The following is a 72,089-nucleotide window of genomic DNA, read 5'->3' on the forward strand; positions in this document are numbered from 1 at the left end:
GATGTGGAAGAGGCCAGTGCTTATGCAGTAACCATGGTAACACGTGCAACAGGGGATTGCAATGTGTAACATGGACATGCACAGATTTTGTTGACATGGTTCAACAAATGCATGTGTGAGTGTGCATAAATGAATTATGCAAAGGCGTGTGAAGGAGGTAGTTCTGAGTGAGTTTATACTTTTTTATGCATTACTTTGAAGTTGCTTCTTGAGGCTGTGGTACCCCGGTGGTCAGTGCCTCAGTCTCGTAATCCTGATGCTGCAGGTTCGAGCCCAGGTTGTGTCAGGACAGGCATCCGGTGTAAAAAAAACTATTGCCAAATTTTTTGTGCGAGTTTGCTTGCTATGGTGACCCCTACATAGTGGAGGAGCTGAGAGAAAAAAAAACAACTTTGAGGTTGCTTCTTGTTTGCACAGGCAGTACTTATTATTTCCCCCGCACGCAGACACCGATAAATTTGTCACCCTTCCTCAAAAAATAAAAAAACTGACGTGACTTGCCAAAAAGCTCTAGTTTTGTCTCGTCAGTCCCAGAAACTTTAGGCCTTGTCAACATGCATTTTGGCAAATTTCTGTCTGGCTTGTTTGTGTTTTTTTTTTCCAGTATTGGACCCCTCCTGTGTCTTCTTCCATTAAGATTCAAACGGCGACAGATGGTGCAATCAGAAAGTGACGTACCTTGATCTTGAAGTTCAGCTTGAATGCTTTTGGATGTTGTCCTTGGCTGTTTTTCTATCATCCCCACTATCCGGCTGATCAACTTGGGTTGCATTTCCTTTTGGCTAGAGTCCCATGCACCTTATAACTTTTAATACTATTGACAACTGTGGTCTGAGGAACATGAATCTGCTTGGAGGTGGTTTTATAGGCTTTACCTTTAACATAGATGTCTATTTTTTTTTTCTGGGCTCCTCAGACAGCTCTCACTATGATTTCGCTTGCAAACAAGGATACCAAACTGCCCAGTGGCCTGTTTGATCCCTTTAAATAAGCTGAATGACTGATGAAAAGCTTGAAGGCACCTACGATATGAATAAAGTGCAAAGATAAATAGTCTCTTCAAGGGTACCAACAAAGCTGTCCATACTATTTTAGCATTTCTTTGTAAATAAACAACAAATCATTTTATTTGATTTTGTTTACTCAATAAAGGCATGAAGATTTACTTTTTTAAAAAACTACTTTTAACTAAATAATTTTTCACAAAAGATGAAGCATTGTTTAAAAGAGCTGTAAAGGTACCAACAAATTTAGCTTTAGCTAATGTGCCAACATATTACTCTGGCACATGTGATCTGTGTACTAACAAACACATTGCTGTTAAAGCAGAATCAAAAAGTACACAGCTTATGAGTAATTTTTATAGTTTAATTAGAGATAAAAATACCAATGTCAAAACGCATCAAGAGATTTCCAGCTTCCCTTTAATATTTCAACTCATTGTACTTAACTATTGTCTTGACATTCATTGAGATAGATGACCCAGATAGATGAACGGCCCAGTTTTCATTATGGTCATGCATTCTGTTTGCTGATTGGCTGAGGGCTGTCTCAGGTGTGTCTAGGTCACAGTGGTTTAGTGAGGGACTGGTTCTATTTGTAGCCCCCATTTAGACCTGAGGGGAAAGGAATGCTGATTTATTTTAATGTGGTTTTCATTCTTTGCCATTATAGAACAGCTTTTGGAAAATCTTGCATTGCTCCACTTACTGGAAGGTACAGAGTTCTCAAATTACATTGCTAAACTATTTAAACCTTCAGACCTGAGCGTGCAATGAGACAGAGACCGGAGCCTTCATTCAAGGTCATGAGGGATATTGGAGGATGGCAAGGAACGATCTGCTCTAAATTAGTCTGTGCTAATCTGTAGTCTGTATTCAAGACCATAGCAGGGTTTCACCAATCTCATCAGAGATCAGTTTCAATATCCTATTGATGGCAAATACCTTAACACACCATGCACACCTAGTTTTCCTAGGAACCGTCTTCATGCACAGAAATATTTCCTTTCCTTACAGCATATCCCCCTCGTCTGCTCTGATCTGAGCATGGAGTGCATCCTAATCCCCTTATCCTACAGCAAATATACTTTATCACATGGCATGTTATCAATTACAGCAGGCTGTGGCAAACTTTGCCGATAGGAGCATTAGGGATTTGTACGGGTCTAATTAAGAGAGCAGATTAAACCACCCCTGGTCCAGCAAGTGAACGAGCTCAACTCTCCTGCTCTCATACGGCCTCTTTTCATTATCTCCATCAGAGCACTTTATAAACAGAATACAAAGGCTCCTGGTATGGGTGACTGCCAATCAAAGGATGGATAGAGTTGTGAACATGTCTAGTTCTGCCCCAGGTGTGAAGAAAATAAACAAAGAAATGAGGTTTGATTATTCAAACTGGAAATGAGACACTTGTGTTGATAATCAAGTTTTCTAAAAGATAAGATAGTTGATAATGCATAATGAAGAAATTCTTGAATTTTTTCAAATATTGTGTTTATATTTTGATTGTAAGCCCATTTACAAGTAATCACCTGAACAATGACATAATTATTATCACCTGCTGCCAAAAGCGAAAGGTTGTTTTTGCCCATGTCTAAGTGAAAGTGTATGGTTGTAGCGCTAGCAAAATATCTCATAACCCACTGGAAGGGCATAAATGGAATGCTTAGAAAGTAATCACTGACTATACATTTACAACTGATTAATTTTTGGAGTCAACCCAATTGGAGTGGAGTCAACCCCATCACTTTATATAATAAACGTTAGGTTACCATTGTACATATCTGTCCATAAATTAATAGTGTACAGACTGTTACATAGCTCTATTGTACAGTTTGCACAGATTTTTAATACTCACTGTTCATATTGTACAGAATTTTACATCTTCATTCTGCATTTTATCTATTCATTTTTATTTTTGTTTTTATTTTTATTTTTATTTTTATTTATTTTTTCTTTTCTTTTTGTTTTTTGATCTGTGTGTATATGTATGCTGCAACTGCACAGTAATTTCCTGTTGGGATAAATAAAGTACTTCTATTCTATTCTTTTCTATTTAAAATGGTTGTCATGGCTAACTGACCCTAGAAAATACAAAATAGCTATAACTCAGCCAATTTTATCGATATTGAGCTGAAGTTTGTTGTGGTAGTAGCCAAGAGTCATCCTCAACACACAGTACAACCTATTTTGTGAGATATTGAATGAGACTGCACATAGTGTCATTTACAAGATTATGACTCCATCCTTTCAGTATAGTTTTCTGTACAGATTTTAGTTTAAGACTGGCATGAAAGGAAGTGGGCCATAGGCATTCCCTCAAGGAATGCTAGGCTTTTAATATTTTTGTTGTGTTACTGATTCATATTGTTTTATATAAAACTGACTTCCCAAATATTTTTCAGTATGATGGAGGGTGAAATCTAAAGAGCTTACTCCAAATCAAAACATCCAACAGAAACAAATGTAAGGCTTCATCAAGAGCAGCAAGTAAACACTTTGCTCTGAGGCAAAAAGAGAAGGTTTTCACTCATTATTTGTCACATTTTCAATATTTCATGTTAGGTTTTAACCGTGCAAAGAGCTCTGCGGAATTGCAACATATATTTTGAATCATGTTAGAAAGGAGACGAGTTAACCGCACTCTCTAAGGATTCCACTGTAAATCACCATGAAGGTTGTACATTAGGCTGGACTTGGAAAAAGGAAGCTGTCCTTTTTATCCATCTTCTTTCTTCTTCTCAAAGTGCCCTATTTTCTCTTATCTGTTTGATGTGTCAAGCCTCCTTCAATTTAGGCGGCAATTTTATCTCCTCATCTTTGTTTTCTTTGTCCGGCTTCTTCCCAGCTGCTCCAATAACTAAGCCTTCTTCATGGAAAAACTTCATTGAAAGATTGAGTTGAACTAAGGGGATGCCAGAAAACCAAAATTTTTTAAAAGCCTAGGCAGAAAGCACAGAGGATTTTTACCTTGATCAATCTTCTAATATGTACACAGTAATTTAAATAAATATAAAGATTTATAACAATATTAGGACTTCTGTTACTTTATCCATCTAAAATTGTCTTATTTATAATGTAGCATCTTGTGACCAATCAGCTGTAACTTTAATGGAGTTTTAGTTTTTTTCTAAAGCAGCCCAATCTAACATCTGTTCTATAATTGATGAGCTCATTTCCTTTTTCATCATTTTATATAAATGTATTTATATTGTAACTGAACAATGAATTGCGTAGTACAGCTTTTGTATAAAAAAGAAACAATGACAGCAGCCTTTGGTTTAAAGACATGCAGTTTAAAAAGAAAGCAGACTTTTTCATTAAATTTGATCCTACATTCATTAAAAAGTGATCATGTAGAAAATGGAAAAAACCCAAAATCAACATGTAAATCAGAGTTTTCAAAAACCCCCACGTTTGGTGGTTCTGCCTTCGCTGTAATTTGGTAATTGAAAGTCTCTGGGCAGGGAACACTGGACTGTATTCAAAGCAGATGAATCCATTTATAATGAGATGTAATCTCATTTACTGTGTGGCATATGGTTTGGTTTGCCGAGCTGTCATTGTTTTCTCGCTGAAAATGCACTTTGAGTCCAAAACCTGAAACGAGAGATGAGAGTTGTGCGCTGAAGAGGCTCTTCTGAAACCTCATTACCATAAATCAGACAGACATCAAAAAAGATTCAACATTGGGACCAAACATCCTTGAGTTTATGCTGTTTGCTGATTCAGTGATTCAGCGCATCAGTTGTGCAAGTGCAGGACACAAGAAGTACGGCTTTGAACAACAAGTCCACTACGAGAAGTAACTTTTTTATAGCAAAATATAGCTACATTGCAAATATGCTGCATTATAAATATAGGAAGTCACCTGCTATTAAAATCTGATGTCATAACTTAACCAAAAACCCCATCCGCTGCACCACCATTTGCACCCAAATTTCTAGGATTGATTTAGACAATTTATCTCCAGGATCAAGCAACATATTAATCATAGTGTTATTTTCTTTTCTTTATTTTTTTGTTTTATTTTTCTGAAGACAAATAAGAACATTCTTTGCAATAAAAAAACGTCAGTGGGAAGAAAATATGAACTCTGATCAGTTCAGTAAACACTTCCTGCATCAGACACTACAAAGGCTTCTTCTCTTCAGCCGGACAGGCCGAGCCTAACGAGAATGTGCAATACAATGTTATTGATCACCGCTGTCAGACCAAAGCTGGAATCTACAAAAGCTTATCTTCCTTCCCTCATGCCAATGATTAAGTCGTGGCGGACAGCTTTAGTTACTTGTTTCTTAGATGGAAACTGACGATAGCGATGACAGGTGCTCTGAGAAGAGATGTGCCTCTGTCTCCTTCATGGAAAATTAAGACATTTTTACACAGAAATGCTCCAAATCACTGACACAAAAACTGATCTATTTGCAGTATATGTATTTTGAGATTTGAAATGGGCTACAGACCATGAAACAGCTGAGTCTTGACCTGCTCAAAGCATTTGTGTGTGAGCGCTCGCATGTGCATGCACACGTGTGAGCTTTAAGAGGGTTTGTGTGTCTGTTTGAGAGAATGCGTCATTGTTTACATGTGTTTGTTCATGTATTATCACCCTGTCACAACGAAATTATAAAACACACCTGATCCTCTTTTCTGTGTGAAAAAAAGAGCAAAATTAAAGGCCTAGCATTCCTTGAAGGAAGACATAATAATTATCGCCTGCTGCATTTCATGCCATTGCTTTTGGCTATGATAATCTTTTAACGAGAAGGATCAGAGTTTTAGACATTTTGGTCAAACAAACAACATTATGCGCAGTATTGCAATATCTTACGAGACCTTTCATGATCTGTTAGTGCTCAGAGAATAACTGTCAGCTAGTACTACACCAGGCTTTAGCTTAAAATCTGTCAAAGTCCCTGATTTTTAGCCATATTTGTGTTGGTTGAGGTCTATTAGCTGTGGTAACTTCTTGAATTGAGGTAACTCCAAATGTTAATCAGTTGTAGTCGTTCAGTTAATAATTATTTTCTGGAGGTTTCATTGAATAGTGGTTGAGTGGTTCATAAGATATTTTGCTAACAGACCAACAGTGTTGACTTCAACAGTCAGTGACAACCTTTTAGGTATAAAATGTTGCACAATAAAAGTGCTCAAAGTACATGTTGGGGACGATGTTCAGCTATTACCACACCAGTTTGTAGCTCAATATCTGTTCATTTCTTTGAGTTAAAGCCATTTTTGTGTTTGCAAAGTTTACTTTGCTGTGGTAGCCATCTTAAATTGGGTTGACTTCAAAAGTTAATCAGTTGTAGATGTCAACCTAGTTATTACTTTCTTAAAGTTTTATTAAAATCAGTTCTGTGATTATTATTGAAATATTTTGCTAATACATGAACATCCCCCCGCCCCCACCCACCCACACACACACATGCACACACACACAGGTAAAAACATTATCACTACACCTTCATCTTTAGCGGAGGGCAGTGGAAACCTCTAGTGTAATTTAGCTTGTAAAAAGGCAGAAATATATATGGTTTGGCTTAATCTGTTCTTCTCAAACCTGCTCGACTGACTTTTCAAGGTGCTCTCACTGGAGTAAAATCATTAGCAAAGCCAGTGAGGAGATAGTGATTACCATCTCAGTCAAAGCCTTTAGAGCATTTCACGTTGATTAATAATCAGCTGATTTGCCTTCAGCCACAGAGCGGGCAGACTTCTCCGCTACATCAGAGGTAAGGCATTTTCGAACAATGCGTCAGTGTTCTTGTGCTGAGAAACATAAAAAGAGTGGCAGTTCCTTTTGAAGCATAAGGGCAACACTCAAAAAGAAATTTTTTTTTTTTCCTTGCAATTTGAACACCTGCACAAACAAGTCTCATATTGTACAATATGACCACCTTCAGCAAGTGATCATGACTGTTTTTTTTACCATTTTTTTCTGCATCTTTGCCACTGGCGCCGGTACTGACATTTCCCCTATACATAGAAGCCTACAGAGACACAGTCATAATGTGAGAAGCAATCTGCCAAAACAGCCTTGCATTCTGAGACACTCATCAAATGGCACTGGGGAAAATAGGGAATTAATTAGGCCCTCAGAAAGCTCACAGCTCCTACTGTATATGCTTTGAATTCCCATTTCAGCGAAAATCAATAACAGGCAGCCCATCTAAGCAGAATCCACCATTTATTTTGAGGCTGGTTTCACTGCAACTGTCAGAGTTTGTCGATTTTTGTCAAGTCACGTATCCAAAGCAGAAAGAAAGTGAAGGACAGAGAAAGAGGAGGAGGAAATCTTCAGTCAATAAAAGCTGAACTCTGGCTGATAAAGCATGTTGGTCCATGGTTGGTGGGTTGAGAGCACTAATAATGGTGTTAACCACTTTTAGTTTTTGGGTGATCCACAGTTTTTAATCGTCTGCCTCCAAAAGCCAATGCATGTGTTTGTCTGTCTGTTAGCAAAATATGACTGAACCACGGCATGGATTTTAATGAAACCTTCAGAAGGTAATCATTGGATGTACATCTAGAACTGATTAACCTATAGAGTCAACCTGATTCAAGATGGCCACCACAGCTAATCAACCATAGTAAAAGAAAAAGTGACTAACTCTGTCAGTGTTACAGATATTGATCTAAGATGTGGTCTGGTAGTAATTTAACTTGGCAGTTTTGAAAGAAACTTTCATTTGAAACTGCCAAATCAAAAATCAGATTTAAGATTTTTGCTTTAGGCATGTCAAAAATGCCAGAAACTGGTTTCCTTGGTCAGCTGCTTTGTGGTGTCTGATGCAAAAGACAAGAAATGTTTTTGTGTTTGTCAGTGTTACATTCGTAATGTAACCTCATTAAATTTTTATTTTCAGATCTTGGCTTTCTCGTTGAATAAAATATATTTACTGTAGTGGAAAAGTGCTCACTTTAACACTTTCAGGCACATTAACATTAATGCAGCGTCTTCCTGCAGCCCTTCTCAACCCTGCTTGGTGTCCAGCTCCGAATCTTTACCTTTACTATATGTAACTTAAAAGGATGATCTAATAAACTGAAAATGGACTCATACTGTTTTTTTCTTCTTTATTTTACCTCCCCACAAGTCTAATCCGGTAATAACTTGGATTTTCCAGCTGCTTCTGCCAATATAGCATTACTATTACCGCTATTACCATTGACCTATTGGTGAAGTGGTTTAATTTTCTAATCACACAGATCTTGCAATCAGTGTAATGATAAGAGCAAAACATGTCATCATCAAGTGTAGAAGAGTATTTCATGTTACATGTAATTATGTTCATTAAAATCTTTGCTATTCATTCATTCACCCATTAGGTTTTTCCTTTTCTTTCCCTGCTTGTTTAATTCAGGATTTTCTCCTAATACAGCTTCCTGATTTTTTTTATCCTCCAGATCGTGTTCTTTTAGGTTGCTTTTGTTTCAGAATCCCGCCGTAATCTTCCTCGGTTTCTTCTTTCATCTGTCACCTTTTCTCTCCCACATCGTCTCCTGCCTCTCTTTATATCTGGTGTGTGCGCCTCCATTCACGTTAAGCTGCAGTTAATGATGAATGAAACATCACTTCCTTAAGCTCAGACCTGGGTAGCTCTGCGGGGTAGTGCTCAGCTACCCGCTGCATGTTCTGACCTAATTCCTTATTCATGGGCTGCATCAACACCAGTCTTACCTGTCCCTGTACGCCTGAAGAGCCATTATCCTAATGGCTCTGTTTTCAAAGTTAAAACTTTAAAGGTTTTTTTTTTCCTGGCAGCTTTTTTTTTGTCAAAATCTATTTTTTTCTCACAAGCAAATTGAAACATTTTGCATTCTTTCACCACATGATCACATTCCATCAGTGAGATGTTTTCACCAAGTTTGTTCCCACATATTTATTTGCACAAAATGTCTGTTTCAAAACAGTGATAAATTACATCCAAACATCCCAATGGACTCCAGAGTTAAAAACAATTTTCTAACAAAAATCACATTTGTGGTTCGAAACTCTACTGCCAAGATGCAAACACAAAAAAAAAACATTTAATGACTTTATACAATGGCTGCAGAAGTACGGTATGATTCTTGCACTTTCAAAGATGGTTTGAGATTTTAGAAATAACCCATGCAGTGTTTAATTGCGTCTGCAAAACGGCACAGGGTTAAGATCATTTTCCAACTGAGGAATCATTTGGTGTTTTCAACCTTTTGTCACATTTTTAAAAATTCATTTACTTTTTTTTCTATCTGAAAGAGCTTATCATTATTCTTACTGCTCTCGTAGCAAATATAGTTCTCCTTTCTCATAGTAATCTCAGAAAAAAATACTCAATGATTGTTGCAGTCACACCAAGCAGCACTTTCAGAGTATGTGCAAGGGGTAATGCCTTTCAGAAAAGGTGTCTGTCAGTAGTTTGCCTAAAATATTTGACTGTATATGAAATATATATGGAGAAACTAAGTTCATTAGTCGTTTGACAGCATATTGAAGCTTCATTAGGACTAACAGACAGTTTGAAAAGCTCATAAAGTAGCTATCTATCATTCACAAGACTGTTTTATGCCATAACAAACTTGATTATCTAAATTTTTTCTATAAAGAACACATGATATATAGGGTAAGTATTGTTAAATAATGAACCAGATCCTTTTTGCAAAGAAAGGAAATGTTTTCAGCTGCTTATTAAAATGCAACTTCAAACAGACATTTCTTATGAGAGTTCAAATGAAGAGTTATGAAATTTTGTATCTTGCATGCTGTCGATAGCTGTTCAAATAACATGAGTTTAGAGAAATTGTTTTTATGGACAAGCCAACAGCTAGTCTAAAACAAATTGTTCCCAAGCTTTACAAAAGAAAAACAAAACTTTTATGTTATTTTTATATAGCTTAAATTTGTTCTCTCATGGAAAAACAGCCTCTTCAATTTATGTCCAAAATATGAGGGTTGGTAGGAGGACTGATAAGAAATGCAAGAATTTTCTAGTGTCCAACTTTGCACACAACCTGACTCATCAAGAATGCACATTTTTCTACTTTTAGTGTACATAATTAAATGTAGGTCAGCTCCAAAGCGTCACAACTCCGCAGCAAGATCCAACTAAACACACAGTTACACACACATACACCGAATATACAGACACTACTGAAACACTCTGCACTACGCTGCTGTGCTGGTGTGTGAAAATCATCATATTCATGCACTTATTTGACTTATAAAAAGGGATTAAATGGAGGAGGAGTGAAAGATGGAATAAAGAAAGTGAGGAAAACGGGAAGTTGCCTCAGCTTTGTGCCTTGAGCCATATTGATCATTCTGTTTTCCTTCTCACATGAACACTGAGCATTAGTCACAGCTCATGAACAAAGAGGCCAAAAGCTTTGGAATGATGCCATGAGAAACTTGTGGATACCGTCAGAGGATTAGTGTACACCAGGGCCTCATGCTGGTGGTTTTATCCACAGTTATTTAACAAGATTACAATGATAGACATTCAAGTGTTCACTGATCATCACACTACTTGGTATAGATGAAAATGTCTTACTTTTAATTTAACAAATTAATGATACTTTTGGTAACTATAATTCTGTTAATATTAGTACAGAGCGTCTCTTTATTCCAGATAGTCACCATTTTGCTCATTCCTGCAGTTTCTAAGTCTTTTAAGATCAACAAGAGAGTGATGAAATATATACCTGCCACAGCATATTCACAACTTGCCTTAATCTTGTTTAACTTGTGCCAGCATGTTCTTTCATACATGGTGTGCCACCAGCATGATTGGGAGAGGGATTCAGGGGGTTTGCATGTTGTCATTTTGCCCTTGTCTTTTTGTCAGTGAATTTTTGAAGCAGACAAGCTGCAAACTTCTTTAACTGAGAACAGAATGTCAGAGATGTCAAAGTAGGTTTCTACTAAATTACATTTACACCAAAAATGTAATATTATACATCAGAAAATCAAACAGCATAAATGAGTCACTGGTGTGTTCTCTGTAGTTGTTGAGCTTTTGTGCGTCATAACCTTTATGGACAACATCATGTTAAGGGCTTCTACACAGAGCAATAAAAATGTTTCTTAAGTCAGTTGTTAAAAGGTGCAGTCAAATATTCATTGGGTTATAAAAGTCAAAACCAGAAGTAGCACTGAGTGAGGAACCATTTAGGAGCTGAAAGACAGCTTTTTGGGGGGAACTGAACCCAGTGATCCAGATCCCAGAAAAAAAAAAAAAGAATCCTCATTACTACAATGGTTTGAGTTTATCATCAGGGGGAGTGCAGACCCTAAACAGGTCTGTAGACCATCACAGAGACGGAACAGAGACTTGTGCTAACTAACACTCAGTTCTTCATAATCACCAGATACGTTGGACGGGACTGACAAAGTATGCAGCGTCAACCCACATAAACTCAGAAAGATCATGCAAGCAGCACCACTAACATTTGACTTCAAATCTAAGTGATGTGATCTGAATGTGACCAGTCTACATCTGCAGGTATACAGTCATTATGAAACCCGGTTCACTGGGTTTCTGTCAGTATTTTACGCATCTTGTTTTCACTGAAATGCACATGCAGTATCACCATCATTAATATTATATCATACATCGTGTGCGTGTACACACACAAGACTTTTTAGCTGACCATCTGAAGCTTGGGAAATGTTCCTTCACCCAGTGTTCGAGTGAACTTTTGGAATCTAAAAGACTGATGAAATTTTTCATCCGAACTCTAGCTGCTGAATTCCTACTGGAGTAATGGTTTGTTTTTCATGTTTATAACTCACATAAACTTTCAAAATAGATAAAAGTAAAGTTTTTTTATGAAAACACTGACTCTTATTTCCTTCAAGGGATCACATAACTGATCTAATGGAAGTCAGCCGTGTCTATTTAAGAAGTTTTTACAAAGTTAAAATACATTTAGGAAGGGGCTTGTAAACTTTGCATTTTAATACAATTTTAATGCTGCCATCATCTTCTGCTTGTCTGTCTGCTCAGTCCTTTAGGGCTCCATCTGTTTGACAGTGACAGGTAAGTATGACAGGTAATGACCTTACCATTCGAAGCCTGTCATTTACTCAAAGATGAAGTTTCATAAAGTGTGTAGATTATTTCTCTCTGAAAAACGCTGTACCTCCAAGGAGCTCAGGCATCTCTGTTACGCGGAAAATCTCAGGCTTAACGATATATACATCTCATGACACACAGCTACGCCCACATTTACAGGTGGCTTGACCCATGGATCATTCCTGTATGTTTTATTCATGCTGTCACATGAATGTTTTATCAGTGCATCTGCAGTGGCTCTACCTTTCTCTTTTAAGCATGTATTTTTTACTAGACTGCCATAGTAAATACACAAGAATAAATGTTGATCACAAGCTGTTGCTGTGGGTGTGTTCCCAGGTTATCAGCTCATTGCCTTTAAGTATCAAATTAATTGCAAAATCATTGTGTATTTTTCCACAGGGATAGAAAGATTTAATTAGATATTCAATCTAAATGGCTTACCAAAATGAAATATTCATGACCGAACACAGAAATTCCTTTGATATCCTTTGGCAATGCTTGGTTTCATATCAAGTGAACACTCATTGATAGAGGAAATATCAAATATTTACATTCGTCTGTACTGCCAGGGATTATCTGGACATTTGGGTAAAGCAGCACTTTAAGTAAGATCCACTAAATAATATATTTGACAGACTTTCTCCAGTGTAAGAAAACTACCATCCATGTCAAGCATTTTGTTTGGATCAATCTTGTAACATTGAGCCAAATAAAAGTTCATAACAGATTATTTTCTGTTCATGAAAGTAACTTTGTTGTGTTTTTAGCAGTTTAAAATGAAAACCTTGCAACACAAAACTACAGCCGGTAGCTAGATTTTGTGCATATCTATCTTTAGACCTGTTCTTACCAACAAATTACTGTCCAGCTTAAAATAAAAAAAGACTAAATAAATAAAAAAGAATTCCAAATTGTAATAATCAAAAGTACTTTAGTGTCATGTATGAATTGGATTGTTGCACTGAATTTCTATTTGTCTTTTGAATGTGTGAAGGCAATATATTGTAAAGAGTTACTGAAATGCTGAATCTTCACTGTCTATTTACAGGTAAAAAGAAAATCCCAACAAAAGTTTATAAAAGTTTATAAAAATGCTTGCAGTTATTACTCACAGAAGGCAATACACCGAGCCTACAAATTTAATCACAGTGCACGTAAAAAGGAGTGGTTTCAGGAATCTTTGGAGTTTAAAGTTTTGTAAACAAACTAACGAAATCTTTTTGGTACTCTAAAAAAAAGCAAGATAAAATTAAATGCAGGTGTTCGGGCTGCACAACAATTTTGTGGTTAGCAATAATTCTACACAGAAAAAAATGTCTCCTGTTTTTGTGTAGAGTTTTCATGTTCTGCTCTTGCACCTGTGGGTTCTCTCTGAGTTTCTTTCTCCTGCAGTCCAAGAACATGCATGTTAAGTAAACTGCCCAATCTAAATTCTCATAAATGGTGAGTTTGTGTGGTTGTCTGTCTTGTGTGGCCCTGTGATGGACTGGTGACCTGTCCTGGGTGTACTCTGTCTTTTGCTCATTGATTGTTACAATAGGCTCCAGCCCCCACCACTGATCCTAAAAAGGACAGCGCAGGTTTCCTTTTCAGTAATAGGAAACATCTTGTCTCTCCTGAGCAGGGAGCCAATGTTCTGCAGTGGAGGTTCAGTACAATATAGGTAATGTACGGAACATTCTAGTCCGTTGTATTTTGTCGACTCTAAAGTTTCATGACATGTTTTCCATCTTACTGGACCTCGTGCACAGGTGTCAGTTTCAGTTTCAGCCTCATGGACTGAAGTGGCTGATCAGGTAGAAACCACATAGCTCCCTGGAGATTTCACCATTATCATTGTAACCCCCCACCCACAGGTTTTGACCCAGATGTTGTTCACTGTGTGGAGACTTCATACCCTCACAGTCCCCCTGAGACGGCAGTAGCATCCTTGGCTGGTCACAAGCACCACCTCAAAAATGAGGTCACAAATTAAACTCTAATAAAAAGGTATGTTTCAAGGTCTAAAGGAGAAAAAAAAAGCAATCGCAGCTCAGCAAAAGGACACAAAGGTGTTTTGGGTGAAAGATGGCATAACACTGTGATTTATTGTAACAGATAAAGCAATGCAATCTGTATATGAATACACTATTGTACTGGAGCGGATTTAGAAAAGATTAAGAGCTTAAAAGTTTCACGTTTCCCATAAGTGTGTCCATTTAAATGAGCTCAATTTTATTTTAAGGATTATACTAAGATGACACTTGGTTTAGACTTGAGAATATAATATGAGTTAATTCCCTCCCAGGGTTTCAGTAGCTCAGTCAGTGCTGTTCTCACCCAAATTCCTAGGCAAATATTATCCATTGTCATTTATTTATTACTCTTTCTGTGTTTACTTTCGTTTTTCTGCACTGCTTGGGCTGCAAACCAAGTTGCAGACGAGTCATATGAGGACATTACAAAATAAGAAGCTGTCACAACCTCCTGGTCTAGTGGTAATAACGTTAAAACATGGTACAACAATGCTGGAAATGATCCAACAACAAACTTTTTATCATTATACTTGAATAAACACACACACACACACACACGAGGTTTCAGAAATTTAACATACAAATTTAACATACAAATATACAAATACAAACAGTAACTGAACTTTAATTAGAATGAAGGAATTTAAAGCAAACATAACCCCCATAAATACACAGCTTGCTGAAAAGCCTCGCAGAACTGGAGATTAGATTGTTGACTTTCAGTAGGATCAGAAGACTAAACAATTTCACAGTTGTGCTTCTAAATACAGTAAAGCCCTTTTCAGATGAATGATGCGCAAAAGGAATGACTTCATTGATGTGTTAAAGTGACATCGTTCCGACACTGCTTGAGTTTTACTTTAAAGTTCTATGAGACGTCATTCAGACATAAAAATGACAGAAACATGCAACATTTAGCTTTCCTATTAAACTTGCAGAGTTTGAAAATGTTGGTGTGGAAAGATGCAGTGGCCAGTTTTGTTCTGAAGAAAAGAACATGCCTTTGCTACATAAGCTCAGATATGACCAAGGCTTCTTGGGTGGAATCAAGAGCAACCTTGAGCAGTCTGTGGAGGATTACTGACTTCCACTTATGGAAGAGGAACTATACAGTTGGTAAAGGAGTAGGACTGGGAAAGGATGCATACAATGTGGTGTGTTGGGAAATGGAAATGAAGAATAGTCATTGGAAAGATTTTGTAACAGAGCCTTCAGTTCTTACAATAAATTGCATTTAAGGCTCTTTGATGTGGATCATTGTAAGGAAACTGATGAACTCATTTTCTAAAGTGTGTGAATTCAATCTAATATTATTTTAAATAAGTTTGCAGAAAAGCAGTGTTGCTCACTTAGACAAAATGCTGACATGATCAGTTGTTGCCAAATCAATTGAAAGATGTGCATGAATGGAAATATATTTACTATATCTAAACTGCATTTTACAAAAACAACTAAAACATTTGTTTTCATCTTAGAAACCCATTTTTGACTGAGCTCCCCTAAAACAGATTTCTAATGCATGGTGCATTATGGAATTATGTACAGACAATGGTTTTGTTTTTCTTTTACTTTCATAGTTGAAAATGTTTTGTATGATGTTAAATCTATTGTTGTTTTAAAAGTATGTGGTGTTCTTGTCATAGTTTATTGGTTATGTCCTTGAATTTGTCTTTTTTGGCTGATGTGGAGTTTTTCTGGGTTGTATTTGTGTTGATTCTGTTCTGTATATTCACTCTTCTTCCTGTGTTATAGTAGGTTTAGGTTCTTCCTTCTGATTTCCCATTTACTAATCAGCACCTACACTTCTGTTAGATATTCCATCCATCAGTGTTTACATTTCTTGTTTTCCTTTGTTCAGTGCCAGGTTTGTCTGTTTATTTGTATGCTCATGTCAAGTTTTTGTTTGCTTACTTTTCCTTCCTACTGTAGCAGCAACATTGATTTTAAACCTAACTAGTGTCCTCGTCATCTGCGATTTTACACACAGATCTTCTTCCCATCACCTCTGACAGTTTTGCCTTACCCTAATTAATATGGAACAGTACATAACTTTTACTGTACGCTTTATTGTATGAATAATGCAAAGAATGAATATTTATTTTTTGCCAAAATGTAGGAAGACCTTTGAAGATGTGCACAGACACTCGTAACCTTTCAGAATACAGTAGATTGCTTCAGGTCCTGGATGGGACTGTATTTTTTGTGTCACACTACTTTGTCTTGTAAGTGTCCTTGCTTTGATAGTCTGACAGAAAAACACCTGAAGCAAACTGATCAGAGCAATATTATCACAGATTGAACACCTATCGGACCTTTTCTCATGTGCATTCATATCGACATGTACAACCAACAAAAAACAAAGCAACAACCAAGTTTTAAAACTTTATTTAGGTTGTTGAAGAGGCCAAAACAACTCTTACGATGGCGCTCACAAGGTGACGTCATCCTGAAGTTATTAGCAAGATGTTTCATGGTGCTGATGAGCTGTAAAGACAAGACACCAATCATTTTTAATTTATTTTAAAGCACCACTCAACACGGTATTAGATATTAGATATTCAGAAAGCTCCGTAGCTTTAACTGGATTAAGGCCAGTCACTTATCTGCTTTACTGAAGGATTCCATAAATAAGCAGAAGATTACAATTACATTCTGTAATTATACATTAGGGGTGTTGTGCTTGGTCTTTGCTCATAATCATTTGATAATCCATAGGAATTTACAGCACAGTGTCCAAATGTCAACTTCAATCAGCGTCATACCAACGACAACAAACACATTTCATAACTAGCTGATACATACAGTAAACAACACTACAGCAACTAAAGAACGTAACTGTGCAAACAACAAATTAACTTTAGTCATTTGAATAATTTGTCTGAGCTAATTTAATCTATTTTTCTTAGTATTCTTGTTTAGATTAATTAAATGTGGGGGTAACTGACATTTTCTAAGTCTGTCAAGAGATCAATTTAGATAAAACAGTAATTAAAGTGACAAGGGGAAGCCAAACAGCTTTGAAGTTCAGCTTAGTTTTAACATGAATGGAAGCTTTAGTCATACCAGTGTTTTTACTTGCCAGGTTTTTTTGTCTAGTGTATAAAGTTTCTAGCTCTGATTTTTAAAGTTTTAAAGTTAAATGGATTCTCTTTGTACATGTGAGCTGGCTTTAGCATCAGATTCAAAATGTTTTGAATATTCGTATGAAACAGTTATAACTCCCACCCCACATAAATCTCACTGAGCTGCAACAGTTGGAGACTAGTTGGTGAAAGCATTTTCAAGGCAGTTTCCAAAATGTCTCAAACCATCAGCAGAAGGTTTCAGTTTTCTTGTGTGAGTTGCAGAAGCTAAAGATGCATGAATCAAAGGTGGGAGTGGCTGCCAAGGTGGGTACTATGTAGGTGGAAATAAGCAATGGAATAATGTGCACGGCCTAGAAAGCTTTTGCAAACAAAAATAGGCTGTGACTTTTAAAATTGGTGGCTCAAAATGTGTCAGGAAGGCTCACTGGTCTCTAAGTTGTAAATATTCAAAATTCAATGAGACTGTTCAATGAGGTCTCAGCCTAGTTAGATACTGACTGAAGCAGTTTACAAAAACGGTAAGTTTTGCTTTAAAAAGGTTGCGGTCCTCTTATCTGATAAAGCACTATGCATTTACCATTTATAAATACTCTTGTATGTTAAACCTTTTATCAATTTGATAGGTTTTTGACATACTTTTCTTTCTTCCTTTACATCATCTTTGTTGTTTAGGTTTTAAAAAATGGTTTTGTCTTGTGGTTTTAGAAGTATCTGATTGCCATGTGGAGAAACATTAAGCATTTTCTTTTGTCTTCCCATTGTAAAGATATTTTCTAAAGTTCAGTCTTTGTACAAGTCCTGTTCAGAATAAAACATTACCTTTACATTGTACAAACATACAGTAATCGTCCTGCATATGCAGATGATGTGGTTCTGTATTTTAAAAGTTTATAGTCATCCTGCTGCATGTTCATCTACAGGTGTATTTTAATGTGTTTTAAAACAAATTTTAATTAGTTTCAAACTGTGTTAGTTTTGAATTTATAGACTTTTTGGTTACTGCTTGGCATGAAAGCTAAGATTTTTTTGTTCCTTTCTTTTTGGAAATAAACTGTCTAACATTACTGACTGGAAGAAGAATTTTTAAATCATATTTATTTCCTGAAAGGGACCACTAGGATTTATTCATGGGCATGAGGCCAGGTCTTTTTTCAAACCGTTAAGTGCAGCTGATCTCTCCAACTTAAGAAGCATCATGCTGAGCTATCTTACCTGCTGAGTCATGACTCACTCTGTAGCTGCTAAAAATCTGTGCTCAACATACTTGGTACAGCTCCAGTCAAGTAAATGCCAGATTATATAATATATCTATGGTTGTTGTCATGTTTCCAAAAGCATGAAAAAGAAAAACATCACCTAAACATAAAGGTCTATAGTACTTTGATATGACTTTATTGTAGTCCATGAAGGGAAATGCTGAAAAAAGCCCAAAGTTTTTCGATTGTCAGCAGAAGCCTGCTCCAAGTCAGAAAGTCCAGTTTAAAGCAGTGCTGATGGTCCTCCAAATCAGGAGAGACAGAAATATTTATGCTGCTGCCTTCAGCTGGAAAACACAGACCACTGTTCTGCCTCATATATATTATGTTAGTTTATCTTTGTAAGCAAACACACCATTCATACTGAAGGTTTAAAGAAAGCCATCTACATTTGGTACTCTGTTCTATTTGATGCCCGTTTAGTCCATGTTGTTGCAGCCAGTCCTAACAGAGTGTTTCACTCTAATGATCCACTGTAAAGGCTGGGAGTCACAAAAACAAATCCAGACACATGGATCAGCTGCTCAGCTCAGTGAAAACTCACAATACCTAATCGACTTTGATGAGTAGATATTTTGTGCCTTTAATCAGCCTCCAAATAAGGCTTTAAATTTTGTTTGTTTTATATGACTATAAAGTTCAGAAAAAAGGGAAAAATTGTGTCAAAAATCCAAATTACTCTATGAGAACTCTTTTATGTCATGCATTTGGGAATGCCCCTCACCAAAATCTTATTTAAGAGCAAGGATTTAATTTGAACCCTACTGAGACAAAGTTACGATTATTTAAAGTATCTAGTTGTGATTGAAAAAGATTTTAAAAATGACCATAGACAATCAAGCAAATGATGAATTGTTTCTTCAAAATAATTTAATCAAATCTTCCTGTGGTAAAGCAATCTTTTGTAACATTTGAAGTAGGGTTGTGGGGAAAGCTTGTAAAAAACATTTTACTTGTCAAATAGCTCTTTGAATGAACTCAGTTTGCAGAGGTTTGAAGAATTTAGATTTCTGACAGGATCAACTTGTCTGAGCGGGGTCAAGACCAAGTGAATAACTTCAATCTCAAAACTCAAACTTTCAGCAAAATACCATTTTATACACGTTTACATCACCATCAGCTTTCCATTACATGGGTGATTACATATAACTTTGTGCAGCTGCAGCAGCTTGCTTGAGGTACAGCCTAGGTAACTTCCTGCAGAAATATTATGATATTTCTGCAGAATAACTGTGTAATGCAAGATTGACAGCAGTGTAAAAGTTTATAAAAATAGTGTTCGCATAAGCTGTGATGCAATTTTTGAGACTGGAGTCATTTTAATATGACAGCAATCCACTTTGGTCTTGGCCGTTCTCAGACTAGCAGTTAGCTTGTCAGTGCAGTCAGAATTCGACTTTACCTCTCCAAGCTGATGTTCGTTAAAGAGCTGTATGCAACAGGTAATATACTAATTGTTCATAATCTTACCTCAGAACCCCACTTTAAAAGATTTGAACTATCTCTTTAAGCCAATAAAGGCCTTTATGCTTTCTGAACTCCAATAATTCTCAGTCAGATATGATAGAAAGCCATACAATAATATAGTGTATATGTGTGTGAGCTTCATCTTTTACTGTGGGCGGGCACTGAGTGATGAGTTTGTAGTTTTTACATGTTTTTCCTTAATGGAAACAATGTGAATGAGCCAGACAGTAGTTATAGTGACCACTGCCCAAAGGCAACCTGCATCCAAACCATGTCATCTGGGTGTGATTGCAAAGCGTAGTGAAGAGCATTCATTCTCTTTCAGCAGCCTGAGGGTCAGTTTGCCGACAAAACACAGGTTTTCCATTAAGCACAGGCGGAACTGGTGTCGCCTAAGGTTGGAAATTAGGAAAGTGGGAGTCCTGTCTGTCACAATGTGGCCTGTCCCAGAACTCACAACACTCGGTTGGCCAAGTACTGTCATCCATGTAAAAGGAATTGACCCATAAATAACGACTGGAGGGGACTGAGGCTGGGAATATGGCATGGAGAAAATGGTCTATGATTTTTTTTTTTTTTTTAAGAAGGAGACTTGCAATGAAAAGTACAGAGAGCAAATAAAACTCTTACTGCAATGAATCTGCGTTTGGCCTAGAGGCCTGGGTTTTTCAGTAAGGAAGTAATTCATACAACATGTTGTCTAACCTCAGCAGGGGGTAAAAGCAGTTGTCTAGAATGAAAAGCTTGAATTACAATGAAGGACTACAATTTGAAAGCAGGGGATCAGATGTCAATCAATAATGCAGTGTTTTGTTCCCAGAAAAAGAGGACAATTTGTGTGGACAAAAATAAGTGTTTTTGAGTGAAAACTCCTAACACTTACTGGTTTGAAACAATATATATTAAAATGATGATGTGCCATGGCTCATCCCCAGCTCTGCTTTCTGCTCAATTGTCCTCATGCAAAATTTAAACTTCGTAATTGCTTTCGACATGATTATCAGTTGTGCGAGAACTACAATTTTCTTATGGTGAGAAGAGACAAATGATGTTATGAGTAATCTTGTGATACTACAGGATGTCACAAAATGTGTTAACACTCAAGATTTGTGTACTGGATGATGCTCAGCTATTACCACACCAAACATTAGCTCAATATTTGCAAATTTCAAATTTGACTAAGTTATAGCCATCTATGTGTTGGCTGAATTCATTGATCTGTGGCAGTCATCTTGGATTGGGTTGACTCCAAAAGTTAATGAGTGGTAGATGTACATCCAATAATGATATTCTGAAAGTTTCATCAAAATCTGTCCAGTGGTTCATAAGATCTTTTGCTAATGGACAGACAAATAAATCCCCAGACCCGGGTAAAAACAATGTGGCCCTCTTACCTTCGGCAGTGAGCGATAAGTATCAGTCATTGCATCCATGGTTGATTGAAGCAAGATTCACGCTGTTAGATTTTAAAATGTGGAAAATCAGCTGGGTTAATAAATAAAGTTTTGGTACAAACAATTAAAAAATGATAATTTGTTCAAAGATATGAACCTTCTGTTTAGTTCCCAACATTCTCACTGCAGTCAGTCGTCTTGCCCATGTTACTCCCATTGGCCTCACTGCTCTGAGCTGCGTGTGTTTGGGAGGCTCTGGGGCCTAATTAATCTTATTAACGACACCTGTAAATGTGTGGATAAAAGACCTGTCTGGAGAGACTTGTAGGAGTTCTGCTGCTCATACGGCTGCATTTTGCTTGCTTTTGGATTCTATTTCATGGGTATTGTTTAAAACCTATTTTATTATGAAGTCTATAAATTTTCACCTCTTCACCCTTTTGTCTGGTCTCTCCTCCCTTCTGCCCCTGATCCCTAACAAGCCTTCCCTATTCACCGCAGTTCTAGTTCTCATCAGCCTGACACATTTCACACGGTTGCACACATCTTGATGGTTTAGTCCTCTATTGTGAAAGGGTGGCAGTCGAAACAAAATTAAAAAAAAAAAAAACCCTAGCTTTTTCACATTATCCCACTCATTACTGCAGTCAAGGACGGATTAAATGAGTGAACAGTTGAAGCAAACCACTGAGCCCGAGAGGTGCAAAACAAAGGAGGTGCTGGACTGCATCTTAGTGGGAGCTTACAAAGGTTTGTCTACACCTGCCTGGACCTCTGGAATTCCCCAGGCTTTTAGAGAATAAGTTTCCAATCCAGCAAATTGATAATCCATCATTGCTGGATTTCCATGTGGACTGTTAGGAAGCTAGAGCTCGTTACAAAATCACATTGCTTGCACTATTGTAATATACTGTAAAAGGTTTTTCAGGGGATTTTCTTGAATCTCTGTAAGTGTTGTGCATCATTAGCATTAAGGAGAGTAGCTACGTTTATGGGAAATATGCCAGGTTACAATGAACAGGAATAATTTTGTTGGATTTTTTTTTATTAGGTATATTTTTTATTCATGAGTTTAGAATGCAATGCATGAATCTCAAACCTTGTTTACTCTTCTCATAACACTGTATATGCAACAACAAATATATACGCTCAGTGTTTATATAATCACAGCTGCCTACACATGTCCTCCAACTCCCAACTTTAGTGTGTACAATAACAGCAAAGCAATCAAAACATAGCGTACTTTATTGTCAGGTATCTGAAGATACAAAGAACGTGGTTATTCATTCAAACCCTGATGTCACAAAAAGTCAAGAATAATTTAGAGAAACACTAATAAATACAGAAAACTGGCTGAATGGCCTGTGCTGTGTGAATGTGGGCTGTCAGCTTCTGTCCCCATCGTAGGAGGCACTTTACCTCAGTGTTAGGCAACAGTAAATTGAGTCATTTTATCAGTGTAAAAGTGTTTATACACACAGAGCTAATTATTTGAAATGGTTTACTACGCTGTCAGATATTTAGTTTGAAAGCTCAGGTGTTTAATTGCAATGGGATTTGCTGTCTTTGATTGTGAGTTTGTAAATTACTTTGACATCCTAGATATTTTACAATTTATTATTATGGATTTAATATATTATGTGAAATAATTTACAGATATGTTTTTTGTTAAAACCTGGGTACAAATATAAGTTTATTGTATTTGAGTTTTAGTTTGTGGCAAGGGCAACCATTAAGGCACATTTAAATGAGGGTCTCGAGTTTGCATTCCTAATGCAAACCCCATCTGAAAACTAAAAACTGAATTTTCATGTTTAGTGTCTGTATCTTACAATGCCTCCTCACCTTTACAGAACTTCTCATCCTTGCACTTCAGCAGGATCATTCAGAATGCAAAGGAAGGTGTTCACCTCAGAGATAAAATGGCTTGTGATATTTTTGGACTGCACTTTATTTATTTATTTTTTGCTTGTTTACTTAATGGCCAATGGAATAAACTGAAAATAATTAAAATCCTTTTTGGGATTTATTTTAGTTAAAAAGTGTGACATGATGAATCTGACATGAGCTCATTTTAAAAACCCAAAAAAGGTTAGACAGGGAAGGTTTACCACTGAGTTGCATACTTTTTTCCTTTAAAAGACACTGAACACTAAACATTTTGAAATGACAAAGCTTTCCATCCATTTGAAAAGACTTCTAGAGTCATCTTGGAACAGCATTTGAGAGAGATGTGACATCATGTAAACACAAGTTATTTACCTACTCAGATTAATTAAGTTTAATTAAATGCATGATGATTCAGACTCATAATGAGAATGTGGCACGTCATGACTGTATGGGAGTCAGACTTGATTTATTTCCAGACTTTGGCAGTTCACACAGTTGGTGTGTCAGTTAATAAAACTGGTGGAGATGTAACTTTTTACTGACGATTACAGGATCCATGTTCTGAGAGCAAACAGACAAACAAACTCTGCTTATCTATTCATTTTAGTATTTTTTTATATTTAGAAAACATATTAAAAGTACACTGACACTTTGTAACCTATGCAGAGCATTTAAACATAGTATTAAAAACTGTCTACTTTGTGCTTGATAGTTAGTTAATGCTATTTGTCCTATTTATTTTTAACTTCAGAAAAATTCTACAAATTAGGATTCACACATGATATCGGGAGGAAAATAGATCTTCCTCATGTATCATTCTGCATTTCATCATTTAATGCGTTTCACATTTGAGCCCTCTATCAAGTTAGATTTTCTGCTCTCAGGGGCCGGGAAGCTTAATAATGAGACGCCACAGTTTAAATACTAAGTGGAATGTGTCATGTTCTGCATCCCAACTTTCTTTTGAAGATTAGCACCATTGCTTAAACTTCTATGTTTTCAGGTTGTTTTTTTTTTGTGTGGTTCTGATTTGATTTCATACCTGCACTTGTTGTCCCAACAGTCCCCATAAATAAAGTCTGGTTAAGCCTGAAGACAAACTGAATTCGATGTGGAAATGTCAAAATATGCATAACAGCCTTTCCTACAACATCCAAGGTGATAGGTTAGACAGATGAAGGCTGCACAGATGGCAAACTTTACAGAGAGAGAGCCGAGGACTGACCTGAACTTTGAGTGAACTGTGCTCAGAACTAAAACTAATTAAAATATGTTTTAGAATTAAAAGTATCATGTCTTCCAAGCTATACAACCTGAAAGGTTGTGTGTTTTTGCACTTGATGTGACCCATATTGGGATGTTCTGTAGAGTACTGCCCCCACAGTCAACACAAGGTATCGCATATAAATGCAAGACATTTTATAGTTATTTTTTCAATATAATAATAACTATAGTGATATATATTCCTAGGATTACAAGAAGAACTGTATTAGTTTGTGTGTGTGTGTTTATCTAGTCTTGGTGCTTCCTTGTGGAAGCAGGAGATACAGAACAAATAAAGATGACTAACAAGAACATGTATGTGAAGTGGTTAGGAGAAATCAATGGGTTCCTGTTTTTCAGTCCTTCCCCAATCCATCTCTGATCCAGAGCCACCCCATTATCTTCTTAAAGAGCACTTGTGACTCAGATAATCTCCCTCTATATGCTGCTTTTGATTACATTAAACAAAACACAAATAACAACACACCAAGGGGTTACACTCACAGTTTTTGGATGAAGATGAAAACAAAGGTTAGGTCATCGACTGCCGTGAGAAGAATGAGTCAAATTAAAAAGGTTTATGGGTGTTTGCTGACAGGTTCCAATTTTAAAACTTATTTCAATTGAATGAGATGAAAATACTGCAAGTTTGTGTGAAGTTATCTCTGTCAGAAATCTTCTCTTGTGTAATTCAAATGTTAAACATGACCTATTCTCATCATCATTAATGATGCTTCAGTGCCTTATCACTGAAGCACCCTTATTACCATCCTTCTGGTGGCAGTATATCACACAACGTAGACAAAAGTTGCAAAAAAACTGAAAGAAAAAGGTGAATGCAGATCTATGAGCTTTTGGAGAAATACATGAGAACAGCAATCCCTCCTAGGATTTGTATAACTCAGACATACTTCACAGAAGAAACCTCATTCAAATTTTTAACGAGTAAGAAACTTGGACTTTAAATGTCTGTACTGGCATTTAAATATGAATCTTATGGTTTTTACTCATTGGCAATTACGGTTTTATGATTTTTACAGATTGTACCACAAAAGGATTAACTGACGGTTGATAACACACACACTAACTTTTAAAATATTTAAATTTTCAAATATTTTTAAGCAAACTCTTCTTACACCCACAACTGTTTTTTGTACGTATATAAATTATAAATCAAAACATAGGATTTTTTTTTTTGTCTTCTTTCACCCAGTGTGTCTCTCACTGCTGTAAGACTGATGTTTTATCTTAAATCCCTTCAGAATGCAGAGCGCACACCCAGCTCAAAAACATTTCTTCAAGACTGGAAGTCTCTTCACCCTCATTTAACTTATTATATGTACATATATAAAAACAAAAATTCACATGTATGACTATCAGAATCACGTGACAGTCACCGTTCAAGAATCTTTAAAATCTGACTTATAGTTTTTGCACAACGACTGTTTGTTTAAAGCTTACTTTTAGGTCTGCATTTTTGTTTGCCTCTCATTAAGTTGACTGTCAGGGAGTGACAGACAGATGTGTGGTTACTATAGTGACCATATGACCTTGGTTCTTTTTACACTTCTTCTACATTAAACTGTAAACATTTTTTCTTGGCTTAGATTATTACAAAACTGATGGAACTTTAGACAGTCGCTGCATTGGAACCATTCAAAATTTTTTTCTATTTCTCTTCATCCTCAAGTCATCACCATAACCACCTCGTTATGATTCATAATGTCATGCACCTTTATGCATGCTGTGCCAGTTAGAGTGAGCAATATCATCCAAATCCCTGATTTGAGATTTATTGTAGCGATGATTATGACTTCATTACACAAAGATCGACTGTAGGTTAATGTTACACTGACTTTCCATATGTTCACTGTATGAGTCGACGTTAACAAATGGGCCTACTGCACCAACTGTTCATAAAGCACCATTTAGCAACAGCATAACAGATGGTTGGTGTTTTTTGCTGTGGCACAGTGTTGTTGTATATATAGATAAGCAGACATGCATTCAGGAGATGATCATAAATCAGCAATCATTTTCAAACAAGACTGTAAACAAATGCATGTAAGTAAGAAAGTCTGGTGATACCCTACTACTACTGCTACCTCTGCAGCCAAAGCAGCAACACTGTTGCTTAAGTACAAGAAAAGAGTTAATGCAGGAGGTAAACACTGCGTCCTTATGAGTTCAGCACAAGAGATTAAGGCATAGCAGTTTGGAGCTGCGAGTGCTGTAATGTGATAACAAGGGGGAAGAATATTGTTTTGGTTGTTGCGGAACTGGCTTCATCAACATGATACAATAAGCCAGTGGGGAAAATGCTATATCGTCAACAGGGCCAATCAATGACAGTAAAATACGTTACATGTAAATAAATCAATTATTTCCCATTTTCCCCACAACAAAGTGTGCAGCAGTAAATATCCTTAATGCATTGTCATTTAACACAAATACATTTATAACTCTGATTACAGAACAAATGTCATGCCATGAGTATCTGCATTGCATATAGATATCTGAACACTCCCTGAATGCGTTTAAGTACAGTATGTCACCATGTAGCTATGTTAATTACACTTTTGTGCCGTTGTGATCAGGAGCAGAGGCATGTTGGTGTAGGTAGCGCTCACTTCTGTTTCAGCAAACTTTGCTGTATGCGATATATATTCAGAGGTGTTTGTTTGAATCTGACACCTCCTGATCACTGTTGCCAATTACAAGTAGGGATGCTTTGAGCACTGCAGTGTTGATGGGCTGGGACTGCATCCCCAACTCCATTAAAAACATTCTGTCTCCTTTCCAAAGCTGTGACTCCGTTTCACTGCAGATAATAAACTGCCCAAAGTGCAGCTTGCTCCATTTTCTCGCCAGTTTCAACATCTTCAGTCAAACATTCAAATATCGATCTGATTGGAATTGCTTGTATCATGGGCTCTTGTAATATACAGCAATGCAACAATGATAGAAACATTATTTGATGATTTCCTTTCCTTTGCAGCTAGCTGATCTTATTTCCCTGGCTCGGATCATTGGTCTGGGAGCAGGAGGCCCAAACCACCTGCCAGCGCTGACAACAAAGGCGCCTAACAACCCCCAGAGTGTTTGGTGTGTTCTTGTCCTGGCTTGTAGGCAAAACCTTTGACAACCCTGACTTTGCATCTAACACATAAATTCATCACAATGTCTGAACCAGTTCAGTCTGTGCCCACGTTTCAAATATGGCATAAACTGAAAGTATATACTGAAAAGTCAACACTAAAGTGCATATATTTTATTTCGTTTCTACTACAGATTTACAGTCAAGAGGGATTCAGCAACCATGAGACAGATGGTTAGCACTTGGGTTGTCATCGTATATTTTTGTACTGGACAATGTGTGGCTGAGAATGCTCGCATTAGTCATGTCTGCAATTCTCAGAGCCAACTACTAACATACATAACACAAAGTGTGGCTCTCTTACTGCTATTTCTGGATGTAGAAGGCACAGATGTTTTGTATGCACAGTGGTTGGTTATTATCAGGTCTGTTGTTTGCATCATCTTACTAAGCTCCAGTTGCAAAAAGAATAGAATCCTATTACTGTTACAAACAACTATGAGTAACAAACCACCTGATAAACTGATTCAAAACTAATACAAAGCTTGCTGTTCTCAAATATCTTGAACTTGCATGCACCATGTACTGCTCTTCACTGTATTTCACTCTGAATGACACTGCTAATGTTTCTGCCGGTGAGTTCAGGAAGATAAACACCTTCTGAGTTGAAGAGTGCACATATCTTAGTTTAGAATAGGTTTTATTTGTTCCTCCAGATTTACAGTCTCTAGCTGCTAATTTGAAATAAATAGGGAACAATGGGCATGGTGATTTAAGTTGACAGCAGGGAGACCTGCAAAACATGATCAGGTCACTTCCAGTCACATTTTGAATATAGTTTATCATTCACAAACTCAAGTATCTTAAGTGGGGAAACAAACAAATGTAGGTATGTCTCACCTGCTTGTTCACTTGAACTCTCTTAATGACAGAAGTGGCCTCTATGAAGTCATTCACAATGAGCCACTAAACAGAACCAATAAAAAAGTTGACAAAAGATACTCAAAAAAATGTGAAACAAACTTACCTGTTCATGCACATAATATATTGCGAAATCCATAAGGATGAATGTAATCAATGATTCAATTCAAAACACAGTCACCTTCATGATAACGCAAGAGTATTCAAATCTTTAACACACAATTAGAAAGACGGCCATCATGAACAACAATGCAACTGCAGCCTGACTTTCAGCACTAAATCTTGCCTTTCAACATGAATTTATGTTTTAGCGAGCCAGTTGGGTCATTAATGGCTCAAACATAATGGCGCTAAAAGAATCATAAATAATTTTAGAAAAACTCATTTGAATCCCATTGTTTCTGCAGAGTTTCAATCGGGCAGTTTGCAAACCAACACTGACTGTGCAGGGTTGGTGTCAGTGCTGGTTACAGCGGGTTACCTTTGTGTAGACTGAATAGAACATCTGTGATCTAATAATATCCCCTTTATCATGCATATTTCATGTGTTTTTACAGCCATTTATCAAACCCGCTTTGGTGAGTCATTTAGTCCTACATTTGGATGTCACTACACACCTTGGCAAATCAGGCTCCATTTCCTGCTCAAATTACAGCTTATGTATAATTCACGAGCAATACATACGTTCTAATTTGACCATACTAAAATATTAAACAAAAAGATGATAAATGACGAGGGAAGCATTAGTTCTGTGATTTAATCATATCAAAGAATTGAAAATGGAATGTAAACCGAACATTTCACCACAATAATAAATGTGACACAGTGTTTATACTCCACTATATTTGAGAGGACAGTGATATATGGAGGGTTATCAATTACACTGTTTGGCAAACTTGAGCAACAAGTGAATCTGACATCCCTTTTATGATAACAGATAAAGAAACACAATGTTACTGTTCATCATGTTTGTTCGGGGTGGGCCGCACGGCGGAGCAGTGGTTTGAGCTGTCTTCTCAGAACAAGGTCTCAGGATCGCCTCCCGGCCTTTACGTGTGGAGTTTCTGTGTATATTTAAATCACAATTGTCAAACTGTAAATCATTCACTCAAAAGACATTTTTAATTGAACAGATACAAGATGTAAAATTATGGTACATTCTTGTCTAAAAATGATTCCATTGTGTGAGTTACAGGGCCTCATATTCATAAATCAGGCCCCATCATATGCAAGGAAAGTCTTTAGGTCTTAGAGCATGCAGAAATGTTAGGATGGTAACACCTCAGTCACCACAGCATCACAAGGCCATGGGATTAAATGGAAAACATGTCCGTGAGACAGATCCTCTGATCCCACTGAATTTTAAACCATTAAACCCTTGTAACTTTCTGTGAGCTCAAAAATTTTGAATCTGAATAATAAAATATGCCAAGCTGATGGGTGCCTACAGTTGGTCACCGTGATGTGAGCACGCAGATAAGCTAAATTTTAATGCACTAACATTAGAGCAGACCAATAAGCAGAGCTCTGTGAGGTTAAAAGGATTATCTAAGGGCTAAGAGTTAGAGTTAGGTTCATAATGTTAAGTTTAGTCAGTTAACTCATATCAAATGTGTGTTTTATGAGATACACCTGGAAAGGAAACACCAGTTGTCGTTGACCGGATAGTTTTAGAAACTTTCCTGCATCAACTTTGAGCTTGAAAATGGATGCTGGAGGGGTGGAAGTTTTAAAATGCAATATAACAGCATGAGAAAATGACAGTAGTATAAGTAGTGTGGCAGCAGGCCTATTGCAAAAGGAGGCTGTCATCCCAAGAAAAACAGCACTGTCCATCTTTTTTAGCAAACTCCCCCAAACAACACATGCATAATTTCCAGTGACAGATCCTTCCAGAGGCTGCAGGACTTATGATACTTCTCCAATATGGGCAAGGAGAATGTGCGACGTTGATATAGAGTTATACTGTTAATGAAGGGCAGAGGGCAGGAAAACAAAGTGTTGAAAAACTGATTTACATTACCTTTTCCTTTTCACTGATTAAGAAAAAATACTACATAAATATAAATGATTGACTAAAAGCTTAGCAAATTATTAACTACAGTAGGGCATATTTAACATTTGTTTTGTGTTTTTTTTTTAACTATAATATTATGCAGTTTGTGCTTTTAGAATAAAGGAGCAAAATATTGATCACTGTGAAGAATGGACAAAATGCATTGAATGTATCTGCCACTATTTGCCAGTACAAATGTGTCACAAATGTGTCACCAAATCACAAATTCCTGTCAAGATTCTTGGGAACATAGAGTCCTTCAAGGCACTAGAAACATTCCTCAGAGGTTTTGCTTCATGTTTACATCATACCACGATGACGTTGCCACAGATTTGTGGGCAGTGGATTTAAAATGCAACTCTCTCGTAGCACTATAATTTATCTGGTGCTGCTGGGGCTTCTGGGAACTCTGGAGTTTGTGTGATAATCACTGTCATGTTCAAGCTGGAGATACAAGCCATGTGCAATTATGGAATTATCGCTGGTCTCTGAAAGTAAAATGGAAATAATGTTTTTGCCTGTGTCTCTGTAGATGTATGTGTGTTCATTTGACTGTTGTATTGGCAAAATGCCTCAGGAACTACTGGATGGATTTTAATGAAACCCTCAGAAAGTGATTATTGGTTGTACATCTGTAACTGATTAACTTTTGGAGTAAATCCAATTCAAAATGGCTCCTTCAGCTAACTGACTTTTGGCAAGACAAAGATTTTTATAACTGTGTGTTCTACAGATATTGGGCAAACTTTTGGCGTGGTCGTTGCTGAGAGTAATTTACATCAACCTTATCCAGCACAAAAATGGCTTTACTTTAGTCAAATATACCAATATTGAGCTAAAGTTTGATGTGGTAGTAGCTGAGAGTAATCCTCAACACATACTTAACCAACAGATCCTGTGAAATCTTACAATATCACGAGAGTGTGCACAATGTCATTTACAAGGTTTGACCAAAACAGCTACAAGTCTGTCCCATGTCATCATAAGATGATCTTAGTATAAAATTCTTGCATTAAATACGGTGGGCATTATGTATTCCTTCAAGAAATGCTTGGTCTTTAATTACAAACCTGATTCGTAATGATAGTCAGATAGGTTTGACATTTAAATGGTACTTCATTAAAGAAGCTCAAAGAGTGCCATATAAGTATCTCTCACAGCTTTACAAAATCAGCAGTCTGCATGGCAGACTGACGGTAGGAGAAATCACTGCATTCATGCTGTGTTAACACAACAGGGATGAATTACCTGAGTTTGACTGTTATGTGAACCTGAATCCATTCTAGCCTCATTTTGTAGTTCAAAGTAGTTTTTATCTGTTTAAAAAAAGTCAAGTCATTATTTTCTGAACACTGCCATCAACGGGACATTTTGGCCCCCGAAACTCTCACTCCCTGGATATTTGTTTCTCCGTAGACCCTAGAAATGGTTGTACGCCAATGCCGCAGATCATCAGCAGTTTCAGTGGTGCCAGACTGCAATGAAACAAGCTTTTTCTCCACATTCAAATTTCAACATTTCCTCTTGACCTGGCCTGCTTGACTGAATGCATAAATTATTTGACACATAATTAGGTGACAAAGTATTTGCATAAATGAGAGTTGTTCTTAATCAAGCAGTTGAACTCAGGTTGACTGTTTAAACAGGACTCGGGTCGAGTGTTTAAACTAGGTCACGGTCTTCACTTCTTTTGTTGCATTATCTGCCTGAGCTTGCTTGCGTATATCCCATCCACGTATTGCCCGTAATTTCATCAAACTTCATTGTGTGTAATTGAATATATTTTCCAGAGAGTGCAGTGGTTCTCTGTGGGATTGCAGCAATAATTGTACAAATGGCCTCATTTGGGCAAACTACTATGGCTTCATTAAACGCATTAAAGGCAAAATAGCATGTAAAGCTTGTACAATGACCAAGCACATTTACATATGTCAGCCTTTCGTGACTTACCACGCCATGAGTGAGAATGCTGTAGAAGGGATCCGACGCCAGTGCAGTTTGGATGAAATATCTGTAGCTTAAAGCCTTATGTCTCCAGCAGCCATGACAAATGATTAACTCTAATCATATGTCTCCCAACTCAGAGACTCATGAATCATTCCGCATGAACAGATTAATAGCTCATAAATCTTGCGAGGTACATTATATCTCTGCAATTAGAGCAGTCGAGCTGCAGCACAAGTCTCATGGTATATTCAAAATGTTTGGTGAATATTAGAGTGAAAAGACCAGTTAGGAGTGCAGAGAGGAACTGCCTCTCCCTGCAGAAATACATCACAGCAGTCGAGTGGGGCTCCGGTAATGACAGAGAGAATACCAGGGAGGGAAATTACAGCACTTGATGTGAATGATGCGCTGGTTCTGCCACAGTTATCAAAATACCGAGAATCTCCATTAGACCATTTATAGATGAATGTAGCTGTTTGAGGATGTTATCATTATGAGCCATTCGTTCTGCAGAATACGGCCTCATAGCGGCTCAGTGTAACAGTGGATGAATGACAGAGATGCTGTGTGAGGCGGAGGATCAAAGACTGCTTTAAATATTAAAAAGCATATTAAACAAACAGAGCATTAGAAAGAGAGGGAATTTTCCATTCTTTAGTAATGTTACTAATGTTTCAGTAACTATTTCTGATCATAGTGGAGTTTGTTCCCGCTGATAAAGCAGCAAATATTCTTTTAATGCGTTAAAAAGAAATGCTGTATTCAGAATCAGATCATTATACTTTTTCTTACGCACCATGAATGGCTGTGTCCACATCATAAACTACTTGATGAGCAAAACCAAACTACATAATTTCAAGTACAAAAATGATAATATACTTTTTAATTCCTTAGGATCTAAACTTTACAAAATGTTTCCTAATTTTCCTAATATTTTCTCTTCATTCATTTTCAGTTTTTCAAAAATGGGCTTATTATATATAATTATAATTATAATTAAACATAATATTATAATCAATAATATAATAAATATTGAATGAATTTAATTGGGGGATTTCAGTTTTTAAATATACAGTGAACAATGCTTTTCCTTTTTTTAATCATTTAAATAAGTCAAGCAAATGTCTAATTTCCTCTTTTTCAGACTGAAAACACAGATAGAAAGATTATCTAAACTGCGTTCTTGCAGATAAGAAGACAGTAGGGAATGTTTATCTAAATAGTCCCCAAATGTTCTGCTTGGGAAATGAAAATAATTTTCTGCCGTTAGTGTGACATTCCCCAAAATAATCAAAGGTTGAAACACAAAAACAAGTGTAATAAATTTGCATGGCTTGTTTTAGAAAAAAAAAACACTTTCTTTTCCTCAGATTGAATCATTGATTGAAAAACTCCTGGTCATTAAAAGTGCATATTTTAGTTATTATCAAAATGTTTTTTCTTTACCTCCTAAAAATGTTCACTTTGCCTATTAGACCCACAGACTTAACAAAGACTGACAGATAATGACAAAATCCATATTAATAATAACCAAAAGAACTTTTATAACAAAGAAGAACATTAATAATTAAAAAAACCAGCTAATAAAAAATGAATTAAAAAAACTGAGGTGAGATCCAGACAGGCAAACTTCTTTCACCAACCCTGAGCAGACAAGTGAAGCCATGAGCAAAACCAGAAGCACAAGCTGAAAGGTGAGACTTTTTCAGGTTTGGCAAAGATGAAAACAGGTCAGATAAAGCAGAGACCAGAAGGGGGTTGTGTCAGAATAATCAGGACACATGGTCCTGAGCGTTAGCAAGGCAACAGGTGTATCAGGTGAAGGAGAGACTCCTCAGAGGGTTGCTCAGGAAGCATGTGAAGCGGGTACAGCAGAAACTTCTCCAGGGATTCTGGAAAAATTAGAATATTTGCATGCTCTGGAACAAGGCACAACACCTCAAAACTTTGGATCTTAAAAACTATTAAGATAACGCCAAACCTCTCGAGTATCAGGTATCACCAAACAAGGTGAAATGTCTACAGACTCCCAGGATTTGGATTCAGTGGCACATCTACAGAGCTGTAGACTTAAACAGGAAAACTTCTGTAATTCTTGGGCCATCAGGTTGGCAGCATGTGTGTGACGCTCTCTGTGACGTGAGTTCTGTAGCAGGTCTGCAGAAATATTTAGGCAAGTGTCAAAGTAGCATCCATGTGAAGGTCAGGGTGCAGGTTTATGAAGCAAAACATTTCCATGCTCCTTGTTGACAGCCAGGTTTGTCTTCACTCTTTTCTCCTCTTCCTTCTTCTTCTTTTGTATCTGTGTGTGTTTTTGCAGGTGTGGTGTCCTGACACCTTTGGTCATCTCCTAAATACCGTACAGTACACCTGTGCTAGGTTTCTCCTCATTCATAGCCACATCATTGAAATTTAAAATGTTCCATGGACATAAACCTTTTGTAGATGTGTCCTTTTCTTAGTGCTTCTTCTGTTGACTCACAGATTAACTGTTACTCGCCTGTCCGTCCAACTTGTTTCACTTATCTGGTAGCAAGCAGGATCAGTCACCTGACTCTGGTCTCCAGAAAAGACTTCATTTACTCATGTTCAACTGTATCTGCTGAGGTTGTTCAGACAGCCTCCACTACAAAAGAGACTCTAAAAAAGGCTGAATATGCTACAGCTATACAAGGCTAAGTAAGAAACTGGGGTCCTGACCAATAAAGCATCATGTGATTTGGTTATCTTTCCGAAAACCCAGTCAAATACATCCTTTAGCAGTGGGTCATCTGCATTTTTGCCCCTCTTCTGTTTGTAAACAGTCGTGCCTCCACATGGGTAATAGCTGACATGCCATTCCAGATGGAAATCTAATAGCATAAGGGGACTTCTCTTTTGTATCAGTTCATTTTTCTTATGCTTTCCCTCATTCCTCTGGTGTGTCGCTACAGACAGGTGAAATTGAATTTTCCTCCTTCTCTTTCCTGTTTATTGTGTTAGGCCAAAGCCTGCACACACCCACACCATATGATAAATAAATGAAAAGCATTTCATATGTGTGTTTGCAAAACAGAGTAAATTAAAGCTTTTTTCCTCCCCTCCTTCTCTTGTGTGTGTGTGAGTCTGCAGCAGTGCATACTGTTGGATAAGGAAGTCGCTTTGATTTTTTGCAGCACAGTGGTAACTGTGCAGCGTTATGCCCCTGTCTTTGTGTGAAAACTGAATGTACTATCTTTGATCTCTACGCTCACGCACAACCAACAAACTATTATTCCTAGCCTCATTCTCAGAAATCTGCATAGGTCCAACAAGCCACAGTCGATAGTAGTGCTGAACTATATGAAGCAACAAGTTTAATAAAGAACGTGAATTACTCTCTTTTTTCTGTAGTGATTCAAAGCATTTGGAGATAAGTAAAAGCATTCATTTTGTGTCAGCGGCTGCAATGTTACAATTTGCTTTTATTCTCCACTATTCCATCAACACAATTTTGCCTCATAATAAGCTAGATCTGTGGGAGTAGAGTGAGCTAGGCACTGTCATTCATTGCCAAGAGCACAGGCTGCGAAACAGAGCGCTGACCCGTCTTTAAGGTCCATAACATGGCTGTGAATATTCATTGAGTTGTGGAATTCATATCTGTACTCAGAGGTAAACAGAAAGGAGCTCAATTACAGATATCAGCTGTTTGTTGTGATGCTGCCACAGGAACAAAAAGTAGATTTTATAAGCCCGTAAAAGTCTGTTTATGACAGCTGATTTATTCAAGTATAAACAACTGGGTGGTTGTTAATCAACATAGTCCCCAAGGACTCTGATTTAGACCATAGGGAAATTAAATCATAACCCTCACTGGATCAATTGCACACATCTCCTCTGAATATGTTGTTATTTAATTTTACACTCTCGAGTACACACTTACATAATACTTAGTACATATAATACGTTTTAAATTGAGTGCAGATGCACTCGCAGAGGATGCGTCCAATAAGATGCGTAAAATAAAAACATCACACGCTTCAATCTGAAGTCCCTTAAGCAGTAATCAGAGAGAATACGCTGCCAAATGCTCCTAAACATCTATCAGATAATTGCTGAGTGTTTTTATCTGCTGTTAGCTGAGGAACAGGTAACTCATAGCAGATTTCTTTGTGGGTTTTTAATTTTTTAAACATGTAACAACTTTGTGAAAAGACCGACAAAAATATTAGGACCACAAAGGGCAAAGTACTTAAACTTCCAGGCACTTTAGATTTGCTTAGCCTATCCATAAAAAATATTTGTGAAGTTTTTACACGTTTACTTGTTAAAATAAAATTATTAATTCATGGTCTTAATAAGCTGATGTGAAATTAGTATTTCTGTAAAAAAAACATATATACATTATAAATGGGTTATTCATGAGTTTGTAAACTTTTAATAAACACTTATATTACAGTTATAAAACAATGTTCAAACACTTAACCAGCAAGCTCAAATACTGTACTTTTATTTGTTGAAGTAAAGATAATTTATTGCTAGTTTCCCACCTTGTTTTTTTTACTAAATAACTTTATTTGCCATACCATACTTTGTATCCACAAATGCTCAAAGTGTTTACATGCAGGCAATGTATTGACAAATAGTTGATACTTAAAATCTTAATTATGAAGAAATTAATAAAAGTACAGTCCTTTATTTTGCCAAATAGTGACCCTGCTTCAGTGTATGAACTGTGTTTTATACCTGTTTTCTGAATGATTGATAATGCTTTCTAAAGTGTTAAGTGATTTCTTATCAGTTAATTAACTTTTAATTAACTTTTGGAGCCAACCCAATTCCAAATGACTGCCACAACCAACTGATCTTAGAAGATTTAGAAACATCTGTATTTCAGTCAGTTTTCCAGATATCGTGCTAAAATGTGGTGTGGTAATAAAACAGTATGGCTGTGCATCATCAAGTAATTTTAGGCCTTTAATTTCTATGTACAATTACATCATTGGATGTTTAAATGCTCTCTTGTTACCACAGACTCTGCTACTACGTCTTCTTTGAGTCAGGACAGTGCTTAAAATGCGCCAGGGAGCTATCACTTCAGTTGGGGGTGGAGGGGGGGAGATAGTCAAAGTAAAGCACAGTCTGGCGAGTAATGAGGGAGCCATTGAGTTGGCATGTGTTGTGTGATCGGTTTTGAAAATGAACCCGCAGCAGAAAGCTGCAGGGCAGGTACTGCTGGATGAGGGTGATTCACATTATATCCAACGACTGTAAAGCTCAGCCCGTTTCTCCACTGATCTGCACACTATTGGAACGACACACATTTGCCATAAACCATCAGACGCAAGCACAGCGTGCCTGATGTATAACTAGTTCTACAAGTAGTTTGGGAAATCTAGTGCAGCATGTGTCTCTGGCTGACTTTAAAAATGACTGATGTGTACTGAAACCCACGTGTCGAAATATGAAAACGTTGGAAACAATATAATACATGGCTCCCAAAGCATACTCTAAAGCGAATAAAGCCTCATTGAAAATTGATGAAACAAAGGAGAAATGGTCAATAAAAGCAAAAGACGTCCTCTAGTTGAGTTACGGCTTGACTGGTGGTGTAGAACAAAAAGTGCAGTTTTCATTGAGCGACCAGCTCTATTAGTTCACAAGGCAACAAACCAAGAAGTAAACAAGCTTTATCAAATATTAAAATGTGCCAAATTTGATTTTACATTTTCAGTGCAGCAGATATGAAGCCTTGACGATGCAAACTAAAGTAATAAAACTGCTGCAGGCCGCTGGGTTAAATGACTTATTGGTGTAGTTATTTTTTGGACAAAGAAGTTGATGTGTCTGCTCAAATGAACGCACACACACATTTGTGCGCACAGTTTAAAATGCATATGAATGAGAATAATAGATGTGGGCAGATGGAGCACAAAGCTGACAGTTTTCATTAACCTGCAGACTTCGTGAGAATAGATGTACCGAGACATTTTATGCACTGAAATGACAAGCATCTTCCTAGGTCTGAGCAGCTGCTCCAACAGAGAAATGAGGTAAGTTTGAATAAGTTTCTCTTTTTTTTTAAAATAAAAAGTACTTAAATAGTCTACTTAGAGAACTGTTCATCAAAGCTTGAGCAGATTGGATTTGTCAGTAGCCAGCCAGTATTAGGTCATTCACTTTCTGACTTTCGTGAGGTCACGCCAGAACCTTTGTGGAGATTTCCAGAAGCCATCCTTGCCTTGTGACGACAAAATGATCCAGGCTTTTGATGTAGCGACACAATGCTCTGCGTGTGTTTCCATCAGTAGTAAAGCAGACTGTGTTCTTTTACATGAGTCAGTGAAATACAAAGTCACAGTCACGAAAGTCTGGAATGGAAACTTATTAAAGACTGCAGTGCCTCTGTTTAATTGCTCCCACTATTTTGCTCTGTGAGCAATCAGACAGACTGCACTCCACTCCTCACTCCAGGCTCTCATTTCTTCTTGGAGTTTCATCCCTGCTGGTAATAATGAAAGAATAATAGCAATGTTGAATGAAAACTCAGACACCGCTCGTTTTGTTTCGATTTCATGTTGTTAAAGCTTACCTGAGTGAATCAGTGATACAGCATATGTTCTATTTATTTGAAACTAAATTATTAAAATGATACAACTGCCTTAAGAAAATTTAAAGATATCAGTGCTGTGTGAAGTCTCTTGGAAATCTGTAGCACTCGGAGTATGTGTTGTAAATGACTCTCAGCTATTTCCACACTCAATTTTAGCACAATATTTGTAAAATTGACTTGGTTATAGGCATTTTTGTGTTGGCCTCGGTCAATTAACTGAGGCAGTCTTCATGAATCGGGTTGGCTTCAAAGTTTGATCAGTTGCCACCCAATAATTATATCCTGTATATATTAAACTAAAACAACAACACCTCTAGCACTTTAGAATTTTGCAAACTAAACTGAGAAAGATTCAAGTTGGGTTTCACACAACAACTTATTGACTGTTTAAAGCCAAGATTTTGCCTTGCAAATTTTTAAATTTTGCACAAAATTCCAGTGGCATGAAAGCAAGGCCCTGCAACTCCCACAAGAAATTTGAGAACTCCTGCGACTGTTTTTGAGAAATTTTGGAAACTCCCTCATGAATGTCGTTTGTAATTTGTTGCCAACAGTTAAAGCTCAGTGAGATTATACCTTAAGAAAAGATGACTGTTTCAGAATGGTGTCATTAGGAGAAGTCAACACAGGAGACAAAGCTTAGTTAAAAAACAAAACAAAAACAGCAGTAAAAAAACTTAAATCTACTCATCTTTTTTTTTTATCAGTGTGATGAAATATAGAGCACCTTTTCACATCTAATACTGTAAAAACCTAAAGTCAACAGGCCTAATGTTGTGCTGAATGAGTATTTGGTAGTTTTCTAAGTGTGAAAAAACTCTTCACATCTTTTTTATGGGACAAACTGCTCAGATTCACAGAGAGGTGAAAGATTCAGACTCCAGGAGGAAATCTGATGACAATACCAGAGACAGGGAGTCATTGAATGATATTAAAAGTACTGAATCACCAGTGTTCCCCTCAACATTTGGCATTAAGAAACCTTTCTGTTTATAGCCCCCTCAATACTGAAATTGAATTTCTGTTCATGGCCTGATAGATAAAAAGAGCAAAACTGGAAATGGTCTGAAAACTTTCTGTCATCACAGTATGTTTCACTTTGCAATCTACAAATGTTCCATTATCAATCTCATGAATTTGCATCCGTATGCAGCCCTGAAGCTGTTACTGTGATTGCTGTTCTTTTCCTTTCTTCTAACAGCGCACCAAAGTAATTACCCGTGTTACTGCCGAACCACGGCAGCAACATTTAGTCATGCACTCGTGTGTAAAAAGGTATATAAATATGTACAAAGTGCATTTTCAATATTAGATTTCCAAGCACTGTTGATGATAACAATGTTCTTTTGTACCTCTTTCGTTTCCTCACTCATCTGTACTCAGTGACAGGTATACTTGAACCTCGCTGGAGCTACTGCTGCGTTGAGTGAACACACTAATTGCTGAACTGAGCACTCAGCCATCATGCTGCCACACTGCACCTCCCATACAACCAGGCAGAGGTGAAACAATGAGGTCTGCCTCAGGAGGAGGAGCAGAGATGAATCCAGTCACTTAAAAAACACACTAAACAAGTGCAAAACGGACTGTATTGTGGATTCAGCTGGCAGACTATTGGTTTTTGCTCTATTTTTGTCTTCTTATGCTGCTTTTAGTTCTTAGTTAGTTTTTTTTTTAACTTTTACCCTTTATCTATCATTGTGCTACTTGTAGCTTTCAGCAAGCATTTAGGTTGTTTCATCTGTCAGCTAGCATTTTGTTTCTTTAGCTTTCAGCTAGTGTTTTGTTTTTTGTTTAACTTTGACAACTCAGTTTTTGCTTCTTCAGCAAATTTCAGCAAAGTTATTATGCCCTCAGCCTTTCCTCTGTTTTTCATAAAAAAGGCAGTTGTTTTTTTTGTTGATGTTTGATCCACAGACTGCACTGTTCCCATTTGATCAACCAGCCTGCTTAAATATGTCTCAACCTCTGAAAACTGTGTATTTTGTTTGTTTCTTTAAATTTGCATTTACAAGGTGAAGTTGGCTACGAGCAACTATAGCTACAAAATGCTACCATCTGAACTGATCATTATTCAAAGACTGTGATTGTGGCTGTTGCTGCTCTTCCTGATCACTGTCCCCAAATTAATAAGTTTTCCAGCTGTCAGCTTTGCACTCATCACAAAGTGAAAGTCCAGCATCCATCAGCACTGAGATAAAACTCTTCAGTGGAGAAAAATCCTCTCCTCTGGTTCTGGCATTTATCATTTATTAATGACTGTAATTGTTCCTGGCACCAGTGAACATAGCACTCCAGACACTGGATATTAAATCACTTTATCACCCTGAATGAAGGCTGCAGTTTCCACTGCATCAGACGTCTTGTGACAGTTTACGTATGGGAACTTATCATTGTCGTTTATGCAGCAGGTTTAGCATTTAGGAAGCCAGTTTGTTCAAAGTCTTAATTTCCTTACATTCTTTTTCTTTGGTCCTGAAATTTGTTTTATTTTCTTTTATTGTAGCTTCCCTCTTTGTGGAAGCGAGCAAATAGAAAGTAACACGTAGCATATCTTAGATGTACAATACTGGAATTGCAGGATGTTAAAGGTGTTGTTGCCATCCCCAGGCAGCCGTGCAGAGTTCGCTGATCTTGCCCCATCTTTAATCATTTTTGAGTACAGTATGCAGATTGAAAATAAACATAATTATCTGGGTGATGATTAGCTCAGCTGCCAGCTTGAAGCTTTTGACATGCTGTTTCAGAACATATAGTTTATGAACATGCAGTTGGATCAGATTTTTATAAGTGAAAACAAAACATTGAGTCCAAACTTTTAGACAGTCAGTCTTTTAAAACAGAACTCTTATGAGAAAATTTTCGATTCTTTCTAATGTTAAAATGTTTTTTTCTCATTTTTACTTTCATTTTACCAGTAATAAAAAGAAATAATCCATGAGTGGCCTGTCTGAAACATTAGGATTGAAAGGGAGTTCTGGGGGGAAATTATAAGCAATCAGTGTCTTACTTGTTGAGGATAACTCTTATAATGGACTCATAATTAGAGTTTAATTCTGGTGGGATTGAGGAGAGTGAACCACTGGGAAATATCAGAAACTGGGGTTGTTTCAAAATGGCAGCAATCCACTTTGGTCTTGTCCCTTTTGTGTAATTTAGAGGAAAGTTAAAATCTTTTAAAGCCATCCAAACCCTGTACGTTTTGTAGACTGAAGAGAAGGGTGCTTTGGTGATACCTGTCAGATTATTTGTTTGAACAGTCTTTAGGCAAAAGTAGTTTAACTTTATCACAACAAATCTTTGTTCTACCACAGATCTCAGAAAAAAGAGACTGCAAACTCGGGGAAACAAAATCACCTAAAGAAATAGGAATTTTCCATTAAACTTTAAAAAGTGCTGCAAGAAATCAACAAAAAAAAACCTTTAAAACTACGAAAGGAGAATAGTGGTAAAATAGCACAACAGTGTAAGTCATTTGAATTTTTCTTTTCTTTTCATTAGTTGTCTTTCAGATCATTCCACTCACACATGAGGGTTCTGTGAGTGTGGTTTCCATCATTTGCTTTCAGAAAATCTAAATAGGCAAATAATAAGTGACCCTCAGTTTAAAACTACTTTCGTGGCAACTTCTGTATCAGTTTGCATGTTTTCTTTTATCTTCTCTTTTGTAAATTACCAAACTTTCACAAGATAAATGAGATTACAAAGGGCAAAGCCAAATTGTTATGAGAGTATTTGGAAGTTCATCTGAGCCTGGTGTACATATTTTGCAAACACAAACATCAGAAACAAAGTTTTTTTGTTAAAGCAGGCATCAAAATGTAGTCAGGAGAAAGAAACTGCGAAGAAAAAATGATAAATAGCATAAATAGCAAGCTCGCTATCATAAATGATAATTCTTTTCAGCAGCTCAATTGCTGAAATCATTTCATGCCATAAATATTCTCATGATTTTTCAAGGGTTGTAATCAGTTCAAAAAGCTGAATGGGCAACTGAGAGGTCCTCTGAGGCTGAATACCCTTGTGAAAATGAAGTGATCTGAATATTAAATATGGCGCCAAGGGACATGAGTCCAGGGCCAGGAGCTTGAAGTGCAAAGAAGGGAGCAAGATAAGGCCAACAGCTAAGCTGAGGAGATGAGAGGAGATGAAAAGGAAGTTCAAATGCCAGTGCAGTCTGATAAGAACCTGATAAGAAATCAATTAGCAGCACCACATATCAGCTTTGTTTATCTGAGTCATCTAAAGATCCACATTGAATTTAACAGCCATGATGTGTGCCTGTTTTTCTGAGGTGTGCTGCCAGTCATCCTCAGTGAACACTTTTATCTTTTCTTTTAAATTAATGCAGAAAAAACACATTGTTTTATTAAATAACCTGGTATATAATATATGATACAATGTAAATTATGATACGATAGATATGATGTGATATGCTTTAAAATATGTAGTGATATGATACAATGATCTATGATTTGATTTGACAGACAGATCAGTAAAATTAATACATTTGTTGGCCTGAGTCTATAATGTAATAATTCAAACTTTTTTTTTAATTAATACTTTATTAAATAAAAGGAAGCTTAATCTCCTCCAGGGTAAAAAGGGCATAAGTAAGTCAATAATACCTCACCACACACACACACACACACCGTCTTACACAATACAAAAACTGCAATTAGCCTTAACCTGCAAAAACTGTTGCTGGTTTTTAACAAACAGAAATGATGCATATAAATCTAAACTACACAAAGTGAATTTAAGTTTCAACATTTTAAGATAAATACTATCGTAATTACCACAGCTGAACGTCATATCTTGCATTTTAAAAAGTCCATAAATTGATTTTTCTGATCTGTCTAGGGTGTACCTCTCCTCTCACACAGTGACTGCTGGAGACAAATAGCAGGTTTCAGGTAAAAGACTGCAATGAATACTACAACTGACATACAAATATAGTTTGATGAAATCATTTGTTTAAATTATTTAATGCTCACAATCTTGTGGAAAAAGTAGAATGAAGTAGTATAAAACAAAAATACTAAATTAACTCCAAATACCTAACAATGCTTGGTTACTCCTTCAGTAGATTTATAAATCACAGGAATGACAACCATTTTTATGACATTCAAAGCATGTTGCCTGAGCTTTTGACACCTAACAGGACATGCCTCTTAAGGAAAACAACAACAAACTAACTCTCCTAGGCTGCCATTGCCACAACATGGCGTTGTGAGCAATTCTGTCTTGGCTCACAGAGATAAGAGCTGGCCTGACTCCTGATCAGCAGCTCTGCTGCTGTGAGCAACTGAGAAGGATCATTTGATTCCCAAGCGCAATTCTCTGGCATGAGCGTTTTGACAGATCAATTACACCATATTCCCTCCATCCACCAGTGTTATGCTGGTTGGTTGATAAAAAGAAGCAGGCATAAGCGGGAGAATGAATAGCAATTTGTTCTTCTCGGGTTGTCGGAAACAGCTGTAAATGAGACCAAGGTTGTGGTGTTTGCCTGGGTGTAGGGTTACAAATTATCGAGCCTTTGAGAGGCAGACAGAGGCTAAATAGGGGCACAGCCCAGATATCATTGGTTCTGTCGTCTAGGCTATTGTATCTGCATCGGTGTGATGTGAATGCATGGGGACAAGGAGAAGTATGGAAACATTTGAGTAATTATCTCTGATTGACAGCTGATACCACAGTGGGAGAGACCATGACATTAAATACTGACAAGGTAGCATCAGTCTATTGAACTGATGACAGACAATTGTGTGTGTGTAAGTACAGGTTTGGCCATTTCTGAGCTTGCACTTGAATGCGAGGCCTTGTGATGACTCCAGACCTAAGGCTATTTTTCTGTTACAGTCATTGCCAAGGTTTGGTGGGTTGCTAAATATTTTATCAGTGCTGGTGGTGCTCAGTTCTCTTGGCCAGGTGAGGTTAATGTTTTCAACCTGAGGGAGCCTTAGGCTTCAAGGTCAAACCAAATAATAAATGCATGCAGCCTTTTTGCAAACAAAATTCACAAAGGGACTAAAGCAAAAATGTTTAGTTTGTCTAAAAAAACAAAAAGACATATATCGAGACGTCCTTATCTAAACATGACCTCTACAGTGTGCAGTGTGGAGTTCTGCCCTGGAGCCTCTGCCTGTGATAATTACACCATATCACACCCCGAGTTCACGTTATTAAAGAAGCACCAGAGACTGATGGAGCTTGATGTATTTTTAGAGTTTAGGTTGCCCTTTTGTCCTAATGCCCATTGCCCTGGGGGATGGAGGACTGCATGGTGGTAGATCTGCAGCTGAGATGGGAATATGGGAATATTATGGGGGAATATTTAGGTGGAAATATTTGAAAAGGATGTGCTCAATAATAGAAAAGAATGTTGGCTTTATCATGTTTTGACCAAAACTCCCAATAGGATTGTTTTACACTTTAAGACTTAAAAGCAAAGAAAAACGTGTTTGGTCTTCACACCAGAGAATGTTGTGCTATAAGCAAGGAAAATTGAGAATACAAGGAGGACTTAGATAAATGTAAAAATCGTTCCCTTTAAACAATTCTTCTGTATGAGGCTCTACTTATAACATCTTAATGTACCATCTTGTATCATCTAAATCTGAGAGGCTGCCAGCCAAAGACTTGCAAAGAATATATGTGATGCTTGCGGACACGAGGCAATTCTCCTCGTGACAAATTCAACAGATTGGTCCATCAATGCTCCCTTCAGTACAGGCCGTAATCACAAACCAGGACAGGACTCATAAATCAGAAACCAGTGGGGATGGTGACTGACAATGATGCATGCTAAAACATTAAAACTACTGCAGAGGGAGAGCAAAACGACAAGGAAATGTTGATTGACGTCATTGGAAAAGAATAGCGATGAGTTGCACAGTAGGTGTGACAAAATGCATCATTGGTGTGGGTTAGATTATTTAAAACACTGTAATGTTTCTTTATGATACCTCACAGAAGCTGCACAGTTGTAGGTTGATACACACAAACAACAAGTTTTCATTCATTAAATCTGTTTCTTTTAAAAGAATTATTTACCCATAAATAATTTTTAGGCCTAGAATTCCTTAAAGGAATGCATATTGCCCATGTTATGTGGGCTCTCATGTGATATTTGCGAGATGTAACACTTAGAGTATGTGTAGAGAATGACTCTTAGCTACCACCACATCACAAAACTGACTGAGTTGTAGCCATTAGTGTTAGTTAGCTGCAGGAGCCATCTTGATTTTGGTTGGCTCCAAACATCAATCAGTTCTAGAGGTATATACAATGATTATATCCTCAAAGTTTCATTAAAATCTGTCCAGTGGTCACAAGATGATTTGTTAACAGACATACAAACCTATACACACATACACAGGCAAAAACATAACCAAACTTTGCCTTTTAGGCCATAAAAATGGGTTGTGGCTCCCCTCCACACAAACCAGTGCCTGCTGTTAAACAGGAGGTATTGGAGTTAATAAAGAGTCAGTAGTTTTAGTCCCTGAGTCCTCCTGTCTATACATTAAATATTTTTTCTGAGGACCACATTGAACTGGATTTGGCAGCCCATGACCTTGCCTGTGTGTGACTGAGAGTGTGCGTGTGCAATGTTGGCCTTGCCACCATATCATTGCAGTCCATTTAATATATTGCAGTTATGATACTCAGATCCTATCTTTCCATTAAATTTCTTTTGCACTGCCTCCAGCCTGTAAAATATGCTCAGAGCAGAAATGGACTGTGCACAGCTACACTTACTGCCCATTTTAAAAGACAATGCTCTAAACAGAAGCTCTGAAATAAATCACCTCCCTCTTTACAATAACACAGAATGCAGTTTGTTCTGATAATGGGATTTTGGATTATGCTGAACTTTTGGACATGAGTGAAAACACATTTGCCTCTAGATTTGACTTTAATCTAATGTGCACATGGAAGCAAATCTCTTTTTTTTGTGGCCTCAGTCTTCCATTTGAATCCTATGACCACAAGGTTAAAGTCCTTGCTGTCAGATAAAAGCAATTTAATGCCTTACGCCCAGTTGGAAAGATTTTTAACATAAGTAGAAGAAGAAAGAATTCTGTGAGAGCCTCAAATAATAACAGGAGGGCTGTGTTGGATATCTGATTGTTTACTATAGCCTGAATCCCACTGTTCATCCCAGACAATGAATGATGTTGGTGGACACTCTGAGGTTAGATAAAAGACTGGACCCAGTTCTGCTCACAAATGATTGATTGCTTGGTAAACAGCATTACCATTTTAAATCTTACCTCAGGGTTGTTAGAAACGGTTTTCCTGGCTGGATGACTAATTGAGTGAAAATGCAGTACCAATTGAAATCTTCTTTTCCCATTAAGATCGAGTATCTTAATGTCAAAGAAAAAAAACTTTAATTGGATCTCAACAAGGACACATAAAAAAACAGCTGCCTCTCATTGGACATCTGCTACAATCCTCCAGTGCAATGCTATGTGTAATTCATGTTAGCAAACAGTATGGTAACACAAAAATGGAAGGAAATAAAATCTTTGTGCATCTGAATATGCAGCCGAAAAGGGAAACCAGGTTATGCTTGGCAGAAGCATTGAACATCTCTGCCCCTGTTCAAATCACTGTGTCATTCTCCCACATGAAAAGAGCTGCATAAGATATTCATGCGTGCCAGTAACCTAGATTTTTAAATGTTTTATTTGACAGCTTGTCTCTTGTTGCTCAACAGGACCAACGAGGCCTCCTTTGAAGTCTGGACTAAGTCTGGGCATGTATGCATATGTATGAGTGTTGAAATTGCAAATTAGTGAGTACATCTTTATGTCTGTGTGCTCCATAACAATGCCAGACAAAGAAGAAGAATAAAATTGTGTTAAAAAAATGCAAACATGTCAAATGAGGGCACCAGCAGAGCTGTGCTGCCTGGCACAATGAGGTCTTTTTCAAAATGCACATTGTTATAAGAGTGTAGCTGGTGCTGGGAAAGACCAAATTAGAGCCAGTATACACCACACCTCCACAGCGTATTGCATTACAAGACAACTGACACTGGTAAGGATCAAAATCCACACAACAATCAGTGTGTCAGTTCCTGAGAGGATGACCAGTCGGAAGCTTTTAAGACACCCTCGTGGCAAGGATGTCATCTGAATCTAGTAGGTCAAGAGGAAAGGATGTAATCAGGTGTGCAGCTTATTGTCATTTAAGTAAGACAGCAGAGTTACGCTTCCTTTTAGCATGAACACTTTAAAACAAACATATACTACATGTAAAAATAACAAAATACAGTGGTAAAATACAACCACAACCATCATATTGCTTGAAATAGTAATCTTAAACTAAGTAAACGATAAAAAAATAAAGTGTAAAGTTTACATGCTGTCTTGTTCTGAACCCTGCCTTGTTTGATGTTTGTTGTTGTTGTTTTTAAGGCTGCTTTTGTATTCAATAAAATAAAACTTGGTTAAATTAGGCTGAGAATCTTTGGAAGTTTTGTCCTCACAGTTAACTTATCATAAGTTGTAAAAGTAAGCAGATCTTAAAGGGATAGTATGACTATTTTGAAGTAATATTTTGCCAATTAGTTATCAATACTTAGTACCTTAGCAGCCATGACATCAGTCATTGAATATGGATTATAAAAAAAAGGCAGAAGGCTAGGCTAATGGCTAGTCAAACTGAGATCTCTTTTATATCACTTTTCAGGGTTATAAAACAACTCTTTCTCAAAAATGTCAAACTAGGATGGAAAAAAATACATTTACCAAAGCTCTACAACTCTGCATGGCATTGTTTGTTTAGTTTTATGCCGTTTTATCGACCGAACGACATCTGTGATAATACACAAATGCATGTGTGTGGAGGCTAATGATTGTGCTGGTTCGCTGGGAGTTGAGTAAACGTTTGAAGTGACAAGTCGTGCTGACCAGGCGGACTGATGCGATCCCTTCTGGGATTGATTAGATGGTGATTCAACGTCTGTCCAGTGTACTTTGTATCCTCATTCTAGAAAACTTTGCTTCAGAGAGGTAGGATGTTAAAGCTGGAAACCAGATTTTCTGCATTTATGTGGACATTTTAGGACAGAGAAATGTAAAGTCATCTCTAACATACTTTTGAGACCATCTCTGTAGGTGATCTAAAGCAGGGGATCTCCCAGCAGACAAATTTAATTCACCAGGCTTGTTCACAAAGGGATCTTGGATCTATTTCTTACTGGTTCAGGGATCTTTTCTGGTTGGGAAGTTATGTTTAAAGTCTTTTGAAAGCTGAGATTTATGTTCCAGCTAGGAGTATGAAGGCCAGGGCTCAGTCTTTCCAAAATCCTTGCCATTCTTCAAAACATGACAAAAAAATTCTGTCTTCATTCATCATCCTTGCAATTATATATTAGCTTTACAATCACTTTTTACTTAATACGCAGCAATCCCTTTTCTCTTTGTGGACACAGGAAAAAGTACAGAAAGGACAAACAGATGAGTAATGCAGTCATCATAATCGAGATATGCAGCAAAGGTTTCTGGGTCAGGACCTGATACACTTTGACAAGATTTTGGGACAATCACTTGTTATGTTCATCGAATTTAAGCTCAGCTGGTAATTTGTATCTGAGTAATAGATTTATGGTGCTGAAAATTCTCCAAGTTTTCTCTTCATTATGAAATGTCAGCTTTTTCCATCACTTTTACTTCCGTGTCAAGTGTAAAAAAAAAAAAAAACTGAATAAGCAGAGGTCCTCAGGTATAATTTTTATGAGAGAGTGGAGAAAATCCTGAGTATAGCTCTGTGAAAATCAATAGAAATTAATTTTGAGACTGCACACTCAGTCTGCAGAATCAGTTTTCCTCACTGGTTAAAACCTGCTGATGGGACTTTTTACAACAACATTATGTTACGGCCCAGCAGCAACTGGTCTGCTGTATTAAAATAATGAAACTAACTCCAAACACTTTAAAAACAGTCATGGCTTTCTTTGGGTGTAAACACAACTTGCTTTTAAAGGATTTATCTAGCAAACTTAGAGTCATTTTTACTTGTGATATGAACAATGGGGGTAATTAAAAGGACAAAGAAGCAAACTACTAACTGAAAATCTAGAAACAATATAATACCATTAAAATATTACTCATCCACTTTCTTAATCCTTGTCACAGTTTTTTTTCTTTTTCTTTTTTTTCTGCTGACTTACTGACATTGCCCTTTTTTGGGTAATTATTTTCAATTATAATCGTCTCACCACCAGTGGCTGGCCAGCAATTGACGCTCTTACTTTAACTACTTTAAATTCTTATGTGTGTGCAATAAGTTTTTATGCACATTATACACTATCTGGATGTTTTTCTCTTAAAGATTCTCTCAAAAACAGTTTTTTTTCTCTGATACCATTTACAATTTGGTATCAATCCAGGACAAGAAAACACAGAAGTTGACAGCGATGTGAGGATCAGGATAAAGTGAGATAAACAACAAAACAACAGTAAAAACAGCTCCACATTTGTTTGGGTTTTTAAAGCACAAAGTAATAATCTTCTTCATCATTGTTAAGAAGCGTCGTATGGACTATTCACACAGGACCACCAGAATCAGAATTTTTTTTATAAAAACAACTCTACTTTGGAAAACATGATTTTAAACATTAGTTTTGTGTGTGGACCAAAAATGCAAACCCAGCAGAAATTATTTGTTATTAAAAGAATTTGGAGTACAAAAGCAACACTTCCTCCATCCCTCCTTATCTTCAACATTTCTTTTTTTAATTTTTTTCTGTTGCTGCATTTTCCTTTTTCCCATTCTGCTTTATAGATTATTAAGTTCTCCTGCTTGCACTCCCTGAAGTCAACCCTTCTAATATCATAAATGACTCAATGTTAGCAGGAAAAAAAAAAAACAATGTCCTAAAGTGCAAATTAGTAACAAAATAATGAGCCAGTACAAAAACATCCCCTAATGTTGACACCAAAAACAGTGTATGTTTTTTATTAGAGTCATTATTTTGGCAACCAAAAACAACCACCTTGTAAAAAATTGAAAATCCATGTTTCAGGTAGTTGCATCACTGTTGAGGCTGTTCTTTTCTGGAGAAATATCCTGCAGAGCTTTTTATGTTGTTTCGAGGAGCTCCAGTGTAACAGAGCAGAGCCAGAGTCAACACATAAAAACTAAATGTGAGACTAGAGAACATCTTGTGATGGAAAGCGCGTCGCAGCAGCAGCGACCCACGAGTCACATTAATACACAAGTATTCATCTACAGGCTTGTAAAGTTTCGTGGCTGTTGAAAAGTTGTGCTGCTGTTGTGTTGACAAAATCTGTCCTCCAGCATCCAGTTAGACATCCAGACAGGCACACATGAACCGCCTCGTACACTTCTCCCATCACACCTGTTGGAGTTCCTGCTATTCTGTGTGTCTTCTCTGTGCATCTGCTTGGATTTTCTCCAGTTTTTTTTCCCTACAGTTCCAAACCAGGCATTTAGATTATGCAAGATCTTTGTTTAAAATTTTGCCAATAACTATTTGGAGCCAACGTTGTCTGTTTGCAAAAAAATTCATGAATCAGAGGACAGATTTTAATGAAATTTTCATGAAATAATCATTAGATGTACATGTACAACTAATTAACTTTTGAAGCTCACTCATTTCAAGATGGCTCCTGCAGCCAACTGACTCTAGAAAACTAAAATGGCAATAACAATTTTACAGATAATGTACTAAGATTTTTCAACATAAGGGGATCTCAGTTTAAATCTCTGTCGTGAGAAGCAACATCATATATAATCATATATATGTTTTTTCTTTACTGAACAAAGAGGTTCCTCTTGGATTGTCTGGACAGTTTGAATGATTAGACATACTGAAGCATCCCAAAAAGGCTTTCAAGAGTTTCACAAGAAATTCTCCACTGTTGACATCAATTTTATGTAAACTTATTACCTTGTGACAGTGATTAATTTTAGGTTTAAAAAACATTGTGTCACTGAGGAACCAATAGAGGTTTGATAACTGAGCAAAACCTGAACAAAGGTACAGGTCCAGTCAGGTGATACAGGTTTCCTGCTAAATGTCTGAAATGTCCAAAACAAAAGCTGTCGGAGGACAAAAGATGTGGGCACAATCATCAACACAATACAATACGTCACAAGAGATATTAATTTGGTCAAGAACAATAAAAACACTTGAAGGGTCTGGCATATAAACAGCTAATGAATTTTGTTTATGCTCAAGTCCTTTGACTTAATTCTCGAGTGAATAAAGGTTAATGAAACACTTGCTTTATATGTCATTATAGCTCGCCTTGTCCTTGCCCATGCATGTCTGTCCGTGTGCGTGTGTGAGAGGCGCGCGCGGGGGGTGGGGGGTGGGGGGGGTTGTGCCATTAGCAAAATATGTAATGAATCACTGAACCAATTCCTTGAAACTTTCAGAAAGTAATCACTTGATGTACCTCCAATGACTAATGACCTTTTGGGGTCAACCAAATTGCATGAGATTGTGCATCACGGTAGTTTCAAGCTTTGATCCAAACAGCTAAGGTCCTTAATTGTAGATAAATATTTTGCTCCAGTTTGTTCTGCTTCTTGTTCAGAATCAGTTTTGTGAACAAGCCTTGAAGAAGCAGCGTTCGCGTATTTGCTTTATCAAGCAGTTAGCAACGTACTTCTGGTCATGTATGTATTGCTTGCTTGAGAGGCGAAAGATAATTAAATATCAAATGAAGGGCAGCTTCGAAGACGAGCTTCGTTCTAAATTGAGAAATCCACCGTTTGAAAAATGTGACTCTCTGACACGATGATTGCTGGCATGAAAGTAGAAGTCATTAAAGAATATTAATGAAAATATCAGCCATCAAAAATAGGATCATTTCTGATGTGGGTATTAATCATCTGTTTTTCTTTACAGTTTTAGGTTAAATTCAGACCATCTGCAGTGCAAAAAAGAAATATGACATTCTGGACTAAGTCTACTCTTTAAGTGGCATTGGGGCAAGATTTCCTGTTTTTACATTTGGTATCAACCTGGTGAAAGGAATAAAAAGGACAATAGAAGAGAAGCTAAAGAGAAACTTTCAGAAAGTAATCAGTGGATGTACACCTATCTCCAACTGATTAACGTTTGCTGTCAACCCAATTCAAGAAGGCCACAACTGTTAATCAACCTTAGCAAACAGTCAGTTTGGCATGTGTAGCGGTGGGTGATATGCATTTCCTTCTCACGTTGTCTACATGACCATCAAGGTACAGTGATGTGCAGTGTGTGTCCTAAAACAAAACTGAAAAAACTGGACAATTTAAGAATGAAAGAAGAAGTTGGAGGCTTAAATCATTTTACATGTCTACAGTCAAGGATCTGAAGTTCACATATTTAAGAAAAAAAAATCTGGAAAAAAAGACAGATGCATTTTCCAAGTTAATCCATCTACGGCACGCCATGTTTTCATTTGATTTCCTTTTTAACAGGTTTGATAGATGACAACGAAAGCAGGCTAGTGATGGCAGCATCCATGACACGATGCATTAAGGTCATGTTTGGGGCAAAACCCACATTTGCTTTCATACTTAGATTAGGAAGATGTATGATCACAGAGGCAAGGTTTCACCTTAAATAATTTTTTTTCCCTGCCTGAGTGTGTACGTGGGTGCACGTGTACATGGTGGAAGGATTTGTTACAGCGCTGTAATCCAACAATCCTTCCTCATCCGTTCTTCTCTCAGACTGGATATAATGGCCAATTGACATTCACCGGATCGCTAGAATGATCTCTTTCCACAAACCGCCTAAGATAGATGTACTATTTATAGATCGCCGTGAACAGTATGTGTATATGTTTGAATGCTTCACATGTATGCAGGTACATCAGATGCGTTGCCATAAAATCGACTTCAGACGTGCATTTCAAAACAGCTTGAATTATTATATCACTATCTGTCCAATCACAAAAACAGAGTAAGGTAAAAACAACTTTTTGGTTGCATTCATAAGATGAATTAGGTTCTCAGCCTTTTAATAGATTGTGTTGTTTGTCAATGCAGCGGGAGCTGCTTTAACCAAGAAAATGCAAAACACTGAGTAGCAGCTTTCTCGGGCGAATAAATGAGCTGCATCCCATCACTTTAACAAGGATGGATAGCATTCTGTTAAGCTTCACAACAAACCGTGACCCTATGAGCCGCAGTTGCACCGCCCTGCATGGGAAACAGCAGAAATAAATCAAACACTTTACTGAGGGATGGGAAGTTGATAAATTGTCACCATTTGTATGTGACAAAGAAGCAAAACTTTGATATTTAGAAGTATTTGTAATTCATAGTAAGTTTTATTTATCTGAGCACGGTGTGGATGAAGGTTTTTGTGTTGTCAGTGAGGCACTTTGGGCTAGAAATGTCAAATTATGTTTATAAAAGTATCTTGGTAGTAGCTGGGAGTCTTCCCCTTCACATACTCTAAGCACTAACAAATCACTTGAGATCTTTGTTTAAAAGTTTGGCATGCAAGGCAGCAGGCAACAAGCACTGTTATAAGGAAAGCTAGTTTTATTAGATATACCTTTATTTTCTAGTACTTCAATATATAGAAAATCATATCAATTTAAAATTATTTCATTGAACACTTAAGATAAATATCAAATGTGTATTTAGGCATTTTTTGTTTATGGATTTTAGAATTTTAGTGCTTGTGTTCATCAAGTATAGCATGAAATATAAGGAAAAAAAAGTATTGCATTAGTAGTATAGTAACTATTATTTTGGCAAAGAGGAAATCAAGAGGAGCTCAGTTAGTCCACGGAGTTATACATCAGTACTGTGACTGTAAAAAAAAGAAGGTAACTGGAGTTCATCCCATACTTCCAGATGATAGATGGACAGATAGATATTTTTGTTTTGAGCAGAGTGAGGAAAGGAAAAACATCTAAAGTCTAGGCATCGTCTGGTGTGTTGTCTTAAGGGTAGAAAAAACGAAGAAGTCCTTCATAACGATCAGCTGCCACTTGTCTCTCACACTTTAAACAAAAACAGCTTTTGACCTCCATGTCACAGTGCAGCCAGGGGCCTTAACTTCCTAAATCATGAATCTGTGTCAGATAGCGCACTGGAAATAGTCTGTTTCACGGGGGACGAAAAGGCTAATCTCACTGTAATGACTCATCTTGGACAGAGTGCGATCACACATACATAGATAAACCACTCTCGTGCATTGTTGTATGTGTTTGTGTGGACTGTTTTTGTTAGGTCAAGGGCATTGGGCAATTCAAACACCCCTCTCCTATTTTCCTTAAATAGAATTTTTGATTTTACCATCTAAAATAGACCACTAGAATATTTTGTCAGACTCACAGGCACCATAAATCATCTCTGTCTGCCTTTGTTTCCCTCTAACAAGAATATTATTGACCAAAGCTGACAACCAAAGCTCTATAAGCGCTGGCATCTGTTCACCTTCTAAGAAATAACTGGTATCGTCCAAGCGGTGGTGGCTGTTGGCCTTCCGTACTGGCAGCAGTAATCCATTATCTCCACTGCATGTGTTCAACAAGCTCAAAGGAACTATCTCCACACTGAGGAAGGAGCTACACCAATGCAACATTAAGCTAATGTTTATTTATTTTCTATAGGTGCTGCTTTGTGTGCTCTCGAGCCATTAGTATGAAAGTACTTAGCCGACACTGTAATGCAGTTTGTCTAAGTAAGTGCACACTGTGATGCACTTGAAGATGTCTAAAAATAAATCTGAGTGACACTGATCTCCGCTTCATCTTTTCATTGTGACAGTCCAGAACTCCTTTAGTTCTTGGATTATACCAGACATTCTCACAGAAATTAAAAAAGGGAATAAAATGTGTCTTTCTTTCTTTTTCCTCCCCCATATTTTTTAGAAATAAAGCACTAAATGTATTGTTTCATTGCTTGGCTTTTGTATGTATATATATTTTTTCTTGGTTTTACATTTAGTATTTAACACCCTTTCATCTTTGACAGCGGGTGATAATTTGCTTGCCTGTGCTTCTGTGTGTGCTCGTACATTTTCATTTGTCTGCAGCTTTAGCAAAATATCTCATAAACCACTGAACAAATTGAAATGAAACTCTCAAAAAGTAATCATTAAAGGTACATCTACACTCAGATAACTTTTGGAGTCAACCCAATTCAAGATGGCCACCACAGCTAATAGCCAACTCAAAAAATAGTTATAACTTAGTCAAACTTTCAGATACTGATATGAAATTTGGTATGGTAGTAGCTGAGAGTGATATGTAACACATTTCTTAAATCTTGCAATATTGCATGAGTGTGCTCTTAAAGTTAATTTCAACATTTGACAAAAAAAAGGCAACAAGTCTGTCAACATAAGATGATCTTCGTTTAAAACTTTGGCATAAAAGGCAGTGGGTGTTCTGCATTCCTTGAAGGTTTTTAATTATCTCTTGAATTTTATTTTATTTTGCACAAACAGAAAATAAACACTTAAAACTTTAGGTTTTTCTGTGCAATCTCTTTTTTGTTATAAAACTAAATAAACCTCTCAAAGAGAAAATAGAGCCTACAGTAATCTGTGTTCTGATCGGTTTCTCCAGACCATCAAAGTTTTTTCCAACATGCACATTCTTTACAATGAAGGTTTACTCTCTCATTAGAATGCAGTACATCCACATAATAAATGGGAACGCCTTGGATTGCATAAGTTTTGCGGTAGATCATCATAAAAGCCCTTATTCGGTTAGCACATCGCAAGTTAGCCGTGTCTGTTTGGAGTGTTATTTTCTGCTGGTGGTGCTACGTCTTATCAGATCTCCAAAAAACAGCTTTTAGGAGCTCACAAAGCTATTTTGGCATGTCACATCCTCTCTTTTTTTTTTCCAGCCCTCCGAAAGTGACTGCAAACACCCAGATTATTCAAAGCGACCAGCTTTGAAGACACTCCACCCTCAATCAGTCTTCAACTTCCCCTATAGCACAATCGATGCTTACCAACACGGTTGCCTAGCACCAGTTGCTTAGTAACCACCAGGTCATTGCCTTCTACTACAAAAACGTCATGCTAATTCTGTATCAGAACTAAATTTAGAAACGCCTTTGATTCATCCCCCTCCCTGGATTGATGGAGGGAGTCTTTTTTTTCTTCTTCTTCTGAATGGTAGCACTCTTGATTTTTAGCTTCAGCTGTCCCCTTGAGTTTAAATAAATAGCTTACACCTTTTTTTAAAACAGGTACATTCACAATAAATGTGTCAAGATGGGAAAATGATTCCTACTCCCACACAGAAGAGTTACTGAACACGGTCGAGGTGCTGTTCGAGGAACTGATTCACAAAAACAAAGAGCTGTGCGGTTACGTTTCAGTGTTACTCAGAAAGATTACACTTTTTATAGTTTATAGTACAACTTCATCCTGATTTATTAAAGCAAATAAAGGCAAATAAAGCAGCACCTAATGTGTAATTACCAGGTTTTACTGTCAAATCTTTTCAATAAGTTTTCTGGTTCTGATTAAAAAAATCATGAGTTTACTGGTTTGTCGTCAATATACTACTGAGGAACAGCAAAGGTTTTTTTAACGATGTTTGTAGAATATTAACTAAAAACTGTCAAGCAAGAATATGAGGGGGAAATAAACCCCTGAACATTGTGGCACACAGACAGGGTACTTGTTTTGTGCTCCACAGCTTGCCAAATATTCACCAAAAGCTTTCTCGGGCTTCCAACAACCCAGAGCTTAGAGCTGCTGACACACCCCACGGCAAATTAAGAGAGACAGGAAGAAAAAGTAAACAGGGAGGAAGCGACTCTGGGATATAAAACAAGGGCAGGATACCTAAAATGGTAGCTGAAACTGAGCATCGCCTAAATTCCAGGAGCAATGCCTCAACACGTCACCGTCCTCTTTGTTTAATGAACTTCTTCTTCTCTGTTTTCACATTGTCTTGTGAAGATGTAGTACTGTTCTTCTTTTTCTTGCTCTTTAAACATTTATCAGAGACAAAAGTCCACAAAACAACAGCCATCACTCAAACTTACACCGCAGATTTACTTACAGGTTAGACGAAAGTGGAGTTTAGCGAGCATCGATGATGAAACTCACATCAGCGTTACGTAATGACGTACAGTTCAGAGTATTTGAAGTGCGGCTCTGTGGAAAGGTTATGTATAATTAACATCTTACTTGTTGCAGATAGCTCTCTGTATGGAGATGTGATTTGTTTCTGAGCATAATAAAAAGCTAATGGTTAGTTCGAGTGGGACCAAAACCAAAGTGGACTGCTGCTGTCTGAGGCCGTTCAAAGAGGCCCCCAAAGTTTGCTCCTGTTAACTGTTTTAAGATTAGGGACTAACGTGAATTATTTATTAAATGTCTCTAAACTTTTAAAACAAAAATAAATGAGAGAATGTGAGTGCATCAACTCAACAAGCTCTTCATGTTCATTTTCACTTTTAAAATGTTTGAAAGCCTGATTAAAATCAAGTTAGGTGTAGCACTTTTATTGTAACGTAAAGGCTGGTCAAGAGAAAACAAACTTATTTAAGATAAGAACTGAACTGTTTTAGTCTTCAGCCCTCATTTGATGCAATTTTTTTTTAAAGCAATATAAAAAATCTGTTTAAACCAAATAAGAGCAGCGGATATTTACTCATGCTTCATTGATCTGGAAGTGGAACATTTTCTTAAATTCTGTGTGTTTGCTAAGTTTGTTCTTTTTCCTAGGTTTCCTTTCAGCTTCCTGATTGTAATTGGTCCTCTGATGCAGCTCCATTTGTTTTACATGGACAAGCGCTGATCCAGAGTCAAAAATTGAAAACTGAGTTGTCAAGTTGACAGGCAGTTTTGTAGTACCACTCATTACTATTTAAACTAGTTAAAACACATTTCTTAAAGAAACCAAGAGTAAATCAAACCTGCTTTTATGCACAGGGACCAGGTAGGATTGTTTGTAACCTTTCTCTAAAATCCCACTCAAAACATCTGAATTAGAGCTTTGCCTAGATATTAGGACATCAGTCCTAATTGATCAATTTTTAAAGGACTAATTCTAACTCTGATATTATTTGCTGAATATTTATAGCCGTACAAATGGACCAAACATCAGGTGCCTTTTCATTCCAGTGAATGCTTTCTGCCTGGTTGATTTGGCCCTTTAGAGAGCTTTTCTAAACCTAAATCCCTCAGTATGCCACAATAATATGGTAAACCAAGCTGAAATGAATATAAGCCCTTTGTATTCAAGACTGGGAAGCATTCGGGCTTACTTACTTTTCAAACCATGTATAGTGGATCAGCGAGGACATATTGTGTCTTTTGGGTTTATTTTATATAGAAGATAAAGTTGTTTTCCCCCCTTTTACAGTAAATATGTAGCTTTTGCACAGCTATCAGGCCTTCATCTGGTTAAACAGTGTTGACGTCTTCCTCGCAGCTTGTGAAATGGAAGAATCATCTCATTCGTTACTTGGGCTTTTGTTCTCTTACTTCTCTGCATCCTTGTGGAACAGATGAAGAGGCTGAACGCCTGCTTAGCGTGCCCTCTAAATAAAGTTTGAATGAGCAGCTGTCAGCCTATCCAGTGGACCAAAAAGTGTTTTGGGGGGGCATGCTGGTTTGGTGTGATACAAGTCCAAGTGTGCTGTGTAATTTTGTGACAACCAATTTGCATTATTTTTGCAAAGTACATCCTGGCAACTGGTTATTTTTAACTATGTTATCAGTATTTGGACACATTCACCTCCTTAAGCAAAGAAAAGTTAATTTTGTTCTTTTTAATTGAGTGATTTTTCTTTTTAAATTCCAATGTGGGGACAGGAGAGGAGAGATGCCACTAACATGATGAAATTAAGACACACTATAAATGCAAACAGTGCTGTGCAAAAGTCCTGAGCCACATCTCTCTCTCACTCTCATTTTATATTTTGCCTTTAATAAACCTGACCTGTTCTTGAACAGTGGTCTGTCAGGCTTTCTAATGGTCTTTCAAAGTTTTGATTTGTCCATTTTGCGCATGAATCATCATTACATTTCTGCACCACAATCAGCATTATCCTCAATTGAGCTAACAGACCTTTTGCTAAATGTTAGGACAATTATTCCCATCCACACACGCTGAATGATAATGCTGCTGCTTTGATTATGACACAGCTGTTGTGTTTCCTCGGGGACGGAGCTGTGGACACTTCACACTGACAAATAGGCCGAGGCTAAGGTAAACTGTCAGTGTCACAGACGGCCACAGTTAGCAAATATTGGCATTAGCAGAAATGTGTTGGATTAGAAGAGACAGGTCATCAGGATTTCAACCAGACCGGTGTGTTTGTGGAGCTGCTAACAGGTTTGGTCTGTCTGTGCTCTTCAGGGGGCCTAGACAGTTTTATCTGATGTTTCTTTTTCTCTCTAAAGGGGCAAATGAATGGCTCAACTAGAGCAGCACACATCATGTTTTATTAATTCACTGAAGCTTGGTGTTGGATTTACTGACAGAGGAAGTGTGTGGCATGGCCTAAAAAATGTGAGATGTGAGAATGTTATTTAAAGCAACCTCAAAATATATATAAGGCATCTATTTTGTTTGATATATTTAAATTTTAATGCAGTAGTGCTAACATTTGTGTCATTGCTATGTTTTCAGCCAATATTTTTGCTTTAACCCATTTCAGTTAAGTGTGCGACCATAAAATTTAAAATCAAATCCAATACAGATTTCAACAAATTACTGTATATTACTTGTCCAGTTGATGCTGATAAACTAAACGCTTTGCGATCAAAACATCTGAAACAGCATTGATTTTGTTCCTGCTCATACCTTTCTGCTCAGATTGTGCTTGTCATGCTATGGTTCTCATGGGAAAACGTGTGTAATAAAACAGTGCATGGGTGCATTTTATTCCCACCTATTTTAATTTGCACGCCAACTTCATGGGATACATTACTGAGACACTTGCGATAAATGTTCATTTCATCTCTGCAACAATATCTGTTTTTTTTTTTTTTGCAACAGTCTAGTTTTCCAGCTGAGCATCTGAAGTCACTTTTCAAACGTTTGGGGATTTGAGGGCTTAGCTGCTAAGTTAACCTGAAGATCCCTCCGTTTCCAACTATATGTGCTTGAATTAAATGTTTAAAACATATCACATTAACCTGAGATAAATTGAATATCCGAGCTCTTCGGAAACAGTTTAACTGAAACATCTGAAACAACAACTCTTCAAATGCTGTGATGTTCCTGCTCTGCTCTTCTGCTCTTTTTTCCATTTAATGAGACCTTGAGATTGCCCTGTTAGACTGTTGGTGTGCAATACAGATCAGAGCAGATGCCCACACTTGGCTGATAGGTTTCCTTTGAATGGGTCTGAATGGCTTTACTGCTTCTTTTTCTCCTGCTGTGATTTCCCATGAGTTCAACCTTTCCCTGTGTGTGCTCAAGGTTCAGACCTTTTGTGTTTATGTTTCTCCTTTTTCTTTCCACATTACCTGCCTTAAAATAAATGGAAATGGCTGTCTGGTGGTCTGCCTCTTTGCTGTTCCCTCTTATAGTGCCCATATCAAGCTCGTTGGAGAGCTCATTTCTACTACAATATTTTTTTTTTAAATCTGTGTCATTCAAACAAACATGTAACACTGTGAAAGTGTACACTTTTTGTTACTTTATTGGTAAAGAAAAGAGAAAAAGTCAGAAAAGTGCTGTCTTTTCTTTGCTTGCTGCATCAGATGGGATGTTGTAAAGGTCTGAAAGAAATATCTACACAGCCAGCAAAGCGTTTCTTAAAGCTCAGGTATGGCGAAGAAAATAACTTTCTTTAATCTGTAGCCTTTGGGCTTTGTGCCACCGCAGCCCTTTTGTAGCACAAAAAGCTATACTAGTCACTGAAGGAAAGAGAATGGCAAGAAACACACATTTGTCCTCCTCTTTATTGAGGCAACTACCTCTATTACAGAACAACTTCAAAGGGATAGTCTGGTCATTTTTAAAGTGAAGTTCTGTCAAATACTGATCTCACGCTGCCCCTTAATAATCTTGTTTGCAGACATTTTGCTGAATTAGAGGAATCATTTGCAGAAACACATTTGATTTTAAACAGCTGAGAGGCAGAGTATTTTTGGATTTAGAATTTTGTATCTACAACTCAGACTCTTATATTATAACTCGTAATAAATATATATTTGTTTGCTTGCTGGTTTTATGTATTTTAGGTTTATTGGTAACAAGTGTTGGGGAAAATTTCCAAGCACTCTTTACCTACCCAAGCACTGTAGGGGGCAAAGGGCGAGAGTCTTACTGACAGAAATTTCTCATTTCATGCAGAAGCACATGTAGTTTTCCATCCCCTGAAACCATGTGAAGTACACAGACTATGTAGTTAAAGTCTGGGTTACTGCGGCGGTCCCGTCTATGCGGTTGCCTCACAATAACGGCACTGTGGTGAAAAGGAAAAAGAGCTGGAAGGTAGAAAGGTCTTCATGGCGGAGCGGTGGGTTGAGAGCGCCATACAAAGGCTCAACTCTCCACATGACACTTTATAGCATGACCTTCGATCACAGCGTGACTGTGTCTTTTGTGCTGTGCATTTTTGAGCGCCAGCTAAAAGCTTTTTCGGGCTCCTTTGAGGAAATAGATTTGGTCATGGAGAGATAAGAGTGACACGGAATAGCAATCTATATATTCTAACATCTACAATTTCTCTCTCTTTCTCCTTGTCTCATAGTTTCTCTCACGTTGGTTAAAGTGGAATGAAGAAACACCCCCGTGTCGTTGATGGATGAAGTTGTGGAGAGCCCTTTTCATTCCAGTCAATGCAAACATTTGTATTTCTTAAATGCTGTCACAGCCAGATTTTTCCTTGTTTAATTTATTTCTTCTTCTCTTTTTCTCTCCTGTCTTTATTCTTGTTTGCTCTCGATTTTGGTCATATTGATATTAATAATCAGAGGAGTTGAGAATCTAGTGTTTGCTTGCTTTTGTTTTTTCTTTCAAAACACAAGGTGCTATTTCTTTAGAATTATTCAAAAACTGTAGTTTTTTAGAGCACAATAAACAGCTATTTGAAATTAAAAGTCTAGCATTTCTTGAAGGAATGCATATCACCCACTGCCTTTAATGCCAGAGTTTTAGACTGAGATCATCTTATCATCTTGGTTCAGTATTTGTAAAATTAATGGAGTTATATAGTCCTTTTTGTTGTAGATAAGGCTGAATAACTATGGTAGCCATATAGGTTTGAAATAATTCCAAAAGTGAATCAGTTGTAGATGTACATTCACTTATTATTTCCTGAAAGTTTCATTAAATCAATCTGCTGGTTTTATGAGATTATTGGCTAACAGATAAACAGCTCTGACTCCAGCAGTTAATGCTAAAGTTTTAAGCAAAAATATGGTACAGTAATTAACACTTATGGTATGCCATGTGAATGACTATCAGGTATAACCACACCATTTTTTAGGTCAAAATCTGTAGAACTGGCTGAATTACAGCCATTTTTTTGTGTGTTTTCTAAGGCCAGTTGGCCATTGCATTCAACTCGACTTGAGATGGCATCAAAAGTTAATCACTTTCAAATGTCTATCCATTGGTTATTTCTTGAAAAGTTAATTAAAATCCATGAAGTGATTCATGAAATATTTTCCTAAAAAAAACAGACAGAGTTGACTGTGAAGATGGTAAAGTTTTATGGTTTTGCAGTCTGTTAGCGCTCAGAATATGGGTTTGGGATCAGTTTCAGCACCTCTTATACCATATTTTAGGTCAAAATCTGTAAAATTATAGACATTTTTACTGTACGTTTACCACCAGCCTTCTAAAATAAATATGACAATAAATATAATATGTGGAAGGACAAGATATTTGTAAAACCATGATGCTGGGTAATCCACTGAGTACAGAAGTTTATTCTGATCCTAGTTTCTGCCCTCAGCTGCAAGAAGTTGATGTTTACAGCAAATGCACTTTTATGCTTTGATCTTATGTATTGACATTCTGTATGAACATATCTGATACTGGCTGTTGCAACTCTGTACCCTGAGATTAAACTTTATATTGCTTCAAGCAGCCTCATGCAGAAATACTACATCCACTGTAAGAATATGTGCTTTTATGTTTGTTTTATGCGAGGAACGGGATGCTTTGCTAAGGAGGTAAGGTAATTAGCAGTCTTTTCACTGTAAGGAGGAATGCAGAGCTGTGTGTGCCTGCAGTGACGTCTCTGGAGTGATGCAAAACATAAAAGCACCAAGAAACGGATAAGGAATTTTGATTGGGTAATATATAAAAGGCAGTTTCCTAAAAAAAAAGGCACATGTAAAAGAATTAAACCTAGCTTTTTAAAAAACCTGTTTAAAATAACAAAAGTGAAGCAAAAACAAAAGGGTTGGCAAGTATGCAGGCTTTTCTTAGCTGCAAACAAGGTGTCTTGCTTTAAGTATAAAAGAAAAACAGGTCATAAAAGAAAAAATTTAAATGGACTCTTTAAAATGCCTTTATTTAAATATTTTTTCTACAAACTCCATAGCGTGCCTTTGATTTTTTTTTTTTTTCTGTTGGCCTGCTTTTTCTTAAAAGTACGGAATGCTTTTTTTTTTAATTTAAAGCAAGAAGCCTTGTTTGGAGCTAAAAAAAAGCTTATGTACGTGAACTGCACAGACTGTATGTGAGGCTCATATTAGGACGCAGCAACGCTTCTAAATCCTTCAGATTCAGATGGTAAGAATGTGTTACAAACATTAGACTCCATTTGCTGTCAATATATTTAGATGTTTCCAAAAGTGTGCAAAATTATCCACATTATTCCAGTATTGGAATTCATTTGATAGTTTGAATTTTATCAAGTGGGGTTCTGCGAAAAGGTTATGAAGAATTAATATCTCACCTGTTGCAGATAGCTCTTTGAACCACCTCAGTGTGGAGCCAAACAGCTAGTCTGAGTGGGTTTATGAAGAAAGTGAACTGTCGTAAAACATCTAATTTTGCATTTCACAGTTACTTACATAGAATTTTACGGCTGTAATAGCATCAGTTAGCTGTAGCACTTCCAGTGCAGCATGGGGCACTTCTGATAGGAATATCATAATGTGTTTGCTGGAATTACCGCGTAAAACAAAGGAATTTAAAACAAACGGTGAAAGATTTTCTTTAGATTGGAGTTATATTAAGGTAGCAATTTGGTCTTAGCCCAGTTTGTTAACTTATCAATTTGGCCAATTTTAAACTATTTCTTCAGTTTCATCAGGGAAGATATTATTGTTCATAACCTGTCCACAGAACCCCATTTCAAAAGATCTGAACTATCTTTTCATTCTGTTTAAATGTGAATTACTGCCAAGTATGTAAGCCTAAACAAGTCAATAACTTAGAGGGAATATTTGATCAGGGTAACATTTTATTTGCTATATTACATGTGTTTTTTAATTTAATCTGCAGACACTTGTATTTTCAGAAGGAAATAAATGAATGCAGCAGCTTCAGGTGCCTAACTCATATGTGTTACCAGCAGCATAGCAGTGCATGAGCAAGAAATAGTGAAGGGTGTTAGAAACAGCTTATGCCAATCAGGCATGAAGTCAAAGTTCTGTCTGTGTTAGTGTTACGCTTAATGCAAAATGCAGATAATAAAATTATAATCCACACCACATGCCTTTTTGTTAACAGCCGGTTAGCCTAACACAGCAGAAAGACCAACCTGGTCACTCTCAAAGGAAACAAAGTCTGCCAACAAGCATCTCCAAGGATTTTTAATTAGCTCAACATGTTATGTTGGTTTCATTTGTAGGTTAAAACCAGTTGGCTGTGTTCTTGTGTAGGGCCATTCATCGGGCTACAAGAGGTCCACGTGAATTTCGATTGATTTTGTTACCTAGAGGCAGATCCAGGCTATTTTCTTCTTTCATATTTTTTTTTCTTCTTAGCTAGTTTAAGCAGCTTTTGGCTGTAGCTTTAAATTTAGCACACTTGGCTTCAGTATATCTTGGCAACATTATGAATAAGCAAAATAAATTACAGTGTCTTTAAGTTGATCAATGCATTTGCTCTGCAGAAACAGATTATTTCTGAGATTTAGTAAAATTGTGCACACTGTATGCCTCTTATTGAGAGTGAGTGTACAGTGTTTCAAACCTAAATTATTTATGCTTGCGTTCTCTCATACCTTGGGCTATTCAAAAAGGCAGCACGGCCGTGTCGGTGGAGCATAAATAAGTCAACAACATGGTTTTTTTACCTGGCACACAGAGGCATAACACATCAGAGATTGCATCGACATTTGCAAACAAAAATGAAAACACACTGGTACACTAGCACACACACATACAACAGGACTTAGCTGAAAACACTGCAGCTGCAACCTGCACTGTAGAGACAGAAAACAAAACAGCTGTTCAAGGTACAAGCAAACACTCATCTATCAGTTCGCTGTCATTTTTTTTTCTCCCCTTAAGTGGCCATACAGATGCTGTGAAAGCATCAGATCAGAAAACAACAGTTCAGAATAGCAGTACCAGTCCACTCAAGAGTTCTCCTTGAGCCAGTGAGGCAACGTGTCTGTTTTAATGAGTGGTTTGTGCACCACCGCTGCCCATTTGTTCCTACTGTGGAAACACTGATGATGGGTTGGGGTCGGAGGCCAAGTGATCTATGAGCAGTGTGAGTCCATCTCTACACTGATAGGCTGGAGTTCAGTTAATTCTCACATTATCTTAGCGCTTATCATAAATCTTTTTGTGTATATACAATTTATCCTATATTGCTCTTGTTTCTAGGCTGGCAATTTGAGATTTTGCTGACTGGCTTGACTTGCATCTCTTTCAAGAAACACAAGACTGTGTCTACTAGAAGTAGACTAATACAAAGAACAAAATCTTTTTTCAAGTGAAGATTAATAAAGGTAATAGTTGTGTAAATTTGAAAACTAATTTAGTTTGAGTTTTAAAAAAATACACATCTTTTTATTTTATTTCCTGCACAAATTTTAGTTAAATTTGATTTACAAGACTTAAAGTCCATGTAAATCTAATTTAAAATGTTCTTTATTAGATTTTTCTTTTTGTAGATGGTGCTGTGAAAAAAAAAACATTGTATGATTTAACAAGAAGGACAATATATTTTCTCATAGGGCCAGGTTGGTATGGATAGGTTTTTTTCTCCAAATAAATGAAATTATCATTTGAAAACTGCATTTTGTATTTATTCAGGTTGTTTTCATCAGATATTAGCATTTGCTAGTTGATCTGAAATATTTAGATATAAGAAAGAAAAAAAAAAGAAATCTGTAAGGGCACAAATATTTTTTTCACACTAAAGTACAAGACAGTGGGAAGTAGGGGTGTGGAAGGTGCTTCACCACCTCGTGATGGATGCCAGCTGACATGCATGTCCAATTCCATACCTAAAGATTTAATGAACAAATGAATCAAAACATTGAATTGGTGTTGTGCATGTTTACGTTCCAATAATATAGGGATATTGTTGAGTTTTTTTTAAATCTGGTAAAAGGACCAGCACTGTTACTGTGTGCAAAATATTACAACTGCTTAAAACCCACTGAAAAGTGAGCAGATTAGCATTAGGTCATGATTGCAATTTAGTAACTATTGTCTGTCCAAAATATACAGCATATTTATGTATGCATTTCACTGCCTATATTTGGTATTATGATATTTTTATGAATCTTTGGCTATTACAAATTCATCCATCCTCCAACTGAAACACTTTCTCACTGTAAGTATCTGCCTGAGTAAGCTGACAAATCAAACAGACCTTGTGCTTTAATGGGGAAAAATTGCATGCAGGAACTAATAGCACAATCTGTTTTAAGGGAACTAAAAGTCAGATAGTGAAAAATCACCACTTTGTTTCAAAGTAAAATCAAAACGAGCTTGTCTAAAATGCAACAATATCGATATTCTTTCGCTACACTAGTCAACAAACTCCCGTTTTGTTCCCCTCACCGTCCTCATTCTAGCTTTGGTTTGCTGTTTTTATCAATTCCTGTAATGCAACTGAGTGTATCATCATTGCCTCAGGGAGTTTAGGCTGTGCAAAGAAAAATATACATGAATAAAAATAGTTGTCATGAGCAATAATTATCCTGTGAGATGGAGCAATAAAAAAGTTGAGGTAAGTGAAGGGACTACCTGAGGCTTGTCTACCGTGATGCACTATAGGTATACAAGTTTTAACAAAACATTTTCAAGAGTCCAACTCCCCTGGCACACTCTGACTGATGTAATTTACTTTAATATGAGAAGCTGTCAAGGTAAGCCTTTTTGGGTTGGGCTGGCTCTAATCCACCGTGTTTGCTGCACTCTGTTTGTGAGGTTATAGAAGAGAGAATTACAAGATTTCCCATCAGTCAATCCATGATGGGTCTGCACAGGCAACTGAGCTCTAATCCAACAAATGCATGTTACCTTTTCACTTCTTTACTTTGGGGATTACAGAGTTTAGCTCTGAGTGCAATTTGAAATGATCAAAAATGCACACTGATCCATGTTAGAACACAGTCATTTTTTATCCCATAATGTAGCAACAACATAACACATGTTTGCGCCGGTGTTCTTTCTATTTGATGTACATTTCTGAACATCCTAAACCAGACTCAATGTCAGAACAGATCCCTCGGTTTGGAGGATAACAGTTGTGTCCTTCGATACATCACAATAAGAGCTGTGGCAGTGCTGTGATTCGGAGAGACATGCTGCAACCATTTCACTCAAAACAAATACAAAAATCCAAACAATTCCCAGGTTCTTTAAATATCACTTTAAATGACAAGTTTGTATTTGTTTGTATCTTGCCAAGATTGTGGTTTTATGTGCTACAAGACCCATCCTGGAAAAAATTAATCCCAAAACTGAGCATCTCTGCCTTGGAGTTACATCATATCAATGAGATACTGAAAAAAATGCAAAGGATTCATTTGTAATTCCCTGAGGAACCAATCCTGTCATGTAGAAATCATCAAAAGCAGGTTATTGGGAACCATGTTTACCTGAGATTACTAATACATTATTAGCTGCATATCCCAGTTAAGCTAAATGCTTAAAGTTTTGGAAAGTGATGCAGAGAATACATTCCTCTGTTAATACTTGCACACAGCTTTGAACAATATTCTATTTTTTTTCTTTATTTTGGAACAGTCTCTGGCTCAAAAATCTATGCCTAAATTCTATTACAACTTGCCGCTTTAAAGCTCGGTGTGTTTGTTTGAGCCGAGTCACAGGCGAGAGAGTGGAGAGAGAGAACAGGACTAATTTATATATTCATTGATCCTTGAATAGTAAATGAGGCAAGAGTTACATCTAAGCCAGTTTAAGTCATCAAGGGATTAGTGACAGAGAACAGAAATGAGTTTTAAAGGTTTAATCAAAGCCAGCAGAGCAACCTTAGCATAAAGCTAAAGTTGAGATATTAAAACTTGCTTCTCCTCCCAGGACACTGAACACAGTGCTTTTGTGAAAAGCCACACACAGGATGGAGTTGGAGCCCCTAGGCAATAAGCCAAGATTACACACTGATAGTAAAAACATGGACTACATTGTGGGGTGAAATAAGGTCTCCATTATAAAGATGGAAATAACATAAATCAAAGGTCAGCACTAAAGTTTGTATAAAGGCCTGAATGGACAGTGTAGGGGCCAGCTTTTGATTAGTTAACCATGCTTCTGACAGTTATGAGAACTTTGAATTAAACAACATTCACGCCTGAAAGAAAAGAACCAAAAGACGTAATGTTGAAAAAAATATGTTTGTTTTACTTTAAAGGACTGCATATTGCCTGCCTTGCATCTTAAGAAAAGATCTTATGCAACCTATTAGAAGTTGAAGTATGTGTTGGGGATGACTCTCAGCTACTAGCACACTAAACTTTAGCTTGATGTCTGTAAAATTATCGTTTATCGTTCACATTTCATGGTGATGGGTGCTAAAATCAACAGTGCACTATTGCTGAAACTACCATACAACCTCACGGGAAGCTAACTTTGTGTCCGTGGCTAATACCACTGCTAATATTGTTTGCTTTGGATACACTCATTTGAACTTCCTAAACTAGCCTGGCATTTACTTATGTAGCATTTCATCATTTTCTTACAAAATCTGAGCTATTTCCAGTTAAACTCTCACTGTTGAAGAAGATGCCCAGAGTGAGGATTGTGGAATTTAAAACATTCCTGAACAACATTTAAACTGTAAAATATCTAGGTAAACTTTAGTATAAAAGTTGAAGGTTTGAGGACTTCTGAACCTTTTTGAAACAAAGTATTCTCAGTCACTGAAACCTTGTTGATCTAATGAAACAAATCCAAGGTTTATGAACATTGTCTTCAATTTAATATGAAAAATGGAGAGTTGACAAGAAATTAGTCGAGACTTTATGCCCATAAACATAAATATAAACAGTGCCCTAAATACACAGCAAACCTATGTATGTTTTTATGTTCCATTTAAAAATACATACAAGCTATCAGATCAATACCCACATCAAACTCAAAACCATTAGACCAACATGCATGTAAATATTCCCTGAGGCTTCTGAAAAAAGATAAGATATTCTTGCTGCAGGGAACAATTTGTATTCACAAGCTAGAAAAACAGACCATTTTTTAAATGTGTAATTTCTTTTCCTTAAGCTGTACTCAGTCTGATTAGCATAACAAAACTAATAGTGGCTAATGAATGCAAAAAAGCATCAGCAACCTAAATTAACATCATTAGTGTCACTGTCTATTGTTGTTAAAGATGTTGAAATTTGCTCTTAAGTGCAGGTATTATATGAGACTATTTCAGCAGGGACAGGATTCTGATGATGCACTTTACTTTTGAGGAATCTTTTAGTGCACTTTTTTTGTCTGACTTGTATTTTGGTTTGTCTCTGCCCTACCAGTAAACGAGTTTATTGATCACTCAGACTGTGGCCAAACACCCTAAACTTTAAGACCCACAGTAGACTCAACCTGAAAAATAAGAGGATAGATGATTACACTTAAAATTAGTTTCTGTATACAGACTGTTTTTATTTCAACTGCCCTAAGTGTTACTACTTTAATGTAAGTAATGAACTGATGGCAAGCCTGGCAAATTTAGGTACATTTAATATTATTGTTGTTTATTTCAGTTGCTCCCTTCTCAGTGGTCGTCACAGCAAGCTAACTTGCACAAGAGATCTGGCGGTTATTTTACGCCAGGTGCCCTTCCTGATGCAGCCTGGACTCAAACCTGCAGCTTCAGGATCACAAGACCAGCAGCACTGACCACCAAGCTACTGTGGCCCTTCGGTACATTTAACATTAGAGCCTTTAAAAGAGCTATCGGTTAAGTCTGAACTTTCTGAGCTGATGGTTTAATATCTTAGCTCGGCACTACACAGAGTCGGGGTTTGCAATCCCAACTTACAGGCTCTGCAGTTCTCATCTTCTGGTGCTGCAGCCGAATGTGGAGCAAGTGGATTTAGTGGATTCAGCAGTTTAGCACGTGCCTCTGGTGGCAGTGACAGAGTCCTGGTGTTTACACGGGAGATCTATGTGAGTTTCATTGCCCAACCTGCTCAGTCTGCACTTTCCCTCCGACTCCGCGTGTAAGACAAGGAGCAACGTAATAAACTCTCAAAGCTGTCTAACCCTATCACCCTCTAAACTCTGGAGAAGACCACTCCAAATGCCTGACGGGAACTGTTCCATGTAATGTACCAGTGTGTATAATCAAACACTGCTGCGACAGAGTGAACGACAGAGCCATTTAGCAATGATTAAAAGCCACTAAATCACTGTCACTGCATGTGTGTATCAGTGTGTTGCGAAATCCGTGTGAGTTCATTCCTGTATCTTGGTTCTGTTCTTTTTTTCCCAGCAAAGGTTAGTTTTTATCACAGGGTACTAGGACTCTTGGTAATATTTTATTGTCACCAGGCGGGGTACATAATTTCCTGTTTTAATTAATGACAATAGAAGCTTGCATCAGTTTTGGGTTTTTTTCCCCACATAACTGTAAGAAGCATTATGAGGCACCAGATCTAAACTATGCATCCAGAGCTGCAGGTAGGTGACTTTGCAGAATAGTTTGACACAGTCACAATGTTACTCAGCTCCC

General features: G+C 37.1%; 1 long non-coding RNA gene across 1 annotated transcript; it reads right to left on the reverse strand.

The window, feature by feature from the left end:
* Positions 1 to 16,454: 16,454 nt before the first annotated feature.
* LOC119617295 lies at positions 16,455 to 21,865 on the reverse strand. Its single transcript, XR_005233525.1, has 3 exons — positions 21,446 to 21,865; positions 21,289 to 21,350; positions 16,455 to 16,569 (listed from the first exon to the last, which is right to left on the reverse strand). It is a non-coding gene; the product is annotated as an uncharacterized LOC119617295 (long non-coding RNA).
* Positions 21,866 to 72,089: the final 50,224 nt, after the last annotated feature.

Source organism: Kryptolebias marmoratus, linkage group LG8, assembly GCF_001649575.2.
Source record: "Kryptolebias marmoratus isolate JLee-2015 linkage group LG8, ASM164957v2, whole genome shotgun sequence".
Taxonomy (NCBI): Eukaryota; Metazoa; Chordata; class Actinopteri; order Cyprinodontiformes; family Rivulidae; genus Kryptolebias; species Kryptolebias marmoratus.